At 37.3% G+C, this 72,089-nt stretch overlaps 2 protein-coding genes across 2 annotated transcripts in view; one reads left to right on the top strand and one right to left on the bottom strand.

Annotated features, from left to right (window-relative positions):
• Positions 1-6,625, top strand: part of CERKL (ceramide kinase like) — a 38,769-nt gene extending 32,144 nt beyond the window's left edge. Inside the window, exons 8-13 of the mRNA XM_015823434.1 lie at positions 214-282; positions 890-915; positions 990-1,098; positions 3,175-3,271; positions 4,867-5,039; positions 6,062-6,625. Coding sequence (XP_015678920.1) covers positions 214-282; positions 890-915; positions 990-1,098; positions 3,175-3,271; positions 4,867-5,039; positions 6,062-6,143 — 556 coding nt within the window. The 3' untranslated portion in view covers positions 6,144-6,625. The remainder of the gene's footprint in view (positions 1-213; positions 283-889; positions 916-989; positions 1,099-3,174; positions 3,272-4,866; positions 5,040-6,061) is intronic.
• Positions 6,626-11,834: 5,209 nt separating this feature from the next.
• ITGA4 (integrin subunit alpha 4) lies at positions 11,835-45,014 on the bottom strand. The gene is made up of 24 exons (XM_015823437.1): positions 44,947-45,014; positions 43,657-43,786; positions 42,440-42,525; positions 41,597-41,659; positions 41,358-41,495; positions 40,195-40,306; positions 39,195-39,289; positions 37,956-38,046; positions 34,180-34,225; positions 33,433-33,587; positions 32,196-32,353; positions 30,682-30,831; positions 28,975-29,051; positions 24,301-24,451; positions 22,125-22,223; positions 21,376-21,455; positions 20,969-21,058; positions 19,025-19,115; positions 18,223-18,330; positions 15,872-15,991; positions 13,752-13,871; positions 13,368-13,466; positions 12,768-12,887; positions 11,835-12,101 (listed from the first exon to the last, which is right to left on the bottom strand). Exons 2-24 carry the CDS (start codon positions 43,772-43,774, stop codon positions 12,000-12,002), a joined length of 2,469 nt encoding a protein of 822 aa, XP_015678923.1. The 5' UTR covers positions 43,775-43,786; positions 44,947-45,014; the 3' UTR covers positions 11,835-11,999.
• Between the last annotated feature and the right edge of the window lie 27,075 nt (positions 45,015-72,089).

Genomic DNA, 72,089 nt, shown 5'->3' with positions numbered 1-72,089 from the left:
AGCTTCAAGATCTTCTTACCTTACATTCATTTTCCATTCATTCTGTTGAGGATTTAGTCTGTCTTCTAATACTATATTCATACAGGATTCATACTTTCTGTTCCTGCAGTTATTCTAGTATAAATTCTAATATACAGTACTGTTCAATATTCAAACCTTGACATACATTTTGTATATTTCTTCGTATGGAATTAAATCTTGTTCTGTCTGTAGACCAGAAGATTGTGAAATATCATTCCTTCCATTGAAGCATTTACAGCAAAATGGACAAGAAGATGATAGGTAAGTAAACTACTCAGAGGTTGATGAATGCAAAACTTCATTTTGTCCATAATATTAATTCTGGTTAATTTAACTATGAAGGGTTCATATTATTTAAAGCAGGGGTGTCAAACTGCCAGCCTACAGGTCGGATGCATCACACCAAAACCGCGCCCACCCCATTGCTGACAATGGGAAAAAAGTCGCGATATGTCGCGACACGTCACGTGATGTCGTGAGTTTGACACCCGTGATTTAAAGGTTGCTAATGTTTGTTAGATTGCATTCTGCATTCAATGTTTTCCTAAAAGGGCTAATGTAATATACTTGAAGACAATATTAAGGAGTTATGTTTCATTTAGATTTTGCTATGCTGTAAGTAATTTACCATTAGTATATTTTGGCTTAAAATATTAATAAAAAATAATCATGTTTACTTCAACAATGAAATGTATACTCAAATTATGTGATTAATACAGGATTTAAAGCTTTTCTTTCATAAATACATTTTTGTTCTCTTTTATTCAGTGTTAGATGTTTGTTTTCACAACATGATAAGCAAGCTGTGTGTTATTTATTTATTTATTTTGTCATCCTTCAGTGATTTTTAATTTATTATTATTTTTAGAAGGAAGAAAGGGAGACTTAAAACAGGTAAGTCTGCAAGTTTAATCACTCATAGAACATAATTAGGATTACTTGAAGCTAATACGGTATGTTATATTTAGACAGCACAGATGAGTGGCAGAGAATCCAGGGTCACTTCCTGAATGTGAGCATTATGGCAATCCCTTGTCTCTGTTCAGTGGCACCAAGAGGTTTGGCACCTAATACCAGGTCAGTAAGGATTTGTGGAATTAAACCAATTCCTTAACATCTTCTTGTAAAAGTTTGGCTTTCTCAGATAGCACGCAATCTAGAACCTCAGGGTTGGGAGAGCACGATGAAAAAAATTAAACTGGTTGACTCTGCATCTTTGGGAATTGTAATCAGTTTTTGTTCATGCAGATGCGGTCATCCATCTAGAATAATCATTGGATAATTATGGTGATTAAATTATCTTAGAAGTCTGACTTAAGTGGTAGTCACAAGTAGTAATCTCCTTTGGGCTTTGTTAATGGGGAAATCTAGACCTTTGGTTTTCACTGATTAAATTCAGTTATTGTGAAAGCTAAATATAAGTGCTAAAGGGAAAACCTGCATGCATAAGAAAAAGCAAAACAAACTGACAATGAAAGATCAGAATTTAATTTCAACCTTGTTAGTTTTAGGAGATCTTTGACATTTGCCAAACATACTTAGTTCAGCTGCTACCAGTAGATTCCTGTGACTCTTCTTAATTCTATTATTCACCAATATATCAACAGGCAGGGAGAATCTGTGGCCTTCTCTGCTTCCCTAAGTATAACTTTTAGCAATTCCAAATGTCACAGTGATAAGAAAGAAGGCTCAGAATCATGAAAACTAATCAAAACCTTCAAAAAATGAAATAAAGTTAGAGGCCTTTTGATGTTTCCACTTTGGAGTTGTAAGACCTTAATTTAGAGTTGCATAACTTTGGGTAGGCTAAAAGCTGCACCAGCTTTTGAATGTTATGGATGAGGAAAACTCTAAAAAGGAAATTGAGGTTACAGAAAAAGATTGTAAAAATAGGTGAGGGAATAAATTTATTTTAATTAATTGTGTAATAAAATATTTATATTTATTTAATTTATTTATTAAATTTATATGCTACCATCTCTCAGTTTGGGGAAAATATACACTTATAGTTATCCGCAACGCCTCACATCTTTTTTGATTTCCTGATTAAAATATACAAATAATATTACTACTGGTAATTATAATAAATATTCCATGCATTCTGTACACTCACTGGCATTTTTTTGTCTGCAAAATCTGAAAGAATGGGTTCAGTTCAGTCCTGGCAGACAACTTGTGACATCAAAGACCGCTCAAATTTTGATAAAATGTGTAATATCAAAATTTTCCATCACTTATAGTTCCTTCTGAATAAATCAGTTTCACACATTTCATTATGATTCTTACTTTTGACAGATGGTATGTGCATTATTCATGTGTACATATTTATAAAATACATTTCAAATGTTGAATTCTAGGGATATGTGTATGTATGTGTGTGTATGTGTTTATGTATACACACAGATACTGTCACTCGTAATTTGTAACTGCCTGGATGTTTTTGAAAATTTATCAAACGTTTTGGCTGGTTTTTAATTATTTTCTTGTAAAATAAATTTTCATATTTTTTTCAGAATTAAAAAATGAATGGGAAATAAAATACAACTAATGTGAAATTATACTATATTTCTTTTTAACAATAAAAACAACTATTCTTACATTGAACTACTTTGGTGTAGTAGTTAAGGCATCAGACTAGAAACAAGGCAACTATGAGTTTTAGTCCCATCTTGGGCACAAAGCTAGTTGGGTGAATTTGGGCCATCCACTCCTCTCAGCTCTAGGAAAGAGCCAATGTTAAACCAATTCTGAAAAATCTTGCCTAGAAACTGCAAGGCAGTCTCTGAGAATTGGACACAATTGAACAAATGGGGGGGGGGGATCTTACTGGCTCTACAAAGTTAAAATAAACTAAAACAAGGCACAGTTCTAATTGCATCTTAATTCTTATCAGTCACTGGCTATTGTTCCAGTATGCTAATTGTGCAGAGAAAAGCTACGTCTACAAATATTGTCATATGCATATTCTATGCAGTTACTTTCTGCGTACATTAATTTGACAATGTCATCCATTGAATATTATTTTACTTTTAAAAGAGATGAAATACTTGGGTTATTAAGGTAGATTCCTGATTATACTGTATCATCTTCTGATTAATTCATGGTTAATTACATTATTTAACTCATGCTTAATTTAACTGTTGTCATTTCTAGATTGGATGATGGAAACATAGCTCTTATAACTGTAAGGAATACTTCCCGGAAAGAATTTGTTAAACATTTGAAAAGATATGCTAGTGAGAAAAACCAGGTAAAGGGGTTACTCTTGCATTTGCAACCTGACATTATTTGACTTAAATTTTCTTAGCAGCTTCATTCACCAAAAGTCAGAGAAAGAAATAAGAGGATGAGGAGGAAAATCACATGTTTTAAAACATAATATAATAAAACCAGACAAAGATTTAAGGTGGAAGAAAGTTCACAATATAAGATGTTAAATGTTTTTTGTAAAGAGACTTAAACTTCCTGTCACAATACATTAGCCTACCTTTTTCTGATTTTGAAAATCACCAGACTAAGGCCGATTAGCCTATTTCTGTCCATCTGTTGCAGTTTTATTATAAATGGTTCTTATATACAGGAGATACTACAGTACAAATCTGCTAAACTGATTTTTTTTTTAAATCCCAAATGCTATATTTAAATATAGACTGTGCAATATTTAGGGCAAGAGAAGGGCAAAATCTACTATTTTGTAGATAGTTCTTTATTTTTATTTTCACTTACACACACACATCCAGAGTTAGTCAAGTCCTAGAGCGTATGGCTCTTCCTGACAATGGAGGTGACTAAATAACCATTGTATTTCCTTCCATGTTTTTTTATTTTGATATCTGAACCAAGTAGAGTACTTCAGCTTATCATTGTCATAACAAACCAAAACAGAAGCCTTGATTTGTTCTTGGCTTCTGATTATTGGATTGCTTTATGTAGATAGATATATTGTGATGAAAACAATAGTTTGAGCTTCCATATTTTTGAAATTGCTGCTAGTAATAGGAAAAACCAAAAGAGAGACTCTTAAGAGATTATGGTTTACCACAACCATGTAAACATATTCCAGATAAGTGATACAAAATATGATAGCAAACATTTCTATCCAGCATTTATTCAAGGCAGTATATCTGGACTGCAGAGGGGGATGGGAAGAATCTGAGTCTATTTATTCTGATTGTATTTTCACAATGGGATGTATCATAGTACTTGTATGTACCAAGTAATAAGTACCAAGGATAAACCCTTTACAGCAGGGGTGTCAAACTGCTGGCCCGCGGACTGGATGCATCATGCTGAAACCACACCCACCCCATTGCCGGCAATGGAAAATAAGTCGCGATACATCGCGACACGTCACAGGACGTTGCGAGTTTGACACGCCTGCTTTACAGTTTGGGAAATATAGATTAGAATTTATGGGTATTCAGCATGGTTCACTATAATGGCACAATTCTATAAACCTGGTATCCAAGGATGAATTAAGGAAGGTCAACCATCCAATTGGATTTGGCAGAACTAAGCATATACATGTTTTCCTGAGATGCCTTTGAGTGAGAATACCATTTAAGTTTTATTTCTTGATTTTAACAATCCTACAGAATGGGTGGCAATCAGCAGAAAAATTAAAATCACATAGCAAAATCTAGAATAATTTTTTAAAAAATTGAAACTTTGTTTTGCAAATTCCGTTCTGCAAAACCCATTCCCATTTTCTATAAGAATGCTAAAATGCTCATAGATATATTGTCTTCTAGCATTAGTTTTCCACTCTGTAATGGAAGCAGACACATGACAAATCCTTGCAGATACCAGATTTTTCAACTGTTGCGTTTATGCTTTGTATTTTAGTTCAGCTTTCCTTTTATTGATACTTACATTGTTGAAGAAGTAAAAGTCTGTCCAAGAACCGGAATGAAACATACCCCTGCAGATAATCTAAACTGTATAGATTCTGAAGAAAAGACTTATCCCTGGAATATAGATGGAGATTTAGTGGAATGGGCAACAGAAGTTCATATCCGGTATGATTACATTTTGTCATGTTTGAACTACAAGTGTTGGCAGTTCTTTTTAGTTTAGCATAAGCTTTGTATGGTGTATTTCCACACTACACAGGATAATGAGAAAATTCACATTGACCCAGTGTTTGGTTTTAATTTCTTGCAGAAAGATATTTTCCCTAAGCAGATCTAGGCGTAATGAGAAAGTTGGAGTATTTAAGTGACTTGTCTCTTTCAAGTTTCACAGTAATGTAGTTTGCTGCTGTATGATGGGCTCCTTCTCTTCTTGGACCATAGCCAAATCTTAACATTTGATGCAAAGAACATCTCGTAATGGGAAAACAGAATCATGCCTGTCTCTACCTGACATTTATATGTCATATTTGCATAGAAGCAGATACATCCAAATTTAAACTGTAATGTATAGACTTGAATTATAGCATTATGGATTTTATTGTCTGTTATCAATATACCCAGTTTCAAAGTGTACAAGATTAGGGAAGACACACTGGCATGCCAATACTTTAAGATACACGTATTGAAAATGTCAGTTTGGAGCTTAATGTTGGATAACAAATATCTCAGAATTATTTCCCAATTGATAGTTTTTTTAAAATCAAATGCTATGTATTTGTATATATCCTTACTGGTTGGAAATATATCTGAAGGTAAATATATTCTCCAATTAGCCTTTATGCATTCTGTTTAAAGCCTGTCAATGTGACTGAAGCTCATTTGAGTTACAAGTTAATAAAGAAACAAACAAAATAACTATCAAATTCTCTGCAACTCAGCGATACATCCATGCTTTGGCGCCATCAGTTCCATTTTCCTCAACTTATTTGTTGTACGAATGAATTACACACAAATACTTCCCCAAATTGGCCTCCCATTTGTATGAAGAGAACTATAAAGGAAATTATTTTTCTTCTATTTTTTTCTATTACGTAAACAGTATTTTTTCAAAAACATATGAACAAAAAGTACATGTTCAGATAAAGCAGTAATATCATAATTTATTTATGTTTCTCTTGCATTTTCAGGGTACATTCCCAGTTGATCAATCTGTATGGAGGAAATGTTGTTATTTTGGATAATCTGAAAGAATCCTGCAGTTGTATTTAGAAATAATCTACGAAAAAAATTACGGTACCTACTTTCCACCCCAATCATATTTATATGACAAAATTTGCATAAAGATATGGAAGTCTGGATGATTCAAGTTAGAAGTATGCAGTGTATCTCAAGATTCAACTCAGAACACAATTCAGAGTCATGGGAAAATACCCACTTTCTTATTGGGACAAGTGCTGTTACCTTCACCTTCAGGTTGGATCAAGGCATATTTTGTGATTCCTGTTTTGGGTTTTGTATGCAAATCACCCAGCTGTAGCTCTGACAAATTTGCAGGAATATTAAATAATTAGGGGAGATTGCCTATATTAGAGAAATAATGTAGACTTTGGGGAAGTCAGCTCTTTCGGTGTTAAAATTATTTTAGGTTCATACCGGTAACTTCATTGTTTTTAGACAGAACTAGATGTTGCTTATCCCTAAAATTGCACCCTCATTTTTCAGACAGCTGGCTCAAAGTGATGGAAGGAGGAAAAAAAATTCACTGACTGCCCCCAAGTGGATGTTTTCCTCCGTACAAGGAATGATCTGACTTAAGGAATGATCTGACTTAAAATGCCCCACCCATCCTACCCCAGGGTTTTTCATGGAAATTTAGCAATCTGCAAGAATGTAATATAGTTCCTCCAGAGACTAAATTGCCCAAATTGGATAAAAGTATTTTTCTTTGGGAAATTACCCACGTACCCAATCACAACAGGGACATTTAAATAAACTAAAAAGGTTTAATCTACATTGGGTTAAAAAAAAACCCCACCTTTATGATAAGCAGCTTGAGGTAATGAAGGGAAAAGTTTGGAAAGCATTGTACTGAAGGCAAAATAAAAATTCACTTGAACACAGTCAGTTTTCCATCACTGAGCTTTGCCTCTTGATCAGGAGTTCTGGACCTGGTTCAGGTCTTCTAATAGTTGATTATAATGAATGAACCCATGCATTACACTGGGCATTCAGCGACCTTTTTAGAACATCTTAAGGACTCCTTTCTAATAATTCACAATTTACAGGATATTTGGAGTGAGTTAATATATAAAATTATTACCCAGTTTTTAATTGAAATAGAAATATATCTGCATACTAACAGAATATTTTTCAATTTGTTCTTTAAAGCAAAACAACTAAAATACTTAGCTATGAATTATGATTTCATACGAGTAAATAAAATAAAAGTTGGCATATCAGCTAGACTTTTAAACATAAGTAATAATTTGGCTGATTTTCGAAATAGAAATTGGTGCATTTGTACATTGTGGCCTTATACAAAGCCTTTGTTCCTTATATAATTCATTCATAAATAAAAACCAGCAAAAGCACCAAATTCTTTGCATTGTTTCATTTTGTAAAAAGTATACCTAGTTGGAAGATGACCACATCCTGGAAACATAGGATGTTTTCACTGCAAGTTCTTTCACTCTCTTAGTTGTAATAACAATCAAAATACATACTCTGTGTGCATTACTCTGGGCTACGAAGTCTATTCCTTGCTTGCTATGTGGCTAGATTTTTTTTCTTCCATTCAATTGTGTCCAGTTATTGAACATTTTCTGGCCAGTTTTCTTGGCAAGGTTTTTCAGAAAAAGGTTGTCATTGCCTCCTTCCTAGGGCTGAAAATGACTGGCCCAAGGTCACCCAGCTGGCTTTGTGCCTAAGGCAGGACTAGGACCTGTGGTCTTTGTTTTTACCCTGGTACCTCACCACACAAATTCTCTAATACATAGAGAATTATTAACATTGCCAGGGATGTGCAGATCCTTTGAAAAGGGTTCTGTAATAAATGGGACTGCATTCAACGTAGTACATTTTAATGATTAAGTCAGCTGCCTCTTTTTCATCCAGCTGCTCCCAGTTGTCTCCGCATAAGCATCCATTTCATGCAAATGCAAAGTAAGATGGGATCAGCTTCTGAAAGACCTGCCTGCTTTAATAATTTCAAGAAAAGAGTTTCATGTATGGTTCCCATTCACTCGGAAGACTTTCACAGGTTTATCACTGTTCCAGTATTTTATTATTTAAAATAAACATAAACAACGTAACGTAAATGACTTAAATGAAGGAATAGAAGGGAACTCATCAAATTTGCAGATGACACTAAACTGGCAGGAATAGCCAACACCCCAAAAGACAAGCTCAGTTTCCAAAAGGATCTGAGCAGACTTGAACAATAGGCTCTATCCAACAAAATGAAATTTAATGTGGAGAAAAGCAAGGCTTTGCACCTTGGGAGGAAAAATGAAACGTACAAGTATGTATTAGGTGAATCCTGGCTCAAAAACAGTAAACGTGAGAGGGACCTTGGAATCCTAGTGGACAATCACTTAAATATGAGCCAGCAGTGTGCAGCAGCAGCCAAAAAAAGCTAATATAATCCTTGGTTGTATGAACAGAGGCATAGAATCAAAGTCACACGAAATAAGTACCACTTTATAAAACCTTAGTCAGACCACACTTGGAATATTGCATTCAGTTTTGGTCACTGCATTAGAAAAAAAGATGTTGAGACTTTGGAAAAAGTGCAGAGAAGAGCAACTAGGGCAGTGGTGGCGAACCTATAGCACGGGTGCCAGAGGCGGCACTCAGAGCCCTCTCTATGGGCACGCGTGCCGTCGCCCCAGTCCTAGGCCTTCAGCTGGGTTTTATAAAACTTCTTCGCTTTAGGCCTCTGCTGCCGTGTGCAAAAAAAAAAAAAAAAGGTTCAATCAGTCAATTTCAACTTCTCGTGGGGAAAAAAAGGATCTTGCAAAGTTGGAATTGATTGATTGAACTTTTTAGTCCCACCCAGTCTGCTGTTACCCCTGCAGCCACACCCACCCAATTGGCCATGCCCACCCAATGGGCCACACCCACCCGGCACTCGACAATGCATAAGTGGGTTTTGGGTTGCAGTTTGGGCACTCAGTCTCTAAAAGGTTCGCCATCACTGAACTAGGGTGACTAAAGGTCTGGAGACAAAAACATATGAGAAAGGTTGGGTATGGCTACTCTAGAGAAAAGGACTAGAGGTGACAAGATAGCAGTATTCCAATATTTGAGGGGCTACCACAAAGCACCAGAGGGCAGGACAAGAAACAATGGATAGAAACTAATCAAGGAGAGAATCAACCTGGAATTAAGGAGAAACTTTCTAACAGTGAGGACAATTAACCAGTGGGACGGCTTGCCTTCAGAAGTTGTAGGTGTTTCATCACTGGAGGTTTTTAAGAAGAGACTGGACAGCCATGTGTATGACATGGTATAGGTCTCCTGCTTGAGCAGGGGGTTGGACTAGAAGACTTCCAAGGTCCCTCCCAGCTCTATTCTGAATTGAAAATTGAATTATTTATTCAATTTGTATAGCTGCCCATCTCAAACCAGTGCCTCTGCATGGCAAACAATGAATAAAACTCTATATACCAAAAGAAATGAAATACAAATAGAAGCCAAGAGATGATATAATCTGTCAGTGTCAACATTACCAGGAAATGGGGTCCTTCACACACTTGGGACCTGAGGCCCAGGCACATTGCCAGGTCTTCGAGGCCTTCCAGAAGGTCAGCAGGGTTGAGGCCATCCTAATCTGAGGGGAGAGTGTGTTCCGGAGGACAGGTGGCAGAAAAGGCACATCTCCTGGTGACATTCCTTGGCTGACAGAACCCAGAGCATGCCCATCCTGCTGGATCAGATTGGATGGGCAGAAACAATGGCAGAAGTCAGTCCTTCAGTTAAATCTCATGAAGGGCTTTAAAAGTGACAACCAGCATCTTGAATTGCACACGGAAGCACACTGGCAATCATTGCAGTCCCCAAAGCAACGGTGTTACATCTGCCAAATACACATTTACAAACTGTTTCTGCATTTTGTACCAGCTGCATTTTGTGCCTACTGGGACTACTGCAATGTCCTTGAGGAGCACGAGGAAGTTCCTCAAGTAGTCCCAGTAGGACATTAAGGTGGGAAATACCATGCAAACATTTATGTCTAATGTAGAGGTTTCCAGCCTCTGTATGAAAGATTAGTAAGCAAATTACAGTGATAAATTTACATTGTTAACATGGAGGGTATAGGAGAGATTGTCAGAAGTAAACTGTTCATTTTTAAATAAAAGTGTTCATTTTTAAATAAGTCTTCTTAGGCTTTCAAAAGAGTTAAGTGTTACAACATTGTAAAAGCCAGCCTTCATAAGTAAATTATACACGGAAAGTCTAATCTATATAAATAAAAATGTAAATGTTCGTTTGTTCAAAATCTTAAATCTCCGAAAGTTCTTCACCGATTGCTTTGAAATTTTGACACGTTGACACAACGAATACGCGCGTGTTTTTATATACCTATATTATATAGATGTCACACCTGTGACAGGTAAAAACATGTTTTTGAAAAACAGCGCCATCTGTTGGACGTAAAAGCAACACACGCTACGATTTTACCATTCCATTTCAATGTTTCTGATTTACGATCCATTTACAATTTCCAAATTTCCAATTTTACGATTCCATTTCAATGTTTCCGATTGCATTGTTAAATTGAATTTTCATAGATTTCGATTTATTTTCATTTTGATTTAATTATTTCGTGTGACATTGCGTTGGAATTGATGCACAGACAATGGAACAACAAAAAATATTGTATACCCACAAGCANTGTTCCATTTTATTTAATATTTTATTAGTTCAATGTTGGTGATCATTCATTTTTACAGTGTAGGGTTATACAGTGATAGAACAGATTGTTCTTTTAAATCTTTAAGTCTTTAATGCTTTCGAGGTACAACTGATGTCATAGACTGTTTTGTTCAAATAATCACCTTGGGGTTAAAGTGCACTACTTCACCATCTCAAGTCTTATGCTAAACATTCTTAACCAGTATAAGGTGTACAAGAAAATACATTTATGTAAAAATTAGGAAAAGATTGTCTCTCTTTATTTCTTTAAAATACAAAAATAAATAAAATGATTGCATAAGAGGAAGAGTGGTAACTGCCATGTCCCTGATTTTACACAATGGGAGGACATCTCCAACCCAGCCAGGAAGAACCCTCAAAACATGGCTGTGAGTCGCACAAGAAAAAATCTCATATAGACCTTGAGCCAAAAGCTCTATTCTGTCATTTGGTTTTTCAGTTCGATACACAGAGGAAGAGCTCACAAACCAGGTTAGTTTCTTCCTCACCACTGACCCCTCATTCTCTGCCAGTAAGACCCTCTAATCAGCAGGGTCCCTACTGATAGAGAATGCCAATATTCCAGGCTTGTAAGTTGCAGGAGAAGTCTGAACAGATACAATGGAGGGGATATCCAAGATCGCATGTTGTTCCCCTTCCATAAAAAAAAAAAAAAGCCTCCCTTCTTTCATTGAAGAGGTCCTACATATAAGCATAGTTCTTACCTGGAGGTTCCCAGTATTTCCAGAGCAAGGTGGAGACAGTAGAATAAAAATTGTCAGCATCCACTACATTTGCAAATCTAAAAAAATGATGTCACTGGTTTCATTTTAGGAACTAGAAGGGGAGAACACGGCTCTACATTAATTGTGTGGAGACTAAAATTGGGCTAATGTAGCATCCTCCTGTACATTGGAATGTCTTGGGAAGCGAGGTTATACATTCGCGATTCAAGTATGATTAGTACAATGCTCCTTTCTCCAGTACTTTTTTAAAAATCAAGGAGCAATTCCTAGTGTTTCCTTGTTCCTGCATTTTGAGTTTTTCTTTCCTTTTGATGAGAAGTCTTGAATATCTTTATCCTTCAGAGTTTTCTATGATTTGTGCTTCCGGAAGCCCATTTTGATGACTATTCCTTTCACATACGATATGGGGCCTTAAGATTTAACGGTTCTTGTAGCAGATAATTCTTAACTTCTACCAAACTTGCTACTCTGAGGTATCACTGTTAATATGTTTAAAAAACTCCAAACTTTCACTTCCATTTTTTTCCTCAGGAAAATGTTTGTATTTTCTTTTGAAGAATCCCACCTGGAATACACAGTTCCAAAAATAGTTACAAAGTTTGCAATTTCAAAGCACTAATACGTATGCATATTTATATTTTAGAAAAAGAACATTGCCCACTGGTTTAATATACTAAGATTCACCTATACTCAAAATACATACCAAAGTTTAAACATCCCGAATAAAAACTTATTTTTTACATTTAAAAAAAACCAGACACATTTCATCCAGCAGGAGGATGAACCAAATAAAAAGCATTCTCCCTCTAACACTTACATCTACAGTATATCATTTTCCAAATTGCAAAAAAAATGTTTAAAATGAAACAAGAAGCTATTTATTTGGGAAGTCAGGCAACCTAAAATCTCTTGATTTATAACTGCTAACCACTTTCCCCCATGATTCCAAAGCCTCATTTCTCCCTCCCCTTGTCATCTGTCCAAATGGCTATTGGAATTCTCTGTTCATTTTATGCTATCATTTCCCCAAATCACATTAAAGTTAATAAGCTGCATAAAAACCACATTTGTTCCCAAATGCCAAATAAAAATCATAGCAAAAGCTGTGTATTCTAGAGCACATTGCTGATTTCTTTTAGTGTTTAGAAAAGCTGTATTTTTTCCTTTGGGATGGATATCTAGCCAACCCATAAAAATACACCAATGTGTAGATTAAAACTGAAATACGTACCTTCCATAAAACTAATATAAGAAGCAAAAGCAAAGCAATTCCAAATAGGGAACCTATTGAAATAAGCAAGACACTGACACTATGTTTTGTCTTTTGGTTATGACGTCCCTCCAAAATGACCTGTAGAAAATAAAACAACACAGTTATCGCAGGTAGAAACACAGCTTTGGAATACTCTTGGTTCCGCTTCTCACAGAAGTATGGTTTGGATTTGAGCCGTGACCTTTTTGCCCTCACGGTAGATATAAAAAAGAAATCTCACAAAAGTCAAAATGCCACTGATTTCAGAGAAATGTTTGAACTCTGATTACAGTACAATTTCTGACTAAATAATCATGCAATAAAGATCCTGCGTTTATGACATTACAAATATGGCTTTCTTGCAGATAGATGCAAACAATATAATGTGCTTCTTCCCAACAGCCCTTGTTTTATATGTAGCAGAATAGACGTCGGATGCTGAAATAATGCAAGGACTAATGCCGAATGATAAATCCCGTCTGCTTTGGGTTAGAAAATAAATCCAAGCAGATCTGGGTTAATACTTAAGTTGTCCAATGTTTCCTCTCCTTTACTTTCTGACTCTCAAATAATACTTACATAAGTGGTTTGCTTATTTTTGTGGAGTTCAATTACTCTGGGATTTTGATCTGCTGAAACTTCTCCTTTTATTTGAAAGGTAAGCACTGAAGCTTCATCCTATTGTTAAGAAGTCAAAAAAATATTTTAAATCAATTGCTCTGTAAAGGTTCAGATAAAAACAATATGAAATAATAAGTGAGGCTAAGGAGGTAAGATGGAGAGTCTACATAGGACTAACCCTATTCAAAATTAAATGTTTTTCAGCTGAGGTTATTCAGAGAAAAAAATATTAAGCAACTACTTAATCTGGTATTGAAACATGACATTTTGTCTGGTTCTCCAACACTTAAGAATATGATTACATAGCCTTCAGTATGATAGCACAAAGATTAAAATATTTACTATGCTTAATAGTGCAGGTGTTGCTTCAAGATGAACATTAACAGTTGATTCCTTTCCACTCTCCATGTCTCCAAATTTGCAAAATATTTGCCAACATAGTGGATCATTCTTCATACAAAACTTTAGGAGAGAAAGAATATAAAGATGTATTACACAGAGTAACATGAGTGCAGCACACGTAGATATATATGCAAAATGGAGCATAAGCATGTTTGTACACCAACTGGAATATACAATTAAATTTTGACTCCAGGCTTGCTCAGATTAGAAAAGAATGTGGGATTCATTTCTCATCCCGTGAATCACATTAGCTCATAGGCAATAGCTAACATAAGCACATTTACATGTCCCCTTAAATCCAGCTTGAGGGTTTTTGAATAACTGTTTTTGAAGGAGACGCTTCTGCATGATGCAACTTTCCTGTCAACTCCAGCCCACATTTGAGACCAGTTCAATTCAGGTTCTTCTGAAGCTCAGGTCCTTCTCTTGAACCTAAAATTTAAGAGGGTTTTTGCCATGTGTTTCCAACACAGGTTTTGCCATTTGCATGTCATGCTTTGGCAGTGGTTGAGATGAAGATACAACATGGTGCAATCTTCCCAGCAATTATTGTTTGCTTTTAGCTAGTGCAGACATACTCCTGGTCCTCTGTGGGGTAATAGCTGACAGGCAACTATACAATAGACAAGAGTGGCTGGAATCAAAGCTATCTCAAATACTGTCAGCCTTATGAGATATACCAGACAGGGAACCATGACCAGGTGACCTAATTCTACTTTATTAAAAGGTTATGTTAACATAGTTTTGCTAGTCTGAAAGTGCTTCTCTCCCATTTACAGCCCCCAAATTAGGGAGGGTCTTTTCTAAGCCTTTTGCCTCACATATTCCTGCTGTGGGATAAGCTACCTTTTATATGACTGTTCCATTGGTACAGTCACATTGCCCTGTCTCCCGTAGTCATCCCTACATACCATTATAGCTACCTACCAAAAGACAGGGATTTGGGGTCAGAAGGACAGACAAGCAGCAATTGCTTCTGCTTCAGTGTGTTAACAGGTTGCATGAGTAATCTAGGAATTCAACATCAACTCATGAACTCCAACAACTCCAGCTCCAAGAAGTTGACGGGTAGGTTAGCAAGGCACTACCTTACATTTTGCATGCTACCCGACACTCCTCCCCATAGATGCTTTGCTTTGGTTTTGCTGCAAATGTTCCCACCCACAGTGCCTAACAGCTGTGATTGGGTGACTGCGATGGATGCAACAGATAGAGGCTTCTTCCCAGTAAAGCAGAGCTCTCCCTCTCAGCTGATCAGGCTCTGACAAATTACTAAACTCAGCATTATAACCTAGAGCAGGAGTCTTCAAACTTGGCCCTTTTGTGACTTGTGGACTTCAATTCCCAGAATTCCTCAGCCAGGCATGCCTGGCTGAGGAATTCTGGGAGTTGAAGTCCACAAGTCATGAAAGGGCCAAGTTTGAAGACCCCTGACCTAGAGCAATAGGTAGTTGTTATTGTTTTCCTTGGGTAGGTAAATCTACCAACCCAGCACATTGTTTCTTAGGACAGCACCACTGAGACAGATATGGTATTGTTTGTGTAGGCAGAACCTGTGTTTTTCTGAGCTATCCTTGTGTCAAGTCCTGTCTGGAAGAAAGCAAATTAAGTTAATCTGGCTTTTTGGAAACGCCTCACGTGTAAAACCATTAGATGGCTTTGATAGTAATGTATTTCTAATTTATGGAAAGACATTTAAAAGGAGGCACTGGTTATCACTTGTCAACTGTTTTGAATATGAGCCATTAAGCTTTCAAATTTTAAGAGTACTGAAGCCTCAGCAAATGTTACTGTGCTATTCTTTAAGTCTTTATAAGTTTATTTCCAACTGTTGAGTTCTTGACAGCGCAATCCTGCCTATGTCTTTTGAGAAATAAATGCCCTTAAATACAATGTGACTTGTTCCCAGATAGCTTAACACTGAAATGAGGCATACATTAAATTATTTAAGCATAAACAAGCTGCTCTGTGGTTCTGAAAACTCTGCTTATAAGGCAGAAATATGCAATAGGAAGACATTACAGCTTTAACAAATCAGTAAAAAAAAACAGTGAAATTACCAGTGGTCTATTGTCAAGTTTTGTGAGGAATATAATAAGATCTTGCACCATATTTCCCCGTTCTTCTGGTAAAATACAGTCTCTCCTATGACTTTCATAGGTACATTGTCCATCAGTGGTCTGCAAATGAGCAAAACCATAATTGTCTTACATTTTGATACCAAAGAAATTTGTAGACATTGCATATAACATCGTAAATCAGCTCAGTAAAAATTACTGTTTTAATAAAACTTTCTTAATTAAAATGAAACAAATTCAAGTAATAATGGGAAGAGCAAACTTATAGCTAAGCTTTAATGCTATCTAAGTTTGACCCATACTTTAATCCATGTCTTTAAAGATTCTGGGGCATGAGGAGACAGTGAAGAAAAGGGGATATAGTTGTTATAAGCAGGACAGCTATTTTATTTTATATTTTTATTATTAAATATATCTGCTGTCCATTTCATAGCTTGAGGGGACACCTAGGACAATTGTAGCCCTTTTTAAGATTTCCTAAGGCACATCTTAAGAATAGAAAAGCACCAGCATGCAGTAATCACAAACACCATTCATAAGGGCTCATAGTACCTATCACAAGTCTTCATGTCCATGTTGGAAAAAATATTATTTTATATGGGAAAAAGAACCCCAAATATTTTATGACTGACTGCACTCTCTTCTGCATTTTATTGGTGATGCAGCATCACTGACTCTTTTCTCCTAATATGAGCCATGAGAAAAACTTCAAATTCCAAATATACTCCTCTGAGCTGGAACAGCTGTGTCATTTGGGCTGAGAGTATTTTGAGTATGAAACTGACCTCAGAATACTTCCAAAGTGACTGAAACAATGCAAACCAGCTGTTTTAAACTCAAAACAACTATTTGGAGCTTACTCGTGTTTGAAAAGTTTTGAACATCCCTACCTAACCTTCCTTCCCTTTCTATGGAAGTTGCGCGGAAGTAACTTATTTACTACTTTCATATTAAAATTATGTACTGATCTTGAATAGTACAACTCAAAAGCAAGATGCCAATTACAGTGTAAATCAACATCAGGGAACCACAAACATTTAAGGCAGGCAGCATCAATCTTGAGGCAAATGCCTTCTCAGAAATGTCTACATCAGGGCTTTTCAACCTTTTCACCCAATGTACCACTTTTAGGATATGGCAATATCCAAATACCACCAGTCGCCTAGCAAGGTGTCAAAAACTTGATGACCAAAAAAAAAAAAAAAAGGAAAAAAGTGATGAAGTACAGTTAGTCCTCGACTTACAACAGTTCGCTTAGTGACTGTTCAAAGTTACAATGGCACTGAAAAAAGTGCCCCCCAAGCCACAGCCGAGCAAGACATCTGTCTGCCCACCCGGTGGCGCTCTTCCTCCTGTCCGAGGTTTTCATTGTTGTGAGCATTTCTGTTGAGGATTGGCAGCGGGGGTGGGGTGGGGGGGTGTTGGTTTTTATTCCCCCCCATCTGCTGGGTGGTTGCAGCAGGTTTTGGTCACTTCACATGACCACGGGACACTGTGACCGTCATAAATATGAATCAGTTGCCAAGCATCTGAATGTAAATCACAAGACCCTGGAGATGCTGCAACATTCCAGCTGATGGGGGTTCTTCTGGGCTCAGCAGAAGTGCCAGGATCAGCGCCGAGCTCTAGCTGGAGCCTAGCGCTGATCCTGGCGCTTCCATTGAGCCCTGACAGCCCCAAAGAAGTGCTGATCCTGGCGCTTCCGCTGAGCCCTGACAGCCCTGCAGCTCCAGCTGTCTCTCGCTCAGGCTTGTGCGGTGCTGCCACCGGTTTAGCTCATTCCCCTCCCCTGCTACCACTTTTCTAGAATGGTCGCGACCCACCTGCCAGGTGCCAATGTACCACAGGTGGTACCCGTACCACTGGTTGAAAAGCCTTGGTCTACGGGATGTGTGTCAAAAGGTCATGATACCAGACCTGTTCTTTTTGCAAATTTGTGTGATCTCGAGGCATGTACAAAAGGAGTGGGTCTTGCATTACTCCCAATATCTTGTAGATTTTGCTGCCCCTCTAGCCTGAAATTCAATTATTCACCTATTCTTATATTTTCATAGTATTTTCTGATGTCTTCTGAAGTCAAAGCAGAAACTCGTCAATAAACAAAGATTGTTAAGCCTCCTTTGCCTGTCTTAATCTGTTTGTAACATACTCTCCCCTATGCTGCTTTACACCTTTTTCTATCAATGGCATTGCTGGTTTGGTCTTCCTCTTAAAGATAGCGTATCACAATCGCTCATAAAGCTTTCAGATCCATGTAGAAAGCTAACAACTGGACAATTTGTTATGCTGTGTCACATTTCATGTTCCAGATCCAGAAAATAAATTAAGCATACCTTGACATCCAGTATATTAAACAACCTGTCATCTCTTGGTAGAAAAAAATTGGGTATCTGTATCAGCAGATTTACATCGGGAGCCAGACTCACTCCAGGATTACTGACCTTTGGTATACAGAAGGCCAGAGATGAATTAGTATTTTATCTGAATTGATATCAGAACTATTGCACCCTATCGCCTTTCTCCTAAGAAAACAATTGGAATTTTAAAAATCTTTCACTTCCAAATGTTGAATTCTGAACATTTACTGAACATATACTGCTAAAACGTCTGTATATTTTAACATTTGCAGATCAGTGTCCAAAGCATACTTAAGGTATACAAAATGGCATTAAAGGACATTGTAACTAAATAATTAAACCTATGGTACAAGATACAAAAATAGCTCTTATTTGCCATTCCCCCAGCAAGAAAGTCTTTTTTTTTGAAACAACGAATATATGGAGCAAAAATTAAACACCCATTTTTGAAAGGGGATATTTACATTATAATAAATGTGGCGATTCACAATGGCACTTATGATTCAAAAACCAAGATGACCTCCTTCACTGTAAAAAGAGAGTAGCTGTGACATAATGGATAAAATTAAATGAATAGGGTTCAGAGATTGATCAGCGTGGGCAGAGCTTCAGTGGCCAAGAAAGCCACTTTGTAGAGGGTTAGATGTTGGACTTGGATTGGGAAGACTTAAGATTCAAATCCATCTCAGTCATGAGAAAACATTTTTTTAAAAAAAAATCTAATTTACTTTAATTCATTATTCCAAAAGTCAATGAAAATAGAGAATAATATTCATACATAGAAAGTGATGTTGATTGTCTCCTTCATGCAAGAAAGTGGTGATTTTTCTTTGGTGGGTCCATAAATAAATGATGCTGGAGACACAGACCTACAAGCAATAAAAGAGAAAATATTGATTTAAGTGGAATCAATCATATGATAACTTCTTTGAGTACCGTTTACCATACAGATTTAAAACTTAGTTACATCCAATTAAACTTCCATAATTGGAGTTTTCATCGCTGTTTTCCTCCTGCTTTTCTACATGGCCTCTAAATCTGTACGTGATCTTCCAGAACAGTTCTGAGAGGGTAGAGATGCAGATGAGATGGAGGCCTCATCTGCTGGGACTGACTGTCCTCGTAGAGTCAGTCACATATCCAGCTTGCATCTGAGTATCAAAAAAGAACTCACCTATTTTGGAAAGACTGAATCAGAATAGAGCTGGAAGGGACCTTGGAGGTCTTCTAGTCCAGCCCCCTGCTCAAGCAGGAGTCCCTATATCATTTCAGACAAGTGGCTGTCCAGTCTCTTCTTTAAAACCTCCAGGGATGAAGCACCCATGTCTGAAGGCAAGCTGTTTCACTGGTTAATTGTCCTCACTGTTAGGAAGTTTCTCCTTAATTCCAGGTTGCTTCTCTCCTTGATTAGTTTCCATCATTTCTTGTCTTGCCTTCTGGTGCTTTGGAGAACAAATTGACCCCCTCCTCCTCGTGGAGCCTCTCAAATACTGGCATACTGCTATCATGTCCTCCCTAGTCCTTTTTTTCTCTAGACTGGCGATAGCCAAAACCTGCAACCATTCTTCATATGTTTTAGTCTCCAGGCCTTTAATCATCTTAGTTGCTCTTCTTTGCACTTTTTCCAAAGTCTCAACATCTTTTTTGTAATGTGGTGACCAAAACTGGATGCAGTATTCCAGATGTGACTTTATAAAGTGGTGCTAATACTTCATGTGATTTTAATTCTATGCCTCTGTTTATATAACCAAGGATTGTAATAGCTTTTTTGGCTGCTGCTGCAAACTGCTGACTCATTTTAAATGATTGTCCACTAGGATTCCAAGGTCCCTCTCAGAGTTACTGTTCTTGAACCAGGTTTCACCTAATCTGTACTTGTACCTTTGGTTTTTCCTGCCCAGGTGCAAAACCTTAAATATCATTTTGTTGGATAGAACCCATTGTTCAAGTCTGTTAAGATCTTTTTGGACCCTGAGCTTGTCTTCTGGGGTGTTGGCTATTCCTGCCAGCTTAGTGTTATCTGCAAATTTGATGAGATTCCCTTCTATTCCCTCATCTAAGTCATTTATGAAGATATTGAAGAGTACTGGGCCTAAGACTGCTCTACCTAGATGGGCATTGTCAATATTGTATATATCTCTGCAGCATTTGAAACAAGAGTATTTTCTAGCCTTCTCTGAAGAAGCCAGGCACCTTTTAAATTGCAAGTGCATGCACTCTGCCAAGTGTATGCCACTTTTTAAAAAAAATAATGCTGGCATCTCTTTCTATTTCTTGAGTTTTACACTATAATCCATATTCCTATATATGTATTTAATTGTAATTAAATACTTACAATTAAGTTTAATACATATTATACAAACAGATTTCAAAACTTTTTCATTTATTAAAAAGCTGTGTTAAGATCAAGAGCCACTATGTATTTTAATATTTTTTTCTGAAATTAGGCTTTTGTAACTCAAATAAATCTCAGCTATCCATCTTTAATGTTGTCGGACAACATTAAACCTCTATAAGGTTGAAAGCCCAAACACTGAATTTACCTAGTTATCCTGTTAAAACAGCATTTGCGAAGCTTTTATGCTGCCTTTCCATAAAAACGAGCTAAGGGTGAGCAATTAAAAGAACACACAAGAACATCCACAGGTTCAAAACACTAATAAATCAGTGAATGTCTGAATGTTGCTTTGCAACAGCTCTATACACATGTCCAAATGCTTACCCGTGAATGTTCAGTTCAACTTCGTGTTTCTGAGCCAAAGCTAACACTACACTGTTATCGGACAGCAGATCATGGTCTAATTCGTTTTCACTACAGAAGGAGAGAAATGTTACAACACATCACAATGTTTACTGACAGGCCTGGGTACTGTTTGATTTTCTTTGTTACACAGTACATTTGGCAATAGATAGCATGATCAAATGCAAGCAAGCACATTTTCTATAATTTTGGTACAAGAGTTTTGCCCATTTGAGGACTGTATCCACAGCCTATTTTTCCAACCCCAAAAAGGAAGATCACATTAGATTTCCGTGAAATTTCTGCAAATTATGAAATGTATTTTTCTGCAGTTCTTTGTTCTTTCAAATATAGGTCTAAAGTAACAACCTGTAGTAAGCAATATTTACCAAGTTGCATTAATGTTGATGTGTAAGTCATCTTCTGCTCTGCTGAGTGAACTTGAATCCAACACAAAGCTAATGTCCACCTGAAACAAAGATTTTTTTCAGCTTACATTAATCAATCTGTATTCTTTCTATCTATCTATCTATCTATCTATCTATCTATCTATCTATCTATCTATCTATCTATCTATCTATCTATCTATCTATCTATCTATCTTATGCACTGTAATCAGTAAATTAGCTGTAATTATACTACTGAAGTCTATAACTATTCACTTACCAAGGCAGCATATAGATTAACAATCAATACAGTTCTCAACATGCAGACCTGTGACTTAAACTAATTTTGCTACTAAGCATCTTAGGAATCCTGTCTATACAGATGTACCCCTAACTCTGTTTAATGACTAGCCATGCTCCATTTTTATGGTTTCCAAACATTGCACTGAACTGAACTGCTGTAAACAGCTACAGCAAACAAACCCCAAAGTGCTACCATATGTCACACCACTGTTCTCATATCTAAGAAATGTTGCAATTTAACATTTTAATCTGACCTATTTTTAATCTTTTTACCAATTATTAGAAATACTAGAAAATGCAGATGGAGACCATTTTTGTTAATAATTATTAATACTCTGGTAAGGGAACATACATTTGAGGAGATCCATCATAGTTCCTTGGTATACAGATATGATAACAATGAAGAGTACAGTCTATATCATTAAATTACTTTTGATATTTATTCTTACCTTTGAAAGATGATCAACATACATATATCCAATATTACAGTTAATTGTCACTCCATGACTTTCCTTTTCTGATATTTGAAAATGTATCTGTGTTTCTTCCTATTGTAAAAATGAACAATAGCTAAGGAGGTAGAAGAAGGCAAAAGTTTTGCAAAAACAATTTTTCAAATTGACAAGGTAACAAAAAAATCTCTATCCAGGAGTCCCCACTCTTTGTGGCTTGGTGGCCCGGCTGGGGAGGGAGAGAGGGAAACTGGGTTGTGCAAGCGGCGGGCTGGTGCGCATGTGCATGCGGGCCCATTACTTGCAGTAGTGGAGCTGCATGTATGCTGGCCCGCCGTTCACGCAAGTGGAGCTGCCCACGCATGTGCATGCCGGCCTGCCACTCGCGAGGCCTTGTTCCAAATAGAAAGTGGGGTGCAGCCCGGGGGCTGGGGACCCCTGATCTAGATGTTCTCTGAGACTTTGATTATAAGAAAGATTGAAAACAGGGAATTCTATCTAATCTTTTCCTGTTATGCTTCGTTCCTGACTAAAAATTTTCCCTATTTTCTGAAAGGGTTTGCTTCCCCCCCCAAAAGAAAATAGCAGTTTTGAAGGAAGAAAAAAAATATCAGAAAATGATTTAGAGAGAAAGGGCTGTGTGGTGGCTCAGTACTTAAGATGCTGGAAAGCCGGCAGCCCGGGTTTGAGACCCGAGCGCCATGCAATGGGGTGAGCTTCCATCCTCACCCCAGTTCCTGCCAACCTAGCAGTTCAAAAGCATGCAAATGTGAAGAGATAAACTGGTATCACTTCAGCGGGAAGGTAACAACGCTCCGTGATGTCCTGCTGGCCACATGGCTGCAGAAATGTCTCCAGACAGTGCTGACTCAAATGTCCTTGAAACAGAGATGAACGCCCCTCCCCCACAATAGTTGGCAATGACTCCTGGAGTAAAATCCGCAGAAACTCCTTTACCTTTTTTTTAGGGAGAAAAGGTTAACAGAACTTCCACATCTCCAAATCACCCCCGCTTATTAAGAAATACAGAGGTATTTGGAAGATTGAATAAAACAAGAAAACAGAAAAAAAACTTCTGTGGTGGTAATCATCACCATACTTCCTGTGATCTTTGCAGGCCAATAATACCACCAGCACGATCACTGATAAAAGTCTGAAAGTTTAATTCACTTCAAGGTAAACCTCAGGTTTTTACAGAAGCACTGATTAGGCTTATCATTCAAAGAGAAAAAGAGTGAATTCTATCTTTCCAGTTACCTTATGCCTACTGACAGGTTACAAATATTTCACATTCTAAAGAAAACTGTATGATTTATGAAGTAGATGGGACATTGTTATTTTGGATAGAAGACAAGGGAAAGGAAACAGACCATAATTAAGAAGGCACAATGTTTTGTTGCATGTGTACTCATAGTCTGTAGTGTGGTCCAACAAAAGTGATTTCCACGAGGGATGATGGTGGTGATACACCTGCTGGCTGCCACTTCCTATAAACTTAATTCGGGTTTTTTCTAAGAAAATTGGAAGCTGTTTGAAGTCCTTACATTTAACACAGAGTAAATTACTCTGTGTTGTTCATGTGTCATTGGCCACATGGAGGAGACAATTTATAGGTCTAAACAAATTAGGTCTAATGTTGTACCATGTTAAATATCTGCTTTTAACCTTTTTGTTTTGGGCAAAAAGTGGTATTTGACATATAGCTTGCTTGCTGCTTCATCAAATAATACTTCAAAAATTTTCATTATAATTAAATACACTTTGCCTTGCTAGAAAATTATAGCTGTAGTCTTCCCAAAGAAGGGGAAATTTTGAAGGAAAATTTATATGGTTTTATAAACAACTGTTTTACTATATAGTCCTTGACATACTTATTCTGCAGTAAGCCCCACTGATTTCTATGAAACAAAAAGAAAAACTTTTTATTTTTATCTATTGATCTTTTTTTCTTGTTCAATGAATAATATTAAGAGAACCAAACAGCCTGGAAGAATGACTGTAGTTCTGTACATTGGTTTAAATCAGTCGCCCTGCTTTATTTCAGTTTGTCTTGTGAATTACGTTTCAAATGCTTTAAAATGAAACTTTTGCTTTTTTTTTTTTTTTAGCCGAGTGAATGAAAAAGTATCTGGCAAATTATTTTATACAAAGATATAGAAGATAGGTTTCTTACCTGTGCTACAAGTTTGGTGAAATAGAGACCTTTAGGCAGCTGGATATGAAGGCTGGTCTGATAAGCATCATCACCAGCATTGTACAAGGTGATATTCAACGTCAACTGTTTCACATTTCCCACTGAAAGGTAAGGTTTCTTTTCATAAGGCCTATACAAAAATGAATAAGAATATACACCATTTTAATTTAAACCACTTCTTTTTGAACTGCAGTTTTAATACAACAGAAAAGGAAACATTATATTTCATTTTAGATTTCTTCTTTCGTTCTGTATCCTACTGTTAGAAGTTCAGACCTGGCTTTTCCACTTCAAAATTAAATATGTGCATCCTTCCACTAGAAAAACTGGAATTTGTTCTTAACTATGCTATCATTTTGGAAAGTAATCATTTCCAAAATGCATCTTTGATATGAAACTAATTGACACCGCCTGTAGATAATCAAAGAATACTCCCCATATTTATATTTTTCAGATGAATTCCTGTAAGCTGATTTGGCCCTTCCTGAATGAACAGAAGCAGCCAACTGTGTAGTGATAATTTACCAAGTGAATATTTTGGATTACTTAATAAGCTGGTTGTTTATGTCCATCTCACAGGGTAAAAAAATCTCACTTCAGGTGAATCTCACTCCAGGATAGACCAGTTGTGTGATCTCAGCAAGAAGTGAGGAAATATTAACCAGGTTCTGTGGATTTAGGTGCTTTAGGCAAATTTATGTAACAGAGGGGTGCAAGAACGAATCAGCTTCACAGACATCATAACAGCACAAAAAGGAAAATCCCTGTATGATACTTTGAGCTGTCTATATGAAGGATCAGATAAAACAGTTATAACCAAATATTTTTTTAATCTATATTTGGAGTGCACATATTGTATTTCCCAAAGCCCTTAGTGTGGCTTCTGCAGAACTTCCTCATTAAACTGTAAATGTCAATGCAAAAAAAAAATAAAAATACACTTGGAATATGCATATTATCTATACCTAACATAAATACATCAGATCCAATTTAGCTTTTATCCTACACTATCCTCATCTAGTCCATTAAATTCAGTCTCTATATTAGGAATCAGGCTGATCTCTTTGCAAGATAGAGTAGTTGTCTCTGTCTTTCTACCACAAAATGAAAAACATTTTACTAAACTTTTGAAATAGTCAGCACACAACTGTTTATTTATTTTCCTGCTAAACTGAGGATTTTTTCATTCCTCAGCTGATAAGGTATGTGCGTGATATTTCTCTTACCATTGAAGCAATGTAATAGCAGTTGATCAGTAACTACATATCGAACACCACGACAAACTTTTATTTGTCCTCTTTCTCTGTTTAAACCCTGACTCTTTAGTTCATCCTTTTTAGAAAACCCGTTTTCCTCTATATAACTGGAATTGCTGGAATCAGTTCCCTATAATTAACAATACATACCCTCCTATGTGTGCTACTTCCATTATCACTGTGGGTGAAATGTCCCTTTTTTAATGCAGCTGATACATTATCTTATGCTGCACAGAGTGTCTGTCATTTTACTCTCAGTCAAGCTTAATGAAAGACAGGACTTGTGCACATGAGTGAACATGTCTAACTTATGTTTTATCCAGTATTCTCTAATCATGTTTTAACAAGGAAAAAGGAAAAAAAACACCTAAGAAAATTTGAAAGTAAGCTTCAATTTGACATTAAACTTTAATTAAGACTTGCAAAAGAGCTGCCTTGAAATAGGCATTTATCAAACATTCTGGCTTGAGACCAATACATTAGTCATTTAATACCTTGGGGGGGGGAGGAAAGTTGGCATTTAGAACAGACAACAGAAGGTAAAAGTACTACATAAGCAGTTAAGTTTCAAATGAACATGCGAAATACAAATACTAATATTTCAGTGGCTGGATCTCTAGCTAATGGCGTGCTTGAAAGTTTCTTTAAATATAAATAATTGATATTCTTTCCTGCTTTCTCCTTGATGGTGTTTTGCTTTGTTAGCAGGGTGATGCGAAGGAGGAAGAAATGCCCAGGGTAGATTAGAAGCATCCATAAAGCAAACTAACAGTTGTTCACTTTATTCAGAGTTTCTTGTTCTTCCTTTAATCCAGTGCACACAATTTATACGAAATATATTGTGTGTCAACTCAAGCTAATTAAGTTATCTGATTAAAGTAATTTAGGAAGGGCAGATGGGCAGATAAAGCATAAGTGTACATTAATGTGTAAATCATAAATATCCTTATCTAGCTTTCTCAGTAAGATGATTGGAGGAGAGCCATATTAGTCTAATGTAACAAAATGTCAGAAGAAATCTGATAGCACCTTTCTGAACTGGCAAATTTTATTAAAAGGGATAAGTTTCCGCAAACTACAGCATCAAATGCAAAGACCTGATCATATGCATCTGATGAGCAACTGCTCATGAAAACTTATGCCTCCTAATATCATTTGTTAGTCAGAAAAGACACCACCAGCCTCCTGATTATTAGAAGTTAGCAGGCTGGAAAAAAATGCTGTTCACAGGTAAAGAATAAGTATCTGGAGAAAATAATTTGGTGTTTTACACTTTGTGGAAAGCAAAACTAGATGTGATAACACCGATCCTATTTGTTTACACCTTTGTCTGCCACTATTCAAGTTGGGAGCTTTTTCTTTACCAGCAAAAGATGACATGATTAGATTTTGTTGTTGTTGTTGTTGTAGTTTTCATCTACTGAAAAAAATCTTCACAGCAGGAAGAGGTATGGAAGTAGAAAAAGTAAATACAGGGAGATGTCTGTTTCCCTTCCTAACCATTTTGCCCTAAACATTGAGCCTCCCTCCTTGCCTTATATATTTAAATAGATTGATCCCTCACTCTTATAGTAGGGTTGGCACTATATAACTAATAAAAAGATGAATTAATGAATTAATATATTTTTTTAAAAAAAATATTAGCATTAATCTTCAGCCTATTTTATCCCAACCCTAAGAACTAGGATATCCAGGAAAATTTGACGAATGCCAAATTGAGCTGATTTTGAAAGCTCCAAGAGATTTTGAGGTAAAACACAAGTCCTCTAAAGCAGACCAAATCACTTATGAATTCCTTGATGGTTCAGAAGGGCTTAAACAGGCTACAGTTCACCTCTATAGAAAACACGACTCTGGAGAAATGATAAAGAGGGGAGCAGTAGGAATTGAATGACTTGTCGATTTCTAAGGAAGAATTAAAGTGAATTATTTTGACATCATGCAGAATTTTACAAGTTGGCTGTGGCCCTGAAAGAAGACAATGCAAAAGAAGTGCAAAAAAAGAGAAATGAAGTCTGATTAGCAGTCAGGCAGAGAAATATTTCTAAGCTAAGAGATTGCTAGTTTCCTAAGGAGGGGAAAAAAAAAGATTAATTCAGCCCTGAAAAGAAGAAACTCACAGAAACTTCAGAAAATAGAAGAACAGATCATGTAACTTTTGCCTTTATAGAAGGGAAATTTAAAAATTCTAGTCGCTGTAACCCATAAAAGCATTGTGCAGTTCAGCAGAACTTCTGCTCAAATGTGAAAAACAATTACTTTCCCTTTTAATTTATGCACAATCGTGAAAATACGTACTTTTTAATGAAAACTAGTTTTGCAGATGGTATCACTGCAGCCTACGTATCTATTTACCCACATCATAATACTGTAGATAAGATGGGCCCGAGAGACTATTATATGTTCAAAAATGGAAAGACTGTGAAGGATGGGTGGATGAAGATGACAAAAATAGCACAGATGACAGAATTAACTTGTTTGATTAGAGAATGATCAATGCCTACATTTATCTGTGACCGGAAACCAGTTATGAGCCCCTTATAAACTCCTTGAAGTTCCCGCTGTCTGAATCAACTCTCATAATGCTAGATCTCCAATTACTGTTACAGAGAAGAAAGCAAAAGACAGTATGAGGCAACAGGTACAATTTTATAACAGGAGACATGCAAAGGATCCAGGGAGAAAGATGTATGTTTTCCAATAGTAAAGGCAAAGTCGCATTCTAGTTAAAAAGGGAGGGATAACATTCCTTCTCTGCCTAAAATAGCATGGGAAGATATTAGAATTCTGTGTATATGAGTGGAATTTCATTGTTCTAATCAGGTGACAACACTAAGGTGACCTTGCACTACCTCACCAAATGGTTGTAGGAATATTTTATATTATCTAATCTTAGGAAGTTGCTATACTCTTTCAAAAATGTACTCTTTTGTTAAATTACAGTGCAGGGTTGCTATATGGACATTAATGCATCTGTTGCATTCACACATAATATCAAGCCAGATTTTTTTTTAACCATTATTTGTTGAATGGGATAGATTGATCTGGTTAAACAAATAACATTGAATTGGAAACAGTCTGCATTTCATGCTAAGTCAAAGAAGCAAACCACTGTATATAATAGTTCAGTATATGTCAGCAGACCAGTGAAACATGTTTTGAAGCTAACAGAATAATTCCAGAATATAATCATATAAACATAGTTTCTCATATAGTTCCAGGGCTCCACATGTTTACTCAGCTCCTCTTTGACTCCACTGTGTAACCTCAGACATGATTCTTTATGTTTTGCAGAACTTTCTGATATCTGATTCCATTCTTCCTAAAAAGAACTTTTTTAGGTAGAAAGCTAAGTTCATAAAGCTTGTTCACTTTCTCTCAATTATAATGGACTTACTTTGGAAATGTAAGTTTTCCAGAAACTTGAAGGTTTGCAGAACAATTTTCTTGAGTACAAAATCTTGCAAAAACAAACTTTGAAAGAAGAACAGAAACAACTTTTTAGAATAATTTTGAAGGTATATATTCAAAAATATTTTTACCATGAAATCCAAAATAACCAGTAACAAAACAATCATCCTCTGCCTTTCAAATTACATGAATTTGGCACCTTCTACTTCAATTCATGCCAATCTATCTCTACCAAAGGCTCATTTTAGGCACTTTTTAAAACCAATAATTACAGTGGCAATGTTGTCTTGAAAAATAAAAAATTAAAGACAAACCTGAAAAAGGGGTTCATAAAGATAAAAAAATATTTTATAACTTATGAAGTAAATCCAAAAGCAAAACCAAGAAAAGAAATAATTAAATGAAATAAATCTAAAGGAAAGCTTTCTGAAATAAAAGGCTGTCCTTTATAATCAAAGATATATGATCACTGTACCAAAAGTTCAAAGTAGCCCTTATCACCACATAAACCTTCAGACATACCACAACATCAAACATGGAGTATTCTTGTAAGAATGTCTAATAAAAAAGCCGCAAAACCCTTTTCCTGCACACAAATATGTAAAGATGCCAAACCCCAGAAACAAGCAATTTGGCCACTTGCACCAGCAAACCCCGAAATATTTCCCCTATCTTGAGTAAAAATACAATAATAAATGAAATAATTAGCCAGTTGTTGTCATTTCACAACAAAAATAATTATAAACAATTTCTGGGACCACCATATCATGCTGTCGTATGACAAGATCCACCAAAATTATGGGTGATGAAAAGAATACTGCTATTAAATGAAATAGTTTCCAAAGCAAAGTGATAAGAAAGACATTTTGACATTTGTGTTGGATGCTACTAGGAAAGTTCGTGTGGAAACAAATCCCTTGACCTTTTATCACAACAGTATCTAGAACAGCAGTGTCAAACTCGCAACGTCATGTGACATGTCACGATGTATCACGACTTTTCCATTGCCAGCAATGGAGTGGGCGTGGTTTCGGCATGATGCATCCGGCCCGCAGACCGGCAGTTTGACACCCCTGATCTAGAGGGTATGTATTAATTTAGAGCAGTTATGTTCAACTGCTTTTCCATCCTTTATATTGAAAAAGTGAGTATCAGAAAATAAAAATATTTGCCTTGATCCAGAAAACTATGCCAGCAGCAGAGGTCCTAAAATGTTATATCTGAACTACTGCCTGATGTTTTCTCTAGATTAAGGCAATAAGTCAGTCATTTGGCTTAATATGTAGCGAGTTTGTTTACAGTTTGACATTTATAGAGTCATCCAAAGTAAACACAAGGGTAGGGCTTCATCATGTCCCAGTTACATTAAAAGAATTGGATGAATCACAACAGCAGATCATGACCCAAGTTCCATATGGTTTTAATAGTTACAGAATTTAGCACCAACATGTGTTCTCTTTCTCTTCTGCATGAGAAAATGCTCTTTCTATAGTTTTATAAGCAATGTTATAAAATCCATAATTTAGTATAGCTAATACTACGTGAAAGTCAGGCCGTTATTCTTAGCCACCATAAAGCCGATATAAGTAAAAAAATCCTTCAGATGAGGGTCTGAAACAGAAAAGTAGCCCATTGCAACTGGTGTCCACCAGCTTGTTAGACTTCTACTGTCATACAAGCCAGGAAGACATACCTTGCTACGCACAATATTATCTTCCTTCCGTTGCTGAAGTACTGGCTGAAGTGAATGGAGTTCGTCCGCATTTCTCTTCTTCAAAACGTGGTGTCCCAGGTGATAGGTAGCCTCAACCCGTATAGGAGTTTGAATATCCCTTACATCTTTCTAAGCATATGAGATCAAATAAATGAATTGCATAAGACTGAGAACAATATTCACCAATCAACAATATAAGCAATTTCTACTTTTCGGCATTTATCCTGAAATAACACATGTCTACTTTTGCATGGCAGCATACACTCCAAATCTGAATTCTCTCTTAGAGTGCTTCTAAGGAAATCCATTCAAAAGGAAACCCCAGGCAACGAAGGCCAAATAGCTTTAACATTGCATATTTAAGAATGTTTTTAGCATAATTTTTATTTCTCTGTTAAGATTTTTCATAACACAGAGCAGGTGAGATTTTATTGCTCAAGAAAGATACCCTTTCCCCTATGCTGATTATCTGATCAATTTATAAAGCTCAGACTGAGTTGTATTTAAATGTTTTCAGTCCCTTATTGTACTGTAATGCAAATTGAAGTGCTGCCTATGTTGAAGTACTAAGGAAGGACAGTAAAAGAATGAGCATAAATCTTGATACAGCAGTGAAGCCGATACTCCATTCCTCACTTTGATTAATGGTGCAGTCCTGACTTTACTAGGATGCAAGTCCCATTGAGCATAATGGAAGTCATTCTTAACTAAACAGTAAATTTATGTCTAAATTCAAGATACGGAATCTTGTATGCTACAGGAATTACTACACTTGTATGCTGGAATGAGTACAATTTCTTTATGTTTACCTAAGTATGGAAGGTTTTACTGTAGATTGTGTTTAACTGCTTGTGAAAATAAATCTACGCAAAGTATCACAGTTTATATTAAAGTTGATTAAATTATTCCCCTGGATTGGGAGGTAGGCTGCCACTGACTGTTCTTCCACAGGTTCCCTGCCCTAATTTTCAATAACAAGTTTGTTTTGATCAGTTCATAGGTTTTGCAATTCATTCTAATTTTCCGCAAGGTTTCCCTGCATCTGCTCTATATTATTTTCACTACACCAATTAGCTATTATTTTCTCAGGTATTGAAAAAGCATGATTTGAAAAACAGGTTTGATGCTTGACACCAAATTCACTTAACCTGAGTGTCTTCCGACAAGTTCAAAAGCTACAGGAGGAGAGAGAAAGAGCTGATTTGTAATAGATGGGAAACATGAGTTGTAATGTAAGAACCAAAAGTGTCTATTTTTATGTATGGCTTGAATAAATCTTGGTAGATGACCATGGTCAGAGCTTGCTGCAGGTCCCTAACAGAAGGAGGCTAGAGCAGGGGTCTGCAACCTTGACAACTTTAAGACTTGTGGACTTCAGCTGAAGTCCACAAGTCTTAAAGTTGTCAAGGTTGCAGACCCCTGGACTAGAGCTTTTTGGATGACCTTTCCAAGTGGACACTTCCATCCCAACAAGTCTATGAAGACAATGTTACCCTCATGAATGCCTGATGGGTTCTGCATGTAAAATTGTTGTTGCTATAGATCCGGACACTTCCAGAGGTGGCCTCAGAGGTTCCATTAGAGGAAAAATAAAATCTTGCTGCAGTATCTGGCCTTCTATTAATATCCAGGCTTAGATTATAAAGCAATACTGTAAAGATTAAAAAAAAAGGAATAAAATAAGAAAAAAAAAGTTAGAAACATTTCCGTATTCATTAAACTGATGGGTGAGCTACTTATGTTAAAATACACCGTGCATTTAAGCTGTAAGTGGTTTTACGTTTCCAGGATTTTCTATCCAATCTTTGGAACATCGCTTTTTATTACTAAATCTTAGTGTGTATTCAGAATCTGGTTTGTGCTTTTGTGTGTGCATGTAAATAAGAGGACACGTCAATGTCTTTCTTTAACGCGACATAATTCTCTGCCTTCATACAAACTTAACACTGCTTAAAGAACATGTAGCTTTTCTCCAGAGTGTGCTCTAAGTTTGTGATTTACCAAGATACAACAATATGCATAAAAGACTATGTACTTAACATTTCTTTACACTGTTCTGAAAAGTGAATTATAGCACACATGCGTATGCATATGTTTTGGTGGAACATAGCCTGCGATGCCTCATTTTATTATCATAACCCCTAAGGAGGAATACTGTGGGCTAATCATGCCAGGATAAATTACTTTCAAATTATTTACATTGTGTGTGTGTGTGTGTGTGTGTGTGTGTGTGCATGAGCGGGTGCTTGCACAAGCTCATGCCTTTGAGGGATACCTGGAGAGGTCTATGCAGTTTTCTTGGCAATATTTTTGGAAATAGCTTGCTGTTTCCTTTTTCTGAGGAAAAAGGAACTGGCCAAAGTCACCCTTTACCATGCCTGAGGCAAGACCAGAATTCAGAATTTCCTGGTCATAGAACACTCATATGTGTTTTAAACCACTGGTAAAATACTAATGGATAACCACTAGATTTGATTTATGCAGGGCTTTTTTTCCTCATAGAACGCCCAGAACGGGGTTCCGGCACCTTTTTTGGATGGAACCTTGTAGGGTAGGCAAGGCGGGTTGTATGACGTGTGTGAATTCCGGCACCTTTTTTTTTTTTTTTTTTTTTTTTACAAAAAAAGCACTGGATTTATGTATCAGCTAGTAATAAATTCATCTTAACCACCAGCGTTTGTTTTTGAATATTCAGTTATGAAAGTGCTAAGCACAAAGAAAGAAGCTTACCTATGTAACCTGAGATGGTTTGGCTAGTATAGTTAAAACAAAGCATTAGATTAACACACACAGCTGGTTGTCCATTTCTCACACAGTCCAATATGGTGCGGTTTACAGAGTCGGGGTGCTTTAAGGATGCTTCCACGATAATTACTGCCCTTGTCCTAAAAAGGAGGAATTCATGATCACAAGATGCTCTATTAACATTTATAATTCTGGGCGTTCCGTTTTTAAAGACAAACACATTGATTTAGATTCTAATGGATCAAATGACATATTAATTTTGTAGCGTGCATGTCTAACTTTTTATTGTTTAAAAGCAGACAAGATCAGAATTGTCCTGAGCCAAGGACAAACAGAGATTGAGCTTTAATAGAAAGGCATAGGTGGGGTTGGAAGCATTGAGTCACTTCTGAAAGTCAAAATCTCTATCTGGAGCAGATTACCCATACTTTACTGAAGAAATGCTTCATTTCCTTTGGCCTTCAAACCATCTGCTGACTGGTAATGAATACCTAATGACNCTAATGACAATATCTTAGGATGCAAGACATGACTGTGAAATAAATAAATTCTGAGGTGCCCATTGCTTGGAAAATAAATCTTAATGCCCCAATATATTAAATAAGTAAGTGATGTATTAATATTAGAGTTTAAAGATTAAGATCACAGTTTAATCGAAAGTATGATGAAATCAGATATATATTGCAAATTTTAATTCAGTTGCCTCTGAACTCTAAAATATGTTTGACCTACCTCAGTAATACAGCAGAATCTGACAAAAAAGCACCAACTGCTACATCTGTAAAAAAAAATAAAAATAAAACAGGGATACAGTTTGAGGACTGAATCATTATAAATGTTCTCTTTGGCTCGTCATCATCTCTGGACTGAATCAAATTGCTGTTTGACATTATTAATTATAGGACTACATTGATACATTTTTTATGATTAAATAGATTTATCAAAATATGGCTTCATTGTTTTAATTAGTGAACTGAAGAAAGTTCATTTCTAAATCAGTGGTCCCCAACCTTTTGGGCATCAGGGACCAATTCCGTGGAGACAGGTTTTTCCATGGACCGGAGGGGACGTGGTTTTGCGTGCTGCCTGCATCCCACAGATGGGGCTTCGCTTGTTTGCGCAGCCCGGTTTCTGGCATGCTATTGCCTGGTGCCGCTCCACGGACAGGGGGTTGGGGACCCCTGCTCTAAATGGAAGAGCAATTATTTATAGCAAAAATTTAAACTCCTGCTTAAAATTTAAAAATAGTAATTTACAATTCTCCCTGCTTCTGCAGGGGAAAGGGATCACTTGGACATAACCACCCCTGACCTTCACATTTTGAAGAAGATCCTTCGGGTACTTTGGATCAGTGGCACCTGTGGGATCTTACTGAATTTGTCAGAATGAGAAAAGCAGTACTGTGGCATCATGGCACAAACTCCACTTCTTTGGGGCCTCTGCATTATTCAACACCCAATGCAGAAAAAGAGCAGGAATTGCATCATGATGCCACAGCACTGCTTTTATTAGTTCGACTCCCTCTCTTACACATGCTGCTGCTTCAAATTTCATATGCAGTCAAGAACATATGGAAAAATCAAGAGACCTTGAAGCATATCCTAGTTTCAATGGGCAAAGAAAAAGAATTTTCCCTCTAGGGATGTGCGGATAAAGTTAGTGCATGCTTCCTAATTTCCTCTGGCACCATAGAACATACGGTCCCTCTGTCCTTCTGTTGGTGGCCTGAAGGGGTCTGATGCATCACTCCAGGAAACATTCAGTTAATGAAGGAATTCTAACAAAATATTCTCATCAAAAAGGGACCTTCCACAATATTTGAGAGGAAGCATTGGAAGACAATGATATAAATTTTAGTTGCTGTGTAAATGTGCCAAGCGTCTTGTCCACTTTCTTATTTCTCTTTGCTTTCCTAGGAAGTATTTACCAGAATCGTCGGAAAGGCTTATTCTGTCTGCAAATGTGATTGGATTACAACCACCTCTAACACTATACAGGACAAGAAGAATTTTGTCAACATCATTAGCATCTGTGCTGGTACATCTTCACTTCATACTTCCTAAGAGTCAAATTTAGACAGTACTTAAAGCAGTGGTTCTCAACCTTTTTAATGCCGCGACCCCAACTGGTCGTAAGTCGAGGACTAAACCGGTCGTAAGTCGAGGACTAAACCGGTCGTAAGTCGAGGACTTTCCCTGCCCGGGAGCGCCGCACATGCGTGGTTCCGCCCCCTGCGCCGGCCGAGGCGTAGCTGGCAAGCGGCAGAGACAGAGCAGGCCGACCACCAGCTGGCCCAGCCCAAGGGAGGTAAGGCACCCGCCGGAAAAGGGGAAAAAAATGGCGGACAAAAAAATGCCCGACAAAAAAAATGGCGGACAGCCTTCCTTGGCGACCCCCGTGAAATGGTCGATTGACCCCAAATGGGATCCCGACCCACAGGTTGAGAACCACTGACTTAAAGGGAGTATTATAATAGTGGTTTCTTTAATTTCATTTCACTCTTCTTTTGAATCTTCTCTTTACAACTTCTCAAGTGAAATCCTGAACACAGAGGCGATTCCCTCAATGTGACAAATCAGGTTGTTAAAACATCAGCGAATATGCCTGCATGTTCCTGTTCTCATCACAAAATGCCAGGAACATTTGATGAGAACAGTTCAGAGAGCATTCTTATGATTTGTTTTCGGCTTCTCTATGGTGATGCTCATAGGTAGACGCTTCTAGAGTGTAGAATTTATACTGCAGTAAGTCATGAACAAAATGAAACAATGTTCTCAAGCTGCCTGTGATCTAAAGAAGGAGCAATAGAACAAACAAGTCTTGTTTCTCAATACCCAACATGTTTTTCACAATATGACCACACTATTCATTATCATGGCCTTCTTTTGGACCACTAGACCCACTGGACCGCACCAGTGAAGGTTGTGGATTGGAGGCATCCTGTTACATTGGTTTTCCTCCTTTCCAGCCTAGGAGACAAACAGGCAAACTCTGCTGTGGAGTGCAACAGGACTTGGTTCTCTCCCTCATACAATTTAACGTTTGTATGATGCCACTGATGAAGTCAGCAGCCAGTCTGGGATGAAGGATGCTGTACACTGCTAGTCCAGGCTGTATGAGGATACTTGTCCAATGTCTTGAAGCTGTGTAGTCAGCTGTGACCTTGTATGGTCAAAGTAAGTTCAGATTAAATCCTTGCAAGATGGAATCATGATCAAGCTAGCTCTATCCCAACTTCAGTGTTCACTGTAGACAGAGGTGCAAGTCTCCTAAAGGAGTGCATAAGAGTGCTTCATTGTTTAGGACTCTTCCTGGAGTTGTCTGCTAGAGAAGCTAGTGGAGAATTAGAGTTGGGAGACTTTGCCCAACTTCAATTGGTGCATTAATTGAACAACCAGGCCTTTCCGCCTTTTTGATCAGGAGGTTTTGACAATTGTGACTCATTCCCTTAGCACCCCAAATTTAAAGACTGCAATGCACTGTACATGGGACTGCCTTTAAAGATAATCTGGAAACTATTACTCTTCTAAAATGTGGTGGCCTGGCTACTAAACTACTAATTTGCTTCTGATTCCAATTCAAAATGCTGGTTATAGACTAAAAAGTCTTATGTGGCTTATCTCCTAAATTCCTTAAGAATTATCTCACCCAGGACTTCTGCGGAAGAAATGGTGAACTAGAGACTGCCCCACTAAAAGTGGAGTTGAATGATTAATTGGCAAATAGACCAGCTCACTCCAGACAAGGCGAGAACTTGAGTTCGCCCATGAGTGTTCCAGACAGCTTCTCCTTACAATAACAAGACAGTGATCTCTGGTGAGTTTAGAGTTTTGGGAGACAAGGGAGTCATCATCTTTGCTCAAATCATGGTTAGTGCCTTTTCAAAAGACATAGAATTTGCATACTTAATTATAAGAGTCCTTCCCATGAGAAATTGCTGTTATTATGAATTCTTAAAACAATAGGATGGGACTTTTGAAGGCTAGACTTTAGAGGAACCAGAAGAAACTAAAGATTACAATGAAAGTAGAATAATACTTAAATTTGATTTACTAATACAGGATGGAGCAAAATACTAATGTTACATGCAGATATATTGCACTTACATTTGTAAGTGTTTTGATCTTACTAAAAAATTCTAATAAAATTACATGTCTGGTTCTGTTTTTCCATTTTCTTTTCTCTAAGTTGTCAAATTCCAGTACACTAGTCTGAAAAAAAATTAGCATAGCAATGCTTCAATTTTAAAGCATTGGAAAAGTTTGTTTAATTCAATAAGACAGATGCCTATGGGACCATGCGCATATTAATTCACTTACATATAAACAGGCTGTCTTTAAACTGCTTGTTACAACATGTGTGTTCCATGCCAGTTCTATTGTATTTTATTATTTGGTTCATAATGATTTTGATTTATTCATTTAGGTTTATGTCCCAGACAGGTGGGCAAGAAATTAAGAAAACAACAACATTGCCCAAGTGATTTAAAGCAAACAAAGTTAACTCACCTGAATACCCATTGCTGTCTACATCAATTTTCCCAGATATGGATTGACCAAACATGCGTAAACTGTTGCTGATTTGATGTCCTTGAATTCTCTAAAAATTATTATTAAAACAGAAATGTTTAGGGACACGGATTTTTTTAAAAATAAAAAAGCAGAGTAAATGCAGTAGAGAAATAACAGAAAATAAAATCATCCTTCCTTCAGTTTGGAAGGTTTTTAATCTGTGCTAAGTATAAATGATGATTTTTTTTAAATATCCCAAATATCTTCTTAGGATTAGGTAAGCATTAAGCTGTGCTGAGAGCATCCTCAGATCTTCTATTAGGCCAGGACAAAATGGGGCAAACACTTAAAAGTAATGGGTGGGACACAGAAAAAAATTGCATTGGTTTCCTTCCATCTACATTTAAAGGAATGCATTTATGATATAATTACTTAAAATTACATTAATTACAGGTAACATCAATTACCTTGTGTTTTTTCTGTCACATTAAAAATTACAATTTGGTAACAACTTTGGACAGGGATGGATTATGTAAAACATTTTCAGCATCTACAGGTGGGCTTAGAACCTAGCATATGCTTCTGTGCTGCTTCCTTAACATATTGTTAACATAAGCAACTTGTTTCTATAATTAGGGGGACCCATTTGTGAACCGTTAAGTCTGATATTATGACTCACTTAGATTTGCAACTTAATACTAATAGAAAAGGGTTAATACATAGTGGTCTTTTTTCCATTAATGACTGATAAGAGGAAAGGGCTGTTAAGCAAATGGCAAAATACAGTTAGCATGCATAAGGGTTTCGACTAAGAGTCAACACGTGACACTACCAAATAAATGGGACAATTCTGATCTTTGTTACGTATTCCATCCTTCCTCTTCCTCTGCCCCAACCTACTCCATATATGTATCTGTAACACAGTATTACTGGGGAACAATTGTGTCAATGCATTCCTACGCTGCATGCTTTCCACTTCTATGTCCTACTTAATATAAAAATGTGAATATAAGAAACTGATTTATACTAGCGTATCTAGTCCAAATTGACAATTGTCTTCCAGGATTCCACGCTGGAGATTTTCCAAACCTATCTGGAAATATTGGAGAACTGAACTGGGGTCCTTGACAATTGAGCCTGCTTAAACAAACAAACAAGCAAAAAAGCTAAGCCGGGTTCTCTGTTACAGCTAGATATTAAAAATAGTAGTCATGAGGACAATATAAAGAGACCTACTTGTGAAAATGTTGGTGATATTCCATCTTCTCTGCCATTGTATATGTAAACTGAGCCTTCTAAATCATTTTCTTGTGGAGCCCCAATGGCTATATCTGTTAAAAACCAAAGGAAAATGAAATTAACCATGCATTAATTACATTGTACAATTCTTTTTTAAAATAGAAAAATAATTATGACTAGTATAGGTCCCTCCAATTTATTTTTTATAGAAAATCACAAGATACATGAGGAATTATCTTTGTTGATTAGAAGAAGAGAAAGGCAGATATGTATTAGGGGATAAAACCTCAGAGCTATGGATATTCCAATAAGCTAGAATTATTTCTCTTGTAATTAACTACTGGAGAACTTAATGATATAGTTGAAACTTATCATTTGCTCTATCTCTATATAGAAATTAAACTGCTCTCATAGATCAGTATAATAGTCTATAATATAGGGAAGCAGTAAAGCAGAGAAACTTCAACTGCTGTACATTCTTACATAATTTGTTTCAGTTTATCCCAAATTATCCCAAGCAAAGGAGGTGAAATCCAATTCCTTTGGCAAAATAGACTTCCATTTCCTGAATAGATCCCACGCTTCCTGAATAGTCTCTTAAAAGTATTCAAATTCTACAATGGATTTAGGGGACATAAATGGATGAAGGGGGAAAGGAAGTTGAATGGAAACCTATACCCAGGTCCTTCTGCCAACATCATTTTTTTTAAATCAGAATTCATCATCCTGAAAGTTACATAGAAAATGATCTTAAGAATTTGGAAAATCTTTTTCTTGAGAAAAAAAAGCTACTGCCAATTAAAGGAGATGCTAGATGAGAACTCATCAGTTTTGATTAGTTCTACACATAAATGTGGAATCAAAATTCTACAGTTAAAATAATTACATATTATCTCTAGGCATGGTTCAGAATAGCTGCATTTACAGGCAATACTGAGCAATGTGTCCTACCCTTCCCTTTACACTACTACACATTTTGAAAGAAACTTAATAATACCTTCAAAGCCATCATTATCAATGTCTCCTAAACTGGCAATAGAATCGCCAAACCTTGCTGCATACAAATCACTTCCAGCTAGTGCTGTCTGCAGCTCCATCATCTTTGCTGCCTATAAAAATAAGTCTGATTAACCCTGAGTTTCCAGGTAGTACATTATAATCATGATGAGCTCTGTTTTACTTTTAGGTGTATAATCTGTATCCTGCAAACCGCATGCACCTCTCGCAAATCTTCAGGAATGTTACAAATTAAAATGTTCTATGTATTGGAGTCATTCAGTCACACTTTCTATATGGCAATTACTAAGGCTGAAAATTGATTAAGGAAGTCATATCTCATCCCAAATAAGCACACAAGTAAACTGACTGAACAAAGGAGAAACCTAAATTAGAGACATTTAGTCCCTGTTATGTGACCTGACTTCTGGATGAAGGGGTACTTTAGTAAATTACAAGTATAAGATGAAAAGGCCTTTTCATTAAAAGTGTCTTATGTTTATATAATTTTGAGAAATCAAAATCCATACCCAGAAATTAAAAAGTAGAGTTCCTGCCAATCATTTTCAAATGTTCAAACATTTGAAGGAAAAGAAGCCATCCATTGTAGCAAACCATTTTCATAAAAAAGTTACATGCCCAGGCAGTTTCACTTCCATGAATATTCTTTCAACAGCATTATAAAAACATAAAGAAGTAGCTGTACTTCCTAGCTTTTTGATACTATCCTCCAATTTTTTTGGGAAAAAAAAGAGAGGGGGGACATCCAGGAAATGTTTTGCATCACTCTAAGCTAACCAGACACAAGACAGAAATTAGTCAGACAAAGCTTAGGTACCTCCAGATGTAAAGGATTCTTCTAACACTACCAGTCAAAACATGATTTTTCTTTATAGATGTGTGGCAAAAAGAAAAACATAGTATGGAAGAAGAGTTGAAATATATGGACCATTGTAAAATTTCATTACCGTATTCTGACAGTTTCACAATAGATGCTTTATCTAGAAATGTGCTGCATTTCCATGTTAAAATACATTAATCGTTTCTATTTGCAAAGGAAGCTATCAAAATAATAATAATAAGCATTATGAAAAAGATGTTCCTAACACTGGATCATTATCCATTTATAATGGATAGCACTCTTCAACAAGAATGAATACTTACAGAACCTGTGTTGAGGTAAACATAAACCCTTCCTTCTTCTCTGACTTTACTCTCCATGGGTGCTCCAACTAGTAAATCTGAAAGGCCATCCCCATTAAGATCCGCCGCACAAACAGTAGCTCCGAAGTAAGAACCAAACTATCCACAAAAAAGAGACAGTGGTTAACCATGAAATCAACCAAGGTGTATGAATATATTGTGACATTTAGCAAACTTTATAAATGTAGAAGTATTGTTACCTTTTTACCCCTTAATTCGCTTAAAATTGATAGTTGTTTGGGTTCAATTTTAAAAATGTAAACCTGAAATAAACAACAGAGGTCAGCTGCATCAGAAGCCCTAAACAAACAAACAAACAAACAAATAAAAAACAAGAAGTTTCTTTATCAGTAGAAGAAGCTAACAATATATAGTGTTTCTACAAGGTGAAAAATGAGAAATGGCCTGAATGGGGCAAATGCTGAGGCAATGGGGTTTGTAACAAGCCGTAGCAGTTTTCATGAACTGCCTGCCCTGTGTCAAGCTGCTTATGTTGCACCATTTGGTTAACTTGCTTGCTGTCTTAGCTGAAATAGAGGAAGTTACTCCATCAGTTATAATGTAGGGTTCAACCACTGATCCAGCCAGCTTCTGTACACAGATCAGTAGTTGGAAATCATTCCTTCTTTGCTTCAATCAGCAAAATATCTTGGGTCACTCAAGTACAACGCTGATCAACTTAGTAACCTTTCTTGGCAATGATCTAAATTAGGCATTTCACTCTCTGACGTCCTCTAGCAATAAAAATGCATTACTTCATGAACCGTCTATTAATACTTGGTGGACGAAAGTCTGGGGACCATTGACTATCTCTTGCACAAATACATATTGGCAGTTGCAGCCACAGAAACAAGCAGTATATGTATACATGAAAAAAATATGTTCTGGGAAAACATTTGTGGGGGGAAAAAATAGCCCCAGGTTATTTAGTTATCACCAAAGAATCTCTGGCAGATAGTTCTTCTCTGTCATTGCAAGCTATGAATTTATTTCTACACAGAAATACTTTTTATAATCTACCACATTAAAGAAAAACCTCTTACTTTACCAGTCTGGTCCTGCTGGGGAGCACCTCCAATTACTTCTGAGCTACTTGCAGAAAGGAAGTGACCTGCTCCAACAGAATAACCTATCCATAAAAGAACAGTGAATGGAAGCAGTGAGTTTTCCAATGCAGCACTCTGTCTCACTGCAAATAATCTGAAAGTTTAGCATTAAATGAATTCTTTATTTGAGCACTGACTCCCATAATTGGGAATGAGTACGCTTGCAAATGAATAAGCAGATTAATTCGGTATCTGTGCTCAAATGCCCAAAAGTTGGATATCCAATCCCTTTAGCAATCTATTTAGGTACTACTATTAGGATACTTCCATAGAATGTGGACATATGCTTCTATGCAGTAATCCCCATTTACACCACCCGGAGTGCAATCAGGTGATTCTGTTGTTTATCTCACAGTGTGGGTGGGAATACATGCCACCATATGCTGAATTGGCACATTCAACATACTCTGCTGAGCAGAATTACTCTGAACAAGGGGAAAAAATGCTGAAGTGTTTGTGTACACCAACGTTAAAATTGGTAAGTTTGTCTATAAAACCAACTTCCTGGGTGTGTATATATATATGCAGTGCAATCACTGAAAACTGCTTTGCATATGTCCTGTTGAAAATCTAAAAGACGGATGATTTTCTTAAGAAAATGAAACAATGCTTTTAGTTAGAATCAGTGCTTTCTAGACAGATAGATTTTCTACATAAAGAATGCAATAAACTAATGTACAGTACACATTCTTGGGACAAAAGAAGAAATTTCAGTATTAATATGTTATGGTGGAATCTGATTTGCAGCCCTCATTACATAAATGAAAAGCAGAGCACAAGAAATGTCTCAAACTCAAAATATTTTGCATAACCCCACAAAATCCCGTACACAGGGAAGCCAACAAAATACCTTAACATTTTCCTTTCTAAGAATACCAGTGAAATCCAGGTAGGGCTCAAAGGTAATGCTGATCATGCTTGAGGCTTCTGCTTAGCTCCACAGCATGCTAGTTTCTCACTCATTTTGTATATTGAATTTTAAAATTAAACCAGGCAGGGCAAAATACTTAGCCAGCACTAAGGAACTCATGGCAGGAAGCGCACTGCTGCCTTGAGCATCACCACCTTCCTGCCATTTTTTTGTCTGGGAAGCATATTGTCAGGAGGTACGTTAAGCTGAAGGTTTATAACCAAATATTAAATATTTTTTTTACCTAAATAACTTCCATACTTTATTTGATGACTCACATCCAGATATGAAATAAATATGTTTGCTGTTTTATTGTATACAAAGATGGAACCAGCCCAATAATCTGATCCTGGGGCTCCCATGATAATTAAATCCTAGAAGAAAACAAAAAGCTTAAGTCTTACTTAAAACATGGTTTGGAAGCTACAGTAGCTATTCCATTGCTAAATACATCCAAGCAGGCCAAATGAAAAAAGGCATTTTGTGAGTAATATACTACACAATGTATCTTTCTCACATAGAGCGTAAAAACTCATAGCGAAGTCCGCTATTTTCTCAACCTGAGAGAGAATGTGTTGAGTTTTATAATTGCTTTGCATGAATAATCCCAGCTCACATTATAATTTATGTTCTGTTAATTTCAAAATGGAAATGTTAGGCCATATACAGGGCATTATATTTATTTAAAAACCTTGTGACAGCCTGACTATCTTTGCAACAGCTGTCCAAGGTCACCGACTGGTTTTGATTGAAACCAAACAACAATATTCCATCTTTGCTTGGAATTACAAGGTGTCACTGTGGCAACATCTGCCTCTCATGAAGAAGAGGCAACAAGTTGTCTAGTGAGACAACGTCTTTTCTATAGCTCATTTCACTCACCCCTTGCCAAGGAAAGAGGTGATGGTTGGGGAAAAAAGAGAGAAAGAGAAAGGACAGTCCTGAAGAGCATCAAGGAGAAGCTCCAGTCTGCAGGTGGATGAAGCAGCAGCAGCTTCCCAGGTCTTGTTTCAGCCCTTTGAATTAGCCTGCACTAACTGCACGTTTTCCAATACAGGTAGTCCTCAACTTACGATCACAATTGAGCCCAAAATTTATGTTGCTAAGTGAGACGTTTGTTCAGTGAGTTTTGCCTCATTTTACGACTTTTCTCGCCACAGTTGTTAAGGGAATCACTGCAGTTCTTAAACTAGTAACACGGTTGTTAACTAAACCTGGTTTTCCCCATTGACTTTGCTTATCAGAAGGTCGCTAAAGTGGATCACATGACTCTGGGACACTGAAAAACGTCATAAATGTGAGTCAGTTGTCAAGCATCCCAATGTAAATCACGTGATCATGGGGATGCTACAATGGTCGTAAGTGTGAAAAATAGTCATCAGTTACTTTTTTCAATGCCGTTGTGACTTCGAACAGTCATTAAATAAAGTGTTGTAAGTCGAGGACTACCTGTATATTACCAAATTAAACATATGTTATTTCATGAGTAAAATAAATAGCTTCAACAGTGAAGTAATAATCTTAACTTACACACCTCAGTGTAAAATGTTGATATCCCAGCTTGACAAGACCCATATTTGTCTCCATATCTTCTCAAAAAATCTGGATATTCACCATGTGATTCAGAAAAAGAACATATTAAGACTGATGAACTAAAGGAAATAATTCTTCACGAAAAATACATGTTTTCTACAGTTGTTTTGACAAGCAAATTGGAATTAGCTAAACTACTGCTACCTGACAGCAAGATAATATTGTGCTTACTAATGCCAAAAGAATAAAGGTTTTTGAAAAGCAAATTTTTCAAAAGAAACCATCACTATCCAGTCTCATTTCCAGAACTCCAGTTTAAATAATTTAAATAATGAAGAGACTCGTTGTGGAAAATATTTTCCTAATATACTGTGTTTCCCCGAAAATAAGACCCAACTGGAAAACCTAACATCATTTTTCAGGACACTCGTAATATAAGACACCCCCCCAAAATAAGCCCCAGTTAAGATTGTCAGCCAGACAGACGCATTTAGTACCGTATTTCTCCGAAAATAAGACCTAACCAGAAAAAAAGCCCTAATGCATCTTTTGGAGCAAAAATTAATATAAGACCTGGTCTTATTTTCAGGAAAACACGGTATATGTACTGTATGCTATATGGGTTTTTATTTGTTTATTTTCCGTTTTAGGCTTTACTGACAAGAATTGTTTGAATTGTTGTTTTCTTCCACTCCCTTTACAATTTCGGACACGGTCTGGTGGAAAGAATATTCGAATGTTCCAGGTAGGTGAAGTTTAAAAAAATTCTGGAACCTCTGATCAAGATGTAAAGATCTCATGATAGAAAACTGTCTCTGTTCAAGTGGATTTTTCTCTCTCTAAAACTCTATTTATTTTTCCAGGTCTTGACTCTGCCTCAAACAAAGACAAGTTTACCTTGGTCCAACTAACTTCCACTTTTAGTCTAAATCAGGATTGAAAAGCTTGTCAGATAATCTAGCAAAGAGGAAACCAAAATAATTTTTTAAAGTTATAATAGTCAATATTTTGAGGAATCCTGGAAAAACTAAGAGAGCTGATGACATTTTATTATTATTATTTTTAAATGGGCTTTTGTTCATGGATGGAACCCAGCTGTATTGGGATGATACTCTAGGGCTGAGTTCAGTCTAAGTTCAAGGAACACTAAGACCTTTTTTGCTTCATTCCTATCCATGTCTTCCTGTGGATACACCAGGCAGGAAACACTGAAAAAGACACCAATCATGCTAACTGTCTTTCAAACCCAGTCAAATATTTCCTTTTATATACATAATTTTAATGCACATTTGCAGCCATACAGAGAGATATACTATAAAATGCCTTTGTAGGATTTCCAAACCATTTTGTTAAACATAAGCATACATTGCATTCAAAGCTGCCTCAAAATATATGAGGCTGAACATTAAGTCTTCCCGGTCGGCTCTCCTCCAAAATGTTTACAATTCTATTTTCTATTATTCATTAGCAAGACTTTTTACTTACCCTTATAGCAAGGACATAGTCTTTGACTTAACAATGTTCGAAAATTGGGAGGTATCTCGTAACAAATGCCATGTGGAAGTTTGTGCTCTGAAATATAGTATATATTTTTCCATCTATGTCCACAGACCTAGATAAAAATGAGACAGGAAAACAAGTGTGATGATTTAAAAAATAGCTTGACAAAATATAAAACTACTTTCAGAGCCACAAAGTTAGGCCAATAATCCATCAACCAAATCCTACTATAGGATCTCAAAGAGAAATATTTCAGAAATATTTTTGCCTGTAGAGCTACCGCCCTGTTTAATTTGTTATCAAACTAGAGACCTTTCCCAAATACTTAACTTACAAAGGGAAATGTCAGATAATACTTACAACAACAGATCCATTTTCTCCTGGCTGCCTTGCTAGGCTCACCCCCAACCACTGATTGTCTCTTTCTTCGGCACAGGTTTTTCCACACCGTTCCCCTTTTGGATCACCTTTAACAAAAATAAAATGAAATTAAGATTTGTATAGGAACCTTTGAAAGTACTCAAAGCACAGTATCACTGCAGAGCTATCCTTAACTTGCAGATAGTCCTCAAAGTATGGTTCTAACTGGGGTTGGAATTTCCAAGTAAAGCAGTTGTTAAGGGAAATATCATGTGAACAGTCCCAGCCATCCCAGTTGTAATCATTAGGGCAGAATCCCATGCTTCTTCTGCCCTGCGTGAACTGTCTACATTTCAATTCTTCCTACACTGTATTCCACCTCTGCCTTCCCGCTGTTCTCCACACCCCAGTTAACTTTCATTGTTTTCACCTCACCTCCATTCGGCTGGCTGTTACCAGCTTGCTTCAAGCCCCAGCTTGTGGGGTCTCTGGGCACTGGGCTTGCCTCCACCACTGCCCCCCCCCGGCTACTGCAAGGAGGCTATGGTGGCAGAACACAGGGAACTCTTCATTTTGGCCATACAGTGCAGAGCAGCCAAAAGGGCAGAGAGAGTGAGGAGATACCTGAAGCAGGATGCAGCAACGGTTATAAATGCTGGCTGGTTGCTTAGAGCCCAAATGTAGATCGTGTGATCATGGGGATGCTGCAGGGCTCGCAAGTGCTAGGTTTTAAGTCCATTTTTTCAGTGCTGTCATAACTTTGAACAGTCACTGAACAAACTACCTCTACGTTGTCTATGTGAAAATAAAGTTATAATTAAACCTGTTAAGTTTCCATAACTCAACATTACACCATAATGGAGATGCCATAAAAGAAAACGACACTGCATTAGTGCAGGGGCTCTAAACTTGTTACCATCATATGTCCTTGTAATCTTAGTTAATCTTACTCCTAAATATAATCTTTATGTACAAATCTCTCCTGAAAATCCAAACACCAAGATGAACAATTGAACAATGAACAATGAAAACAATACAATGAAACTTTGGAAAATATGAATCTGTTGTAACAATGCAATTATAATGTTCTTTACACTTCCCTAGACTATCTGCATTAGTATGTGCATTAGTAAAACTTTGAGTCAGTAAGCACAATTTACCCACTAAGATAGTCAATAGCTATAACTAGAATAGAATAGGAATAGGAATAGGAATAGGAATGGAATGGAATAGAATAGAATAGAACAGAAGAATAGAATAGAATAGAATAGAGCTGGAAGGGACCCTGGAGGTCTTCTAGTCTCCTGCTCAGGCAGGAAACCCTATACCATTTCTGACAAATGGCTGTCCAGTCTCCTCTTAAAAACTTCCAGTGTTGGAGCATTCACAGCTTCTCGAGGCAGGTTGTTCCACTGGTTAATTGTTCTAACTATCAGGAAATTTCTCCTTAGTATATGAACATAAGTCTATATTTATCTCTATGTCCATACTACAGAAAACACATGTTTGGCAGCAGGTGACTCAGTGAAAGAAAAATGAAAAAGGCAGGGTAGATGAGTAAAACTTTCATTGTCCTCAGAATTCTTAGTTTCATAGCAAATCCAAAGTAGGAGGAAAAAACATACAATCTAGGCAAAAATCACATAAATCCTCATAACCAAATTAACAAAGAAGACTTCTAAGGTGTCTGTTACACCCAGCTGTAAATAAGAATTTGTATTTTCAGATAACCACATTTCCAGTTGCCACATATAACCACATGGGAGGCCACCAATTTCCTTAGTGTGATCTCAGGCTATGTAGTTATCTATTATTGCAGATCTACATTACTGTATCTAATGCTAAAATGCTCTTCTTTGATCGCTTTTGTTTTTGAGTGCATACCTTATAGCTTCTAATATTTTCATGCTGAGAAATAACAATTCTACTTTTCAATCTTATATGACTTTGATGAGCATACATTGTACAAGTACGTATGTCTAAAACTGGCTATAAGTCTAGTCCAGGGGTGTCAAACTGCCGGCCCGCGGCCGGACGTGTCATCCAGAAGCTACGCCCACCCCATGGCTGGCAATGGCAAAACAGTCCCGATACGTCTCGCAATGTCACATGACGTTGCGAGTTTGACATGTCTGGTCTAGTCACATCTCATCCTCTCTCTCCACTCTTGCTCCAAGTTTTAGAACTGCAACTTGCCAAATTTGGAGAGGTACATACATACTGTAGTATCTGAAGCAAATTAGGTTGGAGAAAACTATACAAGCAAGCATTGATTAATCATTGATTTTTCTAGATAATTCTTTCATAAAAAAACTTGAAAGTAATTTCTGGATGTCAACTCATAACTTCACTGGAAGGTCACAGATGTTCTTATAAAAACTTAAGGAAAATACATAACACTATCTCAGTTCAAAGACGTTTTATAATAATGTTTTTCAGCCACATTCTGTAATTCCAGCAACATCGTAAAATAAGTTTCATTCCAGGATTTGAAGATTAGAACTGTTTATGATTATAGAAATACTGTGCATTATTGATTTTAGACTCTAGAGTAAGAGATTAATGTATTTTATATTTGTATCTGTATCAAACGAAGTTAGAAATTATTTTATTTCCTCCACACACTTTTTTCTGCAGTCCCAATTTTGCTCTTTTTCTGACTGCTTTTTCTAACTCCTATTTTTCTGTTTCTCTATATTTTATCTTTTCTTAAAATTTAATAAAGGGTTTTTTTAAAACAAAGGTTTTATTTTCAGTGCTGATTAGAACTGGGAATGCTATAAGGAATTGAGAACAAAACTGCCATTCTGTCAACTCATAAGTGCACATAACCGAAGTAGGTGTGTCCCCAAATGCTGGTTAGCCTGCATATTACTTTAAGCCACCTGATCCAACCTGCTTAGCCCTATTCCATCAATGGCTGTATTTAGGATCAGAAGTATGATTTTGCTGGATTTTTAGCTTACTTCCCTGTTTGAACTATTTAGCTGTTAACTATCTCTTCTATATACAGTACCAAATGTAAACAGTATAGTATAGTATGCTGCAAAGAATAGAAAAAATTAAAAATAAAATAAAGATACCTTTAAAGGAAGCAGAACTCATTTTCAAAATATTCTGGAAATATGTATGGTGTAATGCAAGAGAAGCACTTATTATTAAAACAAAACTACTATTCTTTGTAAAACCCTGGGATTGTATTTCCTAAATTAGATAAAATGTTTATTTTGAAATACAAACCATTCTAAAAGCAATTAGTATTCTTTTTTACTCCAGTGTATTTCCAGTTGGACTGATACATATGATTTGTAGTTGAGAACTAATTACTTTAGACCAAAACTATGTGTAACTATGTCAAAGGTTCTTCCTTTTTACAACTTGCAATGAAGAGTCAAAAACGGAATGCATATAAAAACAGACACAAATTTATGAGCAAGTATATAATGTTGTAAATAAAAATGAACAAAAATGCTTCTGAAATCCAAAATCAGTCTCATATGGATTAACTCTTAGAGGATAAACTTTTGAGAACTTCAAGACCACTTCCAAGAAGCTGGAGAATCCAATCATATATCTACTTAGTCTTCTCATGGCTAAACTATCCCAATTCCTTTAGCCTCTCCTGAGATTAAGTATTCAGTTCCTTCATTATCCTTGTTACTCTTGTCTAAATCAGTTCCAGTTTCTTTGAACCCTTCTTAAAGTGTTGTACTCAGAACAGGATATAATACTTGAGGGAAATCTAAACAATGCAGAATGTGGCAGACCCATAACTTTCTATGATGTGGCAATTAAACTTTGGTGGTACTGCCTAAAATTGCTTTTTTTTGGTATCCACATTACACTGTTGATGCATACTCAGTGCCCAATGACTATAAGATCTTAACAGTATTACTACTGAACCAGCTAGACATCATCCAATATAGTTCTGTTTTCTAGGTGAAGAATTTTGCTTTTCTGCAAAATTTAATTCTGTTGATTGCTAAAACCTAATTTAAACCTATATAAACCTAATTCCTAATACCTTCTCCTATTGGCATCTTATGATTTATCACTTGTTGTTTGTATCTTATGATTTATGATTGCATCTTATGATTTATGATCTATGACTTACCACTTTGTTGTTTGTATGTACACTGAGAGCTTATGCACTGAAGACAAATACCTTGTATGTCCAATCACACTTCACCAATAAAGAATATTCCTATCAACATTGGATTTTTTTAGATTTTACTCCAGCCTATTTTTTTTGCCATTTACAACTGAGGGCATGAACATACCAATACTCCTTCTTCCTCCTATTTTTCTTATAACAACCACTCTGTGAGGTGAATTGGACTAAGAGAGAGTGACTGGCCTAAAGTTATCCAGCCAGTTTCATCCTAGCATAGAATTAGAACTCACAGTCTCCAGGTTTCTAGGCCAACACCTTAACCATAACACTATCTGGCTCTCTTTTTAAAATCTGATTTCTGCCTTTTGGAATAATAAATATCCCACCCAATTATGCACCACTGCAAATTTGGTATTTTTACAGCTCTTCTCGTTTCTAACAGAAATAAGGATACCGTAAGTACAAGGCCTAAGACTGAACCTTATGGTATCCCCTCAAAATCACACTGCAGTGAAAAGCATCCTGTGAGCATATTTCAGTACAACTATCCTTCTTCTGCTTAGGATATTCAGCCACAGAAAAACAATCACCTTTCAGATAAGATCTCTCCCCCATTCTAGCTCATCTAGCACGCGGGACTGCAATTCAGTGGAAAGGCATATGCTGTATATATAGCAGGTCCAGGTCTAATCATGGCAATTTCTAGTATGGTTAATATTAATCTGTCTGATACTCGGGAGAGATTTCACCAGTCATTACTGAAAGTACTGAGCCAAACAAACCAGTGGCACAACTTAAACCTCTTGGTGTTCCCGGTTTTATTTTATTTATTTATTAAATTTATATGGTGCCCACCTCTCGACCAAGGATCTCTGAGTGCCTTAAAATACCATAAATAACAGAATAAAACAATTACAGGATTAAAACACTAAAATATCAGACAATAGAAGTCAGAACATTAAAATTGTTTGCCACGTTCCATAAATGATTATGAACATGAGAAAGGGCGAATTTCAACAGAGGAGAGAATCTTGTCTGTAAAGCAACAGGAAGCAGGGTTTGTATACTAGTTCCAACTCCCCCCCCAAAAAAAGAACCAGAGTGGCATTGTACAAGTTCTAATCTGCCTTTAAACTAATTCCATTTTTTCATGTTTCTTAGTTTTTAATAGTGGCCCTAATAAAGTTTACGACAAATCCATCACAATCAAAGGCAACAAATCTCCCTTGCAGTTCATTTGCTTGCTTCTGTATGGCTACAAATCTATACAGTGCATACTTCGGTGGAGGAAGTCATTTTCAGACTCATACTTGTCTATGCTGAGTTTAGCATCACAATAGCTTTTTTGTGCAACTGCTTTGGAAATGATTCTATCCTCAATTTCTGAGTACTTGCTTCTGTATTTAACAATTCCATTCTTGAGCACAAATTCTAAGCAGTCAATTTATTTAATTCACTGAAACCACAAGATAAAATCTATAAAAATAGAGAGTAACAAATGATAAATCTTACCGGTTGTGGTGATTAATTCTGAAAGTATTTTTCAAATGCCGTGACCTGTCTGATGACATACCAATTTGAAAGGGCATCTTTGCTGAAAGTGCAAAGTGCACATCTTTCCTCGCTATGAAAATCAATTTATTCAAAGTTGTATTTTTAGTTCCAGGCTTATAGACTTGGAAGTTTAGCTTCAGGTTTAGTTATGCTGCACCTGGATTCAAGACTTCAATGTTTAAATGAATTTACTGGCTGCCAATTAGAGGTAATTGTTTTCAAATTAAGAAAACCAATGAAGGTCTATTTAGTCAATATCTTGGTGGTTTAAAAGGAATTGTTATTATCCAAAGTTAAATGACAATTCTTCATGAAACTCTTTGCTTTATTATACTGTATAAACCTAACACAGACTGTTTGAACATACTTTGCTATGGAAAAGAAGCTATAACTAAACAAACAATAATACATCTCTTCTTTCATTTAGTCAACAAATGACTTATGTTATTATATTACACTATATTATACCATAACATAACACTTACAAGAGTTGGCAACCTATAACACATTAAACCAAATTCAATCAAGCTACATTGCATGTGTGAATTAACCTCCTGTAGGAACTGCTAAAGTTCACACAATATACTAAGCCATAATAGTTTTTGTTTTGTTTTGATTTGATTTAGCATGACATGAATCAACCTGATTCATGAGAAGGCAACACAAAAATTTACAAATAATAAAACTAACTTATTCAGCAAGTAAATCATGGTTCTGCATCATTTGTGAGGCACATTATTAAGTGATATGAAGATAATTTCCCAAGTGAAATAATGTAATAACTTTCTTTGGTCCAATTCCTTCACAGATACTGTAAATACTTCCATTTGAAGTTGCAGCTATGAAGTAATGAGCACAGATATGTGATCCAATCCACAGGAATCCTTAAGATTTAAAAAAACAGCTGATCTTTCACCTAATCTTCAATGCATCAACACAGAGATTTTACTGTGTTCCCAAAAAAGCCTACAGGGGATATGTAACACTCAATATGACCCTTTTCCTTGAATGGCTGTTTTTTACATAAAGCTACACATTATGGCAGACAGATGCTCAGTGCTGAGAGCATTCCTTTGCCAATTTGTCATGAGGTCTTCCACTTCCAGCATCTACTCATTGAGTAAAATGCATTTCAGTAACTGATATGAAAATCAATCTCCACTTAGCATAATTACAAAATTCTAGAGGTCATTCTCCTTCTTTTGTTTACTGGCTAAAACTAAAACTTTGTCTCTGAAATAAATTCATATACTCTTATTTCTGTAAATCTTTAAAAAGAGTTCATAAGCTTCTGAATAAATGTTCCAAACTTTGTAAGAATAAATTGAAACTATATGAGAGAACAATTTTAAGTTCAAAAACTAATTCAGTGTCAACAGCTAAGTGATTTTAATCAGCCAATTGCCTTGAATTTTAATTATTTTGGTAGCCAACATCTTGTGTGCTTTAACTACACTTTTAAAGTATATGAATACACTTCAAAGAGGTGCAGGCCATTACAGACCTAGTTATGCAGAAATGATTTGCCATTTATATCAATTTGTGAAGCTTTTCTTTTGTTTGTGAATATTATTATACCCAAATAGTCTACTCAGATCCAAAAAATTTATTGCTTGCTGACTTCAGTGCATTTTTAAAAATAAGCACTTGGTAAAAGGAAACTGAACTGCACTTTTGACAAAATATACAATTTGGAATGCAAGTTTTCCAAATTTAGTTTGTAACTAACAAAACAGGTTGCTTTGGATGTCTTGCTGAGGAAACTATATTTAAGTATATATTNAGATACATTAATGAAATAAAGAAGAGAAAAAACCCAAGTTAAAGCATCAGAGAGCACATGCTTACATATTTACCAAAGGAAGCACTACCAATAAAACTAATAAATCTTTTTCTTCCAGAATAATCAACTTTTAAATGCTGACCTTAATCTTTTATCATTTCATTTTATGAAAGCCATGACAGTGTGGCACTAGAAAATTACTAAAAGAAAATGTAGATTTGCTATATAAATGTTATAAATAATGAAATAAGGTGATGCAGACCGTTCTTGTAAAGTGTTTACCTAATATATTTGATCAACAGATCATGATTGAAGCATTTCAAAGAACTTCCATTTTCAGGTCATCAGGAGCTGACCGGCGCAAGAGAGGATTCTCACATTAATATGGCTAGTAATCAAAATCCCCAAGGACAGAGAAGAGTGTTTATCCTTACAGTGAAAGCACAGGAAGAAGGTAGACACAATCTAACACTGAATTGCTTATACATAGGTTCTGTTTTCCCGGAAGCAAAGTTATGTGCTTGAATGCTTGCATTAGCAACATTTTTCCTAATAAAACTTATTAAATCTGAGCCAGGGAGAAGTCTTTCTTTGCTCTTCTTCTCCAGGCCTGATTGTTGCTTAGATGATTTGACAACCAACAAGGTGAGATGAAATTTCCAGTTCCACTCACCCACTTGGAGAATCTCACAATCTCTTTTAGGATTATTTCCAATTTGGCATCTGAATATTGCCCCTGGATTCACCACCGAGCTATTACTGGGCCAGTTGGCTTTAGGGGCTCCGGCTATAAGCCTGAAGGAAGAAAGAAAAAGATTTAAAACACACACACGCACGCACGCACGCACGCAGTCCAGACTTGAGTAACCAAGCATTCATTCAGTGCCTGGGACTTGCAGAGATACCAAGAAAGAAACAGAAATGAATGCTTCCACTTATAAAATTGGAAGACTCTCTCTCTCTGCATTAATAGCTAGTTTGTGGTAAGTATGGAAGAGACAGCACATGAGGAAGCACACAAGCCATAACCCAAATCTGATGGAAGTAACCCTCTTCTGGCTGGTAACCTATGGTGACCATGTTTTCTTGGAACAAATAATGGACAGATCTGAAAAAGGGGCAAATCAGAAAGAGGTTCATAAGGATAAATAATGTTATGTTTATAACTTCGCTTTGCAAAAGAAAATTCAAGAACAAACCCCAGTAAACCCTTTACAAAAATACATATTTGAACAAAACTATCTAAAAAATCAAACCGTATATGTAAATTTATTTTAAAAAGTTAATTCAGTTTCCAGATCTTTCACACGCGTGTGCATTTTTGTATGATAAAAGATAACACCTGTATGATAAAAGACTAAAAGGGCAGAAGTGACGTTTTTTGCACCACAGAGACCTCCACGGGGACAGCTTTCTTCAACAATAAAAGACAATATTGTCACTGCATTATTCCAAAAGTGTCCAGATCACTAGGAATTGCCGTTCTAAGTCATCTGAAGGCACCAAGGTCTGGAAAGCTGCGATGCCAACTCTCTCCACCAACTGCTGGAAACAAAACTTTCCCGGATCAGGAGACAAGCGCACACTTTTTGGCTAGCCTGACTCAGAACAGAAGGTCTCACCTCCTGCTTTGAAACCGCCGGTGAATAAAAACCGTAACCGTCCAAGGCAAGGCATACTCAGAGTTGCACTTGGAGTGGGGGCTGAATGGCGAGGGAGGGAAAGAGACGGGGTGGGTGGGATGGGGGGGGGAGACAAAAGCCTCCGTCCCACGGGACAAAGCCAGCAGCCTCGAGAGAAAAGCCCCCCTTTACTCACCACCGGCTGGTGCCAAAGCTGTGCAGCAGCACCGAATAGCCGAACAACGTCCCATTGAGCCCTTTGAAGACCAGGGGGCTCTGAGTATCTAGATTGTAAGGGCGGCAAGCCGTCGGGCAACAACTCAGCAAGAACAGCAGCTGGGCATGCCCGGTGGAGGAAAATCCCATCTTCAGCTTGTCCCAGGCAGCCCTCATTACTAACTTTGGGAGAGAAGGACGGACGGAGTGGAGGGGTGGGGTGGGGGGTGAACTATTGAAGCAGAAAAAAGTTGGTGGCCTCCGGCTGCTTCGCTTCCCTAAGACTGGACGAGACCGAGCCCAGGCGACAGGGACGGGGAGACACTCCCTCCGCCGTTTGCAGCCACTAAACGCCAAGTCGGGATGGCTTCTCATTACTTACTATTGCTGACGCTGCGCTTTAGCTGCCCTCTCCCCTTTCTTCCCCCCCTCCCCCTTCGCCCCGCGGCCGCTTCGGAGTCGTGGGGTGGGCTTTGCGGCCGACTCCGACGAGCTTCCGGGGGGGGCGCTTCCCATCCCCCACCCACCCCTTCTTTTTTTTAACACAGCGCCAAGTTACTCCGGAGGCGGCGGCGTCCGAGCGCTCGGGGGGGGGGGCACAGCTGCTCTCAATTTGGAGCCGATGCCTGCCCGACTCTGCGGATGTCAACGAGGCGGGGGTCGCGGGGGTGGGGAGAGAGTGAAACGTGCTTGGTCTGCCCCGGAGAGTGACCCGAAGGCGCCGGGCGGGAAAAGTCTGCGGTCTTGGGAATGGCGGGAGATTAAAACCGAAGGGGAAATCTTCTCCAGAAGTCCCTGGAAGCAACTTTTACACGTGGCACTTCTCTCCCCCCCCCTTCCATGTTTACGCCACAGGTAGAGGGAGAATCCACCCGGGGAAAGCTTCCCTTCAATCCACGGACTTTCTCTCCCCCCCCCCAACCACGTCCCAAGCAGAAGCCACGAAAAGCGGGTAGGGATTCCAAATTCTCGCGGGCGACGTTTAAGTTCCAAAGCCGTGAGTCAGCGTCTGTAGAGCAAATGATTTCTCCCCGTTATTATCCCAAAGGCGTCCATCGGTCCGGGTGAATTTTAGTAGGGTTGCCAGGTCTGCTTCCAAAAAATAGCGGACAAGCGGGGGGGGGGGTGTTAAGTAGTAAAAAAAAGTAGACTGTACAACTTTAGATTGCGTACCATTTCATCATAAAGCTTTTGAATAAAAAAAAATGTCCACTATTCTGTGGAAAAAAATAGTGAACATAATGTGAAAAAAGTGGACTGTCCACTCAAATAGTGGACACCTGGCAACCCTAGAATTTAGCCTCAGGAAAAGAGGTTGGAGGACCCACAAGTCTGGTGGCTGTTGGTAACATGTTTGGCTGTTTCCAATCAAAGTTTTTTGGCCCCGTTGATTTGGGAATGGTGTAAAAAGAAAATGGAGCAAGTGCTTCTAAAATAAAACTAAAGCGGAACCAACCGGGTATCTTTTGAGATGAACGAGAACAATCCTTAAGAATGAAAGCCTTTGCGTGGTAAGGTTTTACTATCCCCTTAACTTTACAACAGCCACCCAGAACAGGGCAGAATTGTTAACCACTTCTTTGAAATGAAGTGACATAAAATTCTCAGTATGTACATCCATAAACACTCCCAGAAGGTGCCAGACTGATGAAGGCTAATTTAGTGTGGTGTGTGAAGCCAACCTTTATTCAACAATATGGCTTAGCACCATATGTGAAGTAAGTATAGTATTTAAAGGCCAGTCAGCTCATAATGTTAGCCAAGCATTGCTAATACAGTATTAAAAAAGCAATCAGATTAGTATTAGGGTGTCTATATCAATATTCCTTAACTCTAATAACTTGCAGATGTGTGGACTTCTACAATTTTCAGCAATGATCATACCTGATTGAAAATTCTGGGAGTTGAAATTAGCAGGTTTGTGAAACACTGGTCAGTGTCCTACCACTGTGGAGTGAGCACAGAAGAATTCTATGTTTACTAACAACCCTGACCAACCCGAGTCTGAAATCATATAATACATTAGATTATAATGTTACTGTGTTCTGCTAACTTCATGTTAAAAACCAATAAATGTATGGTTTGGTTGTGCAAATCCAGACAATTATGCTAATCCAGTAAACCCTAGTTCTATTGACCATATGATGATGATTTAAATTTATTATAGCCACCCATTCCTATACCCTCTACAAATCCACAACACTAAAAACCATTAAAAATATACAGTCACATAGGCAGTCTAGACTAAATTGAACAATTACAAATCAAGCTTTGCTGTTCTTCAAGTCAAGGAATCAATAATTGTTTTTGTTGTATGAATCTTTTTCATAGTGCACCGAGCAAGCTGGTTCCAGGAACAGACCAAAATAAAAAACCATCTAATAAAGAAAATTCTTTGTTAGTGGTCTGCTCTCCCCAATTCCAATTCATTCTACACTAAAGGAGTTAAGAAGCACTGTGTTCAGATTTCTGAATGATTACAGGAATCTGGCACAGGAAGCTTTCTGCATCAGAGAAAGACAAGAAAGATGTCCCTGAGTAATAGACTTTCTGCTGGATGATATCCATAATCAGGACTATTAGTGAATGTAATATAAATCATCCAATTAGTGCGGTGAAATGGACACTTGGGACAACCTCAGATGTGGAAATAGAACAACTCCAAAATGCAGAATTCAGGATTCATAGCAACACTTTAAAATAAATATTGAGCAGTATGTATCTCTGAAAGGACATGTTCTTACTATATAATACATGAAGATATTTCACTTCCTTTTTAATTTTTTTTGACACATCACACCCTAAAAGTTTAAGCAGTATATATGCCTCCTAAAGCTGAAAGCACTTGTCTAGTTTCTTGTGATTTAGGATATGTACATATCCAAAGAAAGGGAAGAAAAAAGTTTAAAATAATTTTGAATGTTTTATTTAAACTCTGTAATATTTGCACTCCACTTTTTGGGTTTTTAATATGGACTTTCAATGTGAATTTCTAAAGTTATTTTAGTTATATTCCTAAATATGCAACATGTTAATTAAAAATACTTGGTTAAAACACACTTGGTTTATGAAAATACATATTCATGTCATATGCTTAGTGGCAAAGAAATAGATTTTTATTAGAAAACAAGCCATAGGACCAGTTTGGTCCAGACCTAAGGTCAGTTTCACAACATGGACAAAATGCCACATAATGCATTTCAAATGTACAAATGTTGAGTCTTTACAATTGGGGTATATTTATATTAAATATAAATAAAATATAAATAATGTAATATAAATTTAATAAAATTTATAAATTAAAATTTATAAGATATAAATATAAATAATAACCACCAATCAATAATTTGGTTAGATTGGACATAGATTTAAATCCACTGTAATGCTAAAGTTAACTTACAATCTTTAAGCACTTAGCTATGAAAACTATTTAATGAACTGACTCAGATTTTAAAATTAAATATGGCAGGACCTTTTATACTGTTTCAAATTATTAGGGTAGGGCGGAGGACAAGAAAGAAGATATTGCTAAGAAATTAATAAATCCATCAGGATGTATTCCCTAGGAGTGTGTCATTTTCTTCAGCTAACATTGAAGACTTCTAGCTAATCTTGAAATTTATTTACTTAGCTTATATATTGCTGCAATCATAGACAACTTTAAGCACCGTACATGCTCTACATCTGTAAGTCAAGTAAAAAACAATGACAGAATTACAAAATTAAAATCAGAAGTTATCTATGTAACTAAACAATGAGGCTATTAATTACCTTACACAAATTTTACGATCCCAACCCCAAAGGGATGCTGATAAGTGTCAAGTTTAAATAATCTTCCTGAAAACCAATGAGAAAGAAGCTATTTGGCTTTCCAGAGAGATAATAATTAAAAAAAAACCTCTTTTCCCAATTTTAAAGTAGGGAATTAATTCGGAGTTCTATATGCAGATACTAGTTACTCCTTTTTGCAATCTTCTATTTACATATAAATTGCATTGAATAGCACTGCAATCGCTGTTTCCAGTCAGTTCAACAATTCTCATTATTTATTTACCGTATATCTCACCTTTTATTATTTTTACAAATAACTCAAGGTGGTCAACATATCCAACACATCTTTCTCTTATTTTCCCCACAACAACTCTGTGAGATGGTTTGGGCGGAGAGAAAATGACTGGCCCAAAGTTACCCAGCTGGCTTTCAAGAATTCACTGTCTCCCTCTTTCTAGCCTAGTGGCTTAACCACTGGACCAAACTGGCTCTCTTACTATCTCAATATCTTAACGACATTGTGTGTCTTCATCACTCTTGTAACCTTGATCTATGTAATACCCCCTCTTCTAAATGAATGCCATCTGTAGAACACAGCTATTTAATTAGGTACCGGGGCATATAACTGCAGTGATCTAATGCCCCGTTTTTATGTATCTTGAGCTGGACTATTTCTGTCTTATTCTCACAAGTGGGATGGAAATGCTTCAGAACACCACTGAAAATTGAATATCAAAGGCAATGTGTCAAAGGAGAAACCCTTTAGTGCATTTCTAATTCTGGGGCAGTTTTTGCTCTCCCTTGTTCTATAGCCAGCTGCTCTTTGATAAAGTAATTTGGGAGCCTATGTGACAAGACACATTTATGTTGATGAAAGAAATGTAGCCACCCACAACTGCGTATTTTCTTCTTTGGATGCTTTGCTGATTTCATTTTCAGGATTACTCCAAGCTTGTTCATCAGGAGAATGGTTCAGTTTTACAATGCTGACAAATTGCTGTTGTCAGTCCCAGTGATCATGTGAAGGTCTAGGGCAGTGGTGGCGAACCTATGGCACGCGTGCCAGAGGCGGCCCGCGCACTGTTGCCCCAACCCCGCCTCCCCGCGTGGCCCCCTTCTCACCAGCAGCCCCCCTGGAGGAGAGTCAACCCTGAGCGTGGTCTGCATGGAGCAGCTCAGCCAAGGACATGGCAGTCAGATAGCAGGGACAAGACTCCGCCCTCGTGTCCCGTCGCGTGCAGATGATGCTACGGAGCATGGGCGGAGGGGGTGGCTGCCACGGTGCTGCTTGGCTGTTTGGGCAATCTATTACGGTGGGCCGTGGAGGCGGTGGGTGGCCTTGCGGGGGAGTAGAGGCAGAGCGGGCGGGGCGCGGAGCGGGGCAGGCGGGGAGGCAGGGGCAGTTTTGGGGCACTCAGTCTCTAAAAGGTTTGCCATCACTGGTCTAGGGGGCAGGTCTAAATTGTATGCAGGAAAGAGTCCTCTGTAGGGTTAAAGAGCTTGCTCTCAATTCCATCAGGTTTTTCTTCCATCCCCTTTGTTTAGGTAACATTCTTGGAGGTTGCAGCTAAAATTCCAAGGAGGGGAGGCGCCAACACCATAGTGGGCAAAACAAATCGGCTTATTGGATGCAAGGTTTCTCACTGCTACTTTAAAACACAATGTATATTTTGTTGTTATGTATGCCAATCAGCAGGGTTGTATTAGTAACAGTAGGAGACAGTGAATTGTACAATTTTATTCCTGTAGCTTTTTTTGAAGGGAAGGGAAGGGACACCTGGATTATAATCCACTTACTAATAATCTTTTTCAGACCTAAAAAAAGCACACAATTATTTTTTTTAAAGATAATCCAGGTTGTAAAGCTGAAACCTGACGCCAAACAAATTACAAGCAGTGAGGACAAATTCCCAATCTCAGACAATTTATAGTTGGATGAAACGAGGCAAGGCAGAGAACCAGAGTTCAGTGTGGAAATGTAGGAAAAGATGTAATTTAATAAAGCATTGCCTGAGCTATCTTTAGGAACTCTGTTCATATACTGATGGGAGGGGGTTAGTCTGTGCAGATTAGAAATATGTTCCAAACATTTGTTTTCTTTCTCATACTGCATTCTGGAACATTTCATTGCCCTTCACGTCACCTTCTGATATAACCAGTTCAGTAAGACAAAGATATGCCAGTTCAACACTCATCAAAAATGGGGCCTACTAGATCTCAGTCAAATGCCCCAGAGCCTAATTAGTTAGCTGTGCTCCACAGATGGTATTAATTAAAAAGAGGGCATTACATTGATCAAGGCTACAACAGTTCCTTGGATTTGAGCTGAATTTATTAGGACACTCTTCCACCTGCTGTTTGCTGAGCTGTGTTGTGCCAAGAAGTTATCTTTATTTTGCATCCAGCTTTTTTTGTGAGCTGATTATAGATCTTCATGGATTCCAGGCCCCTCTATCACTTCATATATAAATATATAATATAGGATCTTGCTTTTCCATACTGTTCTTCCGTGTTCAAGATCAGCATAACCTGTTAAGTGCGAGCTAGTGTGAGTACCGGGACTTAAAGCATCAAACACCATAGAAGAGCTCAAACCTGTACCTGATAAAGGTAGGGTTTCTTGGCTCACCTTGACCCAGTCTCCTCCAATCCTTCTAGCCAACTTCACTGGGGATATTGGGAAGATAAAAAATGATGGATCATATGTAACACCTGAAATTTCTTGGCAGAAAGGTGATACAACTGGGACATACATTTTAGCTGCTTTTATATATAATTAGATCACTGTTATAATTTACCTAAAAGCACATGAAAATGGATTGGGATTACTTCCACACTCCAGAGAAAGGAATATTAGAATAGCTTTCTCTTTACTGCGTGATCCCATGTGGCTATGACACAACTGATTGTGTGAACTGGAGCTCAGCCAAAAGTTCTTAATTAATATGATTACTCCCCACATATTTAAAAATTGACTTTGGAAACATTGGGAGGTCTGTATTCATGATTTTTAAGGGCTTAATGTGTCCTGAGAGCCAGGCCAGCTTTAAATCAGGTTTTGATTTTGTTTGGAATTTCAATGTTGTTTTCTTCAAGTTTTTTAGCTTTGCACTTATAATGTTCAGCATCATTTTTTTTTCTTTTCACGGACATTTTTACCCTATTTACACTGCAAAAATGTATTTAATCCTCAAACAGGCTGGCTCACAGAGTGTGCTGTTACTGCTTTTTGCTATTAATTGTGTTTCCCGAAACTCTTTTGAATTTTGGTGCCCCCTAAAATTTGGTGCCCCCTAAAATAGGGGTGCCCCCTAAAATAGGCTGATGTCTATTTGGCCTTAGCTTAGCCTATAGACCAACCTTGCTTAGGACCTTAAGTTGCTTTAATATGATCTTGGAACATTTAAAAAAAAATTCTTCCACTGAAATTTATCTGAAATTACACAAGTTGAAAGGATGATGCTTACGAGGTGGTGCTCCATAAAGATTTTGCATGGGTAGGACTTACTTTTCAAATAATAACATATCCTCGCATGGTATTCTAGAAGCATAGCATTAAAATCCTGTTAAATTTAATTTCTATATATACACATATAACACACCACACACACATGCACGCACACATGCATGCACACAAATAGAAGTTACAACAATAAGGACCATGCCCTTATCACAATGTATGGCAAAAATGTAATACTTAGACGCAGCATCTGCTGTCTGGGTGGGTTTTTTTGGGGGGGGGGGGGGAAGGGTAACCTATTTTTCCATTAAATGATTTGCGCATATATCAGAGTCAGCTTAGCTATCTGATAAAAGTAAAGGCTATTATGTGAGAAGATTCATGATACAGCACTGTTTGTTTATGCACTGCTTTGATGTGTTCTGACAGAGCAAAATAAAATACCCATCTGATGTATTCAAAGGTGAGCAGAACAAGAGCTCCTTAACATCAGATGAACAGTTTGAGTTGTGATATGCCCACAGGCATTTTTGTTCCATAAGCACAAATGCCTGCTTTCAGATACCAGATGCTGTTGCCATAACCTTCCTGAAGCTTGGCATCTGTGGCCCAGTATGCCTGTAGAAATTCCTTAGGTGCTAACCTCATTCTTGATATAGGTGCAGAAGCATCTGATGAAATCATGGATCCCTTTTGTGGAGAATAAGAGCTGAATTCTACCGTAAGTGCAATAAAAGCTTAATTAAGGAAATTAATGCAATAAATGTTACTGATATAAAAATAATCCTTAGTGAAGAGATATATGTATGTATGTACGTATATCCACGAATGTTCCAAAATATTGTTAAGCTATACAGTTATACATTTACTGTGATTTAAAGAATGGAATGAACAAAATGACTGAATGAAAGAATGATATACAGTATATTGTGTTGGCACTCCAGATTTTGTAGATTCATCCTGGTGGCAAAGAATAGCTGTAACCAGTGCTTTTTTTTCTAAAAAAAAAAAAAAAAAAGTGCTGGAACTCACACACGTCATACAACCCGCCTTGCCTACCCTACAAGGTTCCATCCAAAAAAGGTGCCGGAACTCCATTCTGGGGGTTCTATGAGAAAAAAAGCCCTGGCTGTAGCTAACGGTTCCATCAGTTTTTGTCTTTTTGGAAAACAATAACAACAACATAGCACTATAAAATTTTATTTTAAAAAATTCTTGTTATTCTCCCATCTTTTCTTCCAATCCAGACTTATGTTGCAATCTAAAGTCAATACTTAATTTAGTTGCAGAAGTAGGGATGATAATTTAATTGCAGAAGTAAGGATGATATGGTATGTAATGACTTATGAGTTTCATTCTTAAGAAGCCAAAGATTTCTCTATGAAAGTGTATTGATCAACTGTGTGCTATTAAGTCACTGTTGACTCTTAATGACCACATAGATACATTTTCTCCAGGAGGATCTGCTCCTAGCCTGATCCTTCAGGTCTTCTAATAATGTACCCATAGTTGCTGTAATTGACTATCCATCTTTCTGTTTATTGATTTCTCCTTCCTTCCTTCCTTCCTTCCTTCCTTCCTTCCTTCCTTCCTTCCTTCCTTTCTTTCTTTCTTTCTTTTTTGTATTTGGCTTTTTTAATTATCCAGTTTATACCAACAATAATTTCTCTTGTTCCTTAGCCTTTTAAAAAGCTAACTTGAACATCTGACATCTGGCATGTAGAGCTTTGTTGCTGGATAATCCTAAGCATTATTTTGCTAGTGTATGAAAATAAGGATATTGTGCAACAGTTTGCATACTCTGTTAAGTCTCCTTTCTTTGATGTAGATATGTTGATTCACCTTTCCCAATCTATTAACTACCATATTGGTTTCTAATTTTTTTCTGGCATAGTTTGATTAGGACCTTTGCTGATTCTTCTTCTGTTGCTCACTATATATTCACAGGCATTCTGCCAGTACCTGACTTTGTAAGGATGAGTGCTGACCTAACTTAATCTTCTAGCAGTAGAGGTAAATAGGGAATATCTTTTAAAGTAGCACTTAGCACTTAAATTTATATACAGTGCTTTACAGCCCTCTCTAAGTGGTTTACAGAGTCAGTATATTGCTCCCATCAATCTGGGTCCTCATTTTACCAACCTGGGAAGGATGGAAGGTTGAGTCAACCTTGAGCCAATCAGGATTGAATTCCTGGCAATGGGCAGAGTTAGCCCATTCTAACCACTGTGTCACCAAGGTTTATGATGATAAGATAAGCTTATGGCAGTCCTGTTTCTTTAATCCCTGGCAATTGTTACTGATCTTTCTATTTTGGAATAAGGTAGAATATAGCTCTTAAAGTATCTTAGATGTTGACAACTTTATTACCCAGACTTTCAATATATTTCTTCTATCTTTGTTTGATCACATAATTGAACTCTTCAACCTCCTTCTACCAATAATATAGTCCAGTTGATTTCTGCAAACTCCATATGGTGAATTGGTGTAAAAAGGTGTTATTTTAGTTGTTTGAAGACTGTATTAGCAATGAAGAAAGCATTGGACTGGCAGAAATTGATCAGTCATTTTCCTGCTTCATTTCAGTTGCCTAGGCTGTACAGTCTAGCTACATTTTCTTCCTTAATAATTCCAGACTTGGCATTCCGGCCTTCAATCATAAACAACATGGATATTCTGTCAATTTCAAATTAAGCTTGATCATAAAACTTATCAACCTCCTCTTTCCCTGTATCAATATTTTGAGTATGCTTGGATAATCATATTGAATGATTACATGAAGTGTAATTCATACTCTTTGATTGTTAATTACATTATAGCCAGGTACTATTTCTACTATACCCTTGTTAATTATGAAAGCAGTGCCATTTTTTTTCATGTCCATATAAACAGTTTGACTTACTGGAATTATATATTCTTTTCATAAACTCCTGACATTCTTTGTTCATCCCTCCCAGGAACACTCCCTTGCCATGATTAGGCAGCACAGCAATACTTGGGAAGAAAATAACATATATCATGTTAAAACGCTGTTCCAATTATTACTTTTAGCGATAATTGCTGTAGAAGCTGGAAGAATGCTCCAAGGATGGGATTTTGAAACTAATGCTAATGCCATGGACATTTTGTGCAGAGAACTTGGCTGTGTTTTTTGAACCTTGACATTGAAGGAACAATAAAAAATATTAGGTCAGCTGTGTTGGCTGCCTGTAGCAGAAGCTGTGAAAAGCTCGCTACATAACTCTGGTGATCAACCTGATGAAATTACACTGATCTAATTTGCACGCTATGGAGATATTTGGCACAAGCTGTATGCTAGCCTTGACATCTTCATCAGAATTTTAGAAATGATGACACTGTTAACCAGTTGTCTAGCTGAGCTAATAGCCTGTTCTTCATCCTCCTCCTCTTCCTCTTAAAAAGCGATGGTTTCAGTAACATTTCCTCAAGTGTGGGGTTAGTGCCTACCACTCTTGGTGGCTCAGTGTGTGAAGCCAGGAAGCTCAGATGTGATGAAGTTTGGCACCAACTGCCTGCTCAATACCTGAGCCATCCTGTGCAATTTAATTGGCATTCAGTTGTATGATAAATGGATCAGCTTAATGAAACAATATATTTAACATATGCAGGGTCCTCCTGAGAAATGTGGCTCATTTTTGCACTCTGCACATCAACATGTTACAGATACCAGCACAGCCACCTCCAACAGCTGTGCCATCAGCCATGACAATGCCATTCCCCTGTTCTTACCAATAATGCTGCAGTTTCTAAATCAATTCTAGCATAATTCTCTCTATAACATACTTCCTCTAAATTTTTGCAGCCTGAACTTAAGCTTGGATATCCAAAGCATAAAAGCCCTTCCTAGAATTTCACATTAGGTAGCAAACGTTCAAGAACCAAGACCTAAACAATTAAGTTCCCACAATAGGCTGGTGCTGAATCAGGTTCAAGGAGAGCACTAAAGACAAGATGGGCTTTCCTGATCTGTTGACTCCAAAATTTAAGGTTATTCCATTACATCTCCTTTCAGATTTTTTATACCTCTCAGTCACATTCAGTATTATCAATCATAGTAATGTTTTGGGTCACCTATGAGAGTTGGAGGTAATATTTTACAGTGAATCCACTTCTTCCTGACTGTGCAGTTCCAGTTGGGGTGGACAAGTAGGAGAAGTCTACCCAGTGGTTGCTTCATGTGGAGTGCTACAGGGTTCTTTTCATCTCTGTTTAAAATGTATATGAAGCTTCAACCCAGGCTAGGTCAATGTCTTCTGACATCAGGAGTGGAGCCATCACTTGGTGGTCTTCCTAGACCATTGATGGCGAACCTTTTAGAGACCGAGTGCCCAACTGCAATCCAAAACCCACTTATGCATCGTCGGGTGCCATGTGGGTGTGGCCCATTGGCTGGGCATGGCTGCAATGGTAATGACAGACTGGGTGGGACTAAAAAGTTCAATCAATCAATTCCAACTTTGCAAGATTTTTTTTCCCGCCAGAAGTTGAAATTGACTGATTGATTGAACCTTTTTTTTTTTTGCACACGGCGGCAGAGGCCTAAAGCGAAAAGGTTTTATAAAACTCAGCTGAAGGCCTAGGACTGGGGTGACAGCACATGTGCCCACAGAGAGGGCTCTGAGTGCCGCCTCTGGCACCCGTGCCATAGGTTCGCCATCACTGTCCTAGACTGATGGCTTCTGTTGAACAGATAGGTAGAAGCAGTAGGCTACATGGGGCTTTACCCAACTTCACTTGGTGTGCTAGTTATTATCCTCCCTGGAAAATAAAGCCCTAACAACAGTGACCTATGGCCTTGCAACCTTGCTGTTAGATTGTTGAAGTGAGCTCTGCATAGGGCTGTCTTTTGTGACTTCTAGAAACTGCAAAATGCAACAAACTACCTGTTGGGGGCTAAGAGCTGCTGTTCACATGTCACCCCAGAGCTGTAGATTTTACATTAATTACCAATAGGCTTCCAGGTATAATTTAAAGTTTTGGTTTTGACCTATGAAGCCATATAATGAATTGGGATCTGGATACCTGAAGGACTACTGCTTGAAATAATTCCTACCTGTGTAACCATACCCAGATAGATAGGATGTGAGTTTTCTCCCTATGGGAGATTCAGGGGAAAACAGCAAATCTGTGCTTCTTTGCAATGGTAGTTATTCTCTGGAACAGTTTCCCATCAAACACCTTGCTGGTGTCATCACCCCTGATCTAAGGCAATTAAATTGATGATTCAGGGTCTTCAGACATCAAGATCCAGTTATTGAAATGCCTTATAATTATAATATATTAGATTAAGTTATCTTAAATTGTAAAAGTTTATATGAAATTATCCAAGAGTAGCTTGAAGAGTATCTGGCAGTTTGCAATCTAAACTGAATACCTTGAAAACTGTTGTCCAAGCACCTCTGTCCACAGAAGGGTCAAACTGGCATCAGCACAGAACAGGAGCAGCTTAAGGGGGCAGTGTGAATATTCCCTAAGGAAAGCTTCATTCATGCAAATACATCCAAGGAAGGTTAAAAAATGAAATGGTATGTGACAGTTCTTAATTACTGCATAAGGAGAACATATGGCAACTTCATTGTCCATTTCATCTTTCAACATGTACCATCAAGTCAGATTTCTTTTGCTCAATCATTCTCTCTGGAGCATTTTTGAGCCTTTTCTGTATGTTTTCAAGGGATATACAAGCAACTCAACAGAAGCAGTGCTGCTGCTTTGATTTCCCAGCTTCAATTTAGGTTAAATTCTACTTTGTTGGAATGCATTAAACCAGACTATTGTGCCTTAGAGAAGAATAAGCTAATGTGTTCTGGTCTAAAACATGTAAACCTCATTTGAACAAAGTCATTTTCTAACTTGCAAATTGAACCATTTCAACTCTGAACAAAGCTAGAGCATTAAACAACATCATTCTTGTTGGCAATCAGAAGAGGAAAAAGAGGAAAAACCCAACATTTTGCACTTTTACGGGTCATTTTTTTCAATTTTCCACATTTAAATATGAATAATGTCAAACATGAGACAAAATGGAATAGGCCACATTTGAGCCAATGAAGTTAGGTCAACCCCCCATTTCTGAAGACCAAGAAGCCTTCCAGCTTCTGCTATTATAGCCTCTGGTCATCAAAATGGAGTCAGTTAATGAGTCCCCAAAAAGCTGGTTGCCAGATGTCCCAGCTTATTAACACACAAACACACGTTGTGTCCTGTAATGGCACTCAGAGAGCAATCTGTGAGGAAGCAGACTCATCCTCAGCAAAATAGATCTCTCAGAAAATATTCCCCTCCCTCTGGTGCCTTGCAGGAATAGTTGTTGTTTGGTTAAATTTGTTTAAGATGCTATCAAGCATTTTGTCAGTAACTATCCTGCCCCCCCCCGCCCCGCCCCTCCCCCACACACACATGCACCCCCAACACTATACAAATACAAAGAATTTGGCATCCAGGGAAATGGTCCTCTCTTTTTACTTTACTCTACAGGAAATCTTTATAAAAGTATATAACAACAAGATCACTTTAAAAGGCTAAGTGAAAATCTAAAAGAGCAAAAGGAAATCAATTCTTTTCAATTGGTTTCCCCTGCTGGTAATCTTAATGCCACCCATTGTTCAGCTCTGAAGTCTAATTTTATGTTAATGCCCTGAAAGTTGTCAAATCTTGGCAAAACCTATGCATAAATTTCACAGAAAGTAACTCACAGGAGGGAGAAACGGAATGACTGTCATGGTTAGCCAAACCCATTAATAGTCTGACAAGCAATAACCCAAGAGTTCTGGTCAAGTGCTGCTGGCATCTGTGAAAGTTTTGCAATTAATTTCAGGGGAGGGAAACCAAGGAATGAGAGGGTATCATCTGCAGACTAGTGCCCAAATGAATGATTATGGTCAGTTCTAGGCCTGATCAACTTCCAGCCTCCCTCCATTTTCTATACGGTGGCCTTTGTGTTTGTTTGACTTCAAGTCAAAATCTTCCTCATTTCTCACCCTGGATTGGGAATGGAAGGACACAGCCATGGGCAAAAAAAACACTGTGGCAAAACTACAGCTGGACAAAAGCAGCCATCTTGTCTGCTTGCAGTCAGATTGTGATTTCTAAGGCAGATAGAAAAGGATAGCTGAATTTATTATATATTAAATATATCAAATATACCTGGACACAAGAAAAAGCAAAGTGTGGATTATCTTAACAGAGCAATGAAAATTGCTATTTGCCTTATTTCTCTATTTGCTTCCTTTCTTTGCCACCTTCCTTGGCACCTTAATACATAGAATTATAGAATCATAATGGCGGAAGAGGCTATTTAGTTGCAGTAATTCCAATTAGTGCATCCCCTAAAGATAATTGTATAACTGTTGCTTGAGTACATCTAATGAAGAGGAGCTCACCACCTCTCTGGGTAACTAGTTTTGCTGTTGAGTTATTCTAATTGTTGGAAGATTTTCTACTGTTCAATCAGTCTTCTCTTGGTTTCCACAACTAAACATTCCCCACATACTTCCATCTCTCTTCATATGTCTGTGGAGATTCTCAGTCATCCAGGTCATGGTTGTCCCAAAGGTTCTTTTTGTGGACAGTCCAGTTACCTCTTGGGGAAAAAAGCACCTTTGGGACATCTCTCTTCATAGGACTTAGTTTCTAGTCTCCTGATAATTCTTGTTGCTCCTTTTTCTTTCAGCTATTCAATTTGCAAATGGTTACTATTCCAAGATCTTTATCGCAAGGGTTTATTGCCGAATCTGATATCTCCCATCTTGCAGCATCTGATTTTTGGTTCCTGAATTGAAGAATTTTGCATTTGTCCCTGTTAAGTTTCATTCTGTTATTTTCAGCACATTTCTCCAACCGATCTTTTTTTTTTTTTACTTTTATTTCTCTCTTCTATTGAATTACAATGGCTATAACATTCCATTTTGTGTTGTTTATCAATTTATTAAACATTACCTTTAGCTGTGGGGTCCTTGGTGCTTTCTGAACTTGGTTGTTTTCTTGCAGATGTTTCATTGCCAAACTGGGTTGCCAAACTGTTGATATTATCTACTTTGGTAATGAAACATCTGCAAGAAAAGAACAAAGGTCAGAGATCACCAAGAACCAGTTCAACCTTGAGCTACAAATATTCTCCTTTATTGGTATTACCGCTAGCTCTTTGTCACTGAACTGTTGCAGGGATAATGATTGAATCCATCCAGTCTTTCACTCATTTTATTAGGTACCACTGATGAGCCCTGAGGATGATTTTCAAACCGGCTACGTAGCCATCTAATTGCTATGCCATCCAGCCTGCACCTAACTAGTTTGCTAATCAGAATGCTTTTTTATATATCATACTGTTCTTTTTATGTATCACACATCACCAATATTTCTTATATGGTGATGTGTGATACATATAGTTCAACCAGCTTTTCAATTTCTATAAGGCTTTCTTTAAAAAAGAAAACATTTTTTCACCATTATACTGTAGGCTAATTTTCAAACACAACTCATTATGAAATGACAATTGTTTGGGGTTCTTTGAGTTTGATGGAAAGATTATACTTTGAGATTGCACAATGGATCTATGAATGAAGTATCTTTTTTCTGGACAAGCTACTCAGACTTATATGAATCACCTTATCAGCGAAACAGGTGGCATATACATTTAATAAATAAAAAATAAGTAAGAGACTTGTTGGGATTCAAGTTTAAGAAGGAAGGAAAACTGAAATGTTATCTGGGGATTCAGGTAAGGAAGTCAACACCACCACTG

The sequence above is a fragment of the Protobothrops mucrosquamatus genome, unplaced genomic scaffold (genome assembly GCF_001527695.2).
Source record: "Protobothrops mucrosquamatus isolate PMUCROS unplaced genomic scaffold, P.Mucros_1.0 scaffold1869, whole genome shotgun sequence".
NCBI lineage: Eukaryota > Metazoa > Chordata > Lepidosauria > Squamata > Viperidae > Protobothrops > Protobothrops mucrosquamatus.
Note: the sequence above shows the minus strand (reverse complement) of the source record. Positions and strands in the feature narration are given on the sequence as shown.

Excerpts from the sequence above, each read along its gene's own strand:
- ITGA4 (XM_015823437.1), bottom strand. The coding sequence starts at position 43,774 with ATGGGAGCCCCAGGATCAGATTATTGGGCTGGTTCCATCTTTGTATAC. Across the intron at positions 30,832-32,195 it reads CCCATCAGGCATTCATGAGG|AAAGATGTAAGGGATATTCA; the intron begins GTAACATTGTCT and ends TCATATGCTTAG. Across the intron at positions 29,052-30,681 it reads ATAATATTGTGCGTAGCAAG|TTTGTTTTTGCAAGATTTTG; the intron begins GTATGTCTTCCT and ends CTTCTTTCAAAG.